Source organism: Vipera berus (genome assembly GCF_964194415.1).
Source record: "Vipera berus genome assembly, chromosome: W".
NCBI lineage: Eukaryota > Metazoa > Chordata > Lepidosauria > Squamata > Viperidae > Vipera > Vipera berus.
The window spans coordinates 56,560,464-56,632,552 of NC_138210.1; the positions used below are offsets into that span (position 1 = coordinate 56,560,464).

At 41.6% G+C, this 72,089-nt stretch overlaps 2 protein-coding genes across 3 annotated transcripts; one reads left to right on the forward strand and one right to left on the reverse strand.

Annotated features, from left to right (window-relative positions):
* The first annotated feature begins 13,433 nt into the window (after window positions 1-13,433).
* On the forward strand, window positions 13,434-38,691 carry LOC308676100 (transcriptional enhancer factor TEF-4-like). 2 transcript variants are annotated; one of them, XM_081341825.1, is made up of 13 exons: window positions 13,990-14,121; window positions 16,978-17,092; window positions 22,676-22,885; window positions 24,031-24,095; window positions 24,212-24,274; window positions 25,900-26,028; window positions 27,262-27,323; window positions 27,435-27,499; window positions 28,012-28,148; window positions 29,740-29,910; window positions 32,664-32,726; window positions 35,002-35,157; window positions 38,040-38,691. In XM_081341825.1, exons 3-13 carry the CDS (start codon window positions 22,738-22,740, stop codon window positions 38,151-38,153), a joined length of 1,173 nt encoding a protein of 390 aa, XP_081197951.1. In that variant the 5' UTR covers window positions 13,990-14,121; window positions 16,978-17,092; window positions 22,676-22,737; the 3' UTR covers window positions 38,154-38,691. The 2 variants fall into 2 exon arrangements, with proteins under 2 accessions (XP_081197952.1, XP_081197951.1); XM_081341826.1 differs by lacking the exons at window positions 13,990-14,121; window positions 16,978-17,092 and adding an exon at window positions 13,434-13,659.
* A 10,889-nt stretch (window positions 38,692-49,580) lies between these two features.
* LOC308676109 (CD82 antigen-like) lies at window positions 49,581-65,512 on the reverse strand. The gene is made up of 9 exons (XM_081341837.1): window positions 65,448-65,512; window positions 61,940-62,015; window positions 61,697-61,769; window positions 58,967-59,091; window positions 57,045-57,119; window positions 54,976-55,080; window positions 53,370-53,555; window positions 50,670-50,753; window positions 49,581-50,176 (listed from the first exon to the last, which is right to left on the reverse strand). Exons 2-9 carry the CDS (start codon window positions 62,003-62,005, stop codon window positions 49,745-49,747), a joined length of 1,146 nt encoding a protein of 381 aa, XP_081197963.1. The 5' UTR covers window positions 62,006-62,015; window positions 65,448-65,512; the 3' UTR covers window positions 49,581-49,744.
* Between the last annotated feature and the right edge of the window lie 6,577 nt (window positions 65,513-72,089).

Here is a 72,089-nt window from a genome sequence, read left to right on the forward strand (position 1 = left end):
AGAATTGACATTGGCCACATCGCGTCTGTCAACAGCGTTGTGGTCACCCCAAAATCCTTCTCTGACATCCAGGAGCTGCCCATCGAGGAGCAGGAGAGATGGCAGCTCGCGATGGAGAAGGAAATGCAGAGCTTAAAACAACTTAAGGTCTTCACCCCCCAGCAACCACCAAAGGAAAGGAAAGTCATTGGCACAAGGTGGGTTTACAAGGCCAAACCACTTGCCAATGGTCTCTACCTGTATAAGGCCCGTTTGGTAGCCCAGGGCTTCGCTCAGCATTATATGGAAGACTACTCGGAGACTTACTCTCCTACCGTCCGGGCAGAGAGCGTCAAGGCCGCCCTCATGACTGCAGCCGCTCTGGGAGAAGAAGTCTTCCAATTCGACATCCAGACGGCTTACCTCCACGCCAACTTGGACCGGCAGATCTACGTGAGAGCTCCTCCTGGCTACCAGCAAGAAGGGGGAAATACATGGTTGCTTCACAAAGGGTTATATGGTCTTAAACAGTCAGGGAAATTATGGTATGACTGTCTTAGAAAGAGTTTAGAACGAGTTGGTTTCTCAGAATCTCATGCAGATCAATGTGTTTTCACACGCAATTCCAAGGGAACCACAGAACGGGTGTTAGTTTATGTGGACGACCTATTATATGTAGGGCCTAACAAGGAAAGGTGTGATGAATTTGCCAAGGCCCTGGAAGAAAAGTTTACTCTGAAGTCTTTGGGGCGGGTTGACAAGTACTTGGGTGTGCATATTTTGGCCACTAAGGGGGGGTTCGCTCTATCTCAAAAAGAAAAGATAGAGGAATTACTGGCCAAATGCAAAATGACAGAATCTAATCCTACGCATAGCCCAATGCAAAGCGACTTTTACAACCACACCCATAAGGACGGTCCTGAGTTCACAGATAACACGCTTTACAGATCTGTGATTGGCTCCTTGCTATACATCAGCAATTGGAGCAGACCTGACATAGCTTTAGCTGTGAATCTATTGTCCAGGCACGTGGAACACCCAAAGGAATTCCACTGGACTGCTGTCAAAAGGGTGCTTAGATACCTAAAGGGCACAGCTGATGCTCTTCTTATGCTAGAACCAGAGAAGGGGAAGACGGCCCAGCTCTCCGCTTACTCAGACGCAGACTGGGCTGGAGACACCAAAACTAGACGGAGCACTTCTGGTTTCCTCATATTGTTAAATGGCTGCCCAATACATTGGCATGTTAGGCAGCAAAAATTTATTTCTTGCTCCACGGCCGAGGCTGAATATGCCAGCCTGTCAGACACGGCCAATGATTTGACTTGGTTCAATGAACTGATAACAAGCATCTGGGCATCTCCCCCTCTGCCCATCCAAATTCTAGAGGACAACACTGCCGCAATTGCAATCTCGGAGGCTTATGCAGTAGGCTCCAGATCTTGCCATATAGACATACGATATAAAAATGTCAGGCAGCTTACCAAAAGGGGTTTTATACATGTTGAGCACTGTGATACAGCTGACCAGATAGCTGATCTGTTTACCAAGCCTGTTCCCATTGACCGGCACAACCTTCTGTGTAAGCGTTTGTGTTTGGCCTTCTGAATGTTTTTCATGCATGTCTATGACACCTGCTCACCCCTTACATACATTCACTGGTCCCTGTCATTGGCTGGCAAGAAGGGGAATTGTTAGATGATTAGTGCCAGCCATTGGCAGTTCCCCAAAAGGATCATCAGATGGAGGCAAAGAGGCTTCTTTGCTTCCACTGATGAGCCAAGGGTCTCGGACCCACAGCCCCATTGGCGAGAGAGTTTTATGGTCAAGGAGGGGCCAAGACCCCCCATAAATACCTCTGCACGAGGGGCTGCTCTTTGTTCTCTTTTTCCAGCTTCTAGTTCTATTCTCCAGTTCTTAGCTCTTAGTCCTTCTCTTGTATTAGTCATGTAATGCTAGCTTGTTTTGTTTTATTTTATTTCTCTCTCACATGCAGGCATGAATGCTTTCATGCCAAGTATTTCTTTCTTTTTGATCTATCATGAATAAAGCTAATATGATTGCATCTCTGCGTGATGCCTTTGCTTGGAAGCTCCTTTAACGATTCATTGTGAGAACACCTCACAGTGCTTTCAAACTGCTAGGTTGGCAGAAGCTGGGATGAGTAACAGGTGCTTACTCTGTTACGCGGCACTCGGGATTCGACCCGCCAAACTGCCGACCTTCTGATCGACAAGCTCAGCATCCTAACCCACTGAGCCTAACCCTAATCCTAACCCCCTTTGCTTGTTTATACATCCCCCCCAAATATTCCTCCATCATCTTTTCCCCCATAATAATTCATGTATCCGATTGGCGAAACTGGGCTTAAATAGAAGTCTCTGTTTCCTCCCAAAATCCTACTTACAAACTGTTCTGCCATCCACGGTCGCTTCTCAATAACTTGAGTTATTCTCGCATCTGACCAGCCTGCTAGCTCTCCAGCTTCTCTACCAAATTCTAATCAGTTCCTTTCAGCCAACAGTTGATTTAACAAAAATTCTAGAACTTGCCGACATCACTGAACATTGGCCAGGTTATTGTTTCTCTATCGAACAGGCGTGGGCAACTATGATACCTTTATGACCTGTGGACTTCAAGTTCTTAGCCAGTATGGCTGGCTGAAGAATTCTGAAAGTTGAAGGGCATAGGTCACAAAGGGGCCATAGTTGCCCAACCCTGCTGTAGACCTGTATTGTTGGTCTGGATTAGAAGGAGACTGTTATTTTTAAACTCACCCTTCCCTAGAATAGGTCCATTCCAGATGTATCTGATAAAATTCCCATAATTACTGAGCAGCTTGTATAGTTGGGAGATAAAAGGAGTCATAATCTGATACAGTGTTTCTCAACCTCAGTAACTTTTAAGATTTGTAGATTTCAATTCCCAGCTGGCTGGGAATTCTGGTGCTTGAAGTCCACACATTGTAAAGTTGTTGAGCTTGAGAAACATTGAAGACTAAGTACGGTATTTCAGGCCTATTGCCCTAACAAGTTGCGATTTCTAGTATGCACAGATAAAACAAGAAAATGAGATGCAGGATAAAAGAACTCTCAGTTTAAATGTTCTGATTTTTCCTGTTAGGAGGGTACAGTATCGGATGACTCCTTCAAGCCCTTGATTCAACACCAAACAATATACAAAAACAACACCTTGCTTGAGAGAAATATAGTTTATTTGGTTGACCCAATTTTCTCTGATCACATAATATACTGTATCATACACCAACCATTAAGTAAACTGGCATGTCAAAGGTAGTTGGACTCCTTGTGCTTTGGTCTGTTGCGCAAAGATCATCAATGAAAGAGATATTTTCAGGATTTATTTTAAAAAAGAAACAGTAAGAAAGCTACCTCGTAGACAAAAATTTTGAAATCCGAGACTTCCGGCAGCACTGCCGCTTCGAATGGCGGCGTTCTGAAGCCGCCCGATCCTGGGAAGCGTCAAAACGCCCGGAGGCAGCAAAACCAGCTGTTCCGCGGCACTGGAGCTTCTTCTTCGGGAGAAGAGGGAGAGGCGAGCCTGCCTGGATAGAGGTAGAGCCCCCGTACGATCCTCCCAAGTAGCTTGGGGGATAAAAGGGTGAGCTCCCTCGGAGCCCAGGCTTTCTCCGCTCCCAGGACGTCTTTGCTCCAAAAGGAGTGGAACAAGACGCGACAACTGCAACTGCTGCTTAGAGGGGACTGTGAGTATCTTGAAAAGCAGGCAGAGCAAAGCAGGAAGATCTGGATTTTTAAACTGGATCTTAACTTTAACTCAGTTTCATTATCTTCTTCAAGCTTCAAGTGTGAAATGGAGTGAAAATGGCGCTGGAGTGTTTCTCTCCTGTGTGAAGTGACTGTGTTTGAAAAGTGTTATATTTTGCTACTGTTGTGATTCAGGGTCAGCCTGTGGGTCCGGCAGCCGGGTCGGATGACTCGGATGACTCAGACGAGGGGGAGGAGGAGGGTGTTGAAGACGAACTTGCTGATGATGGCTTGGAGGCTTCGCAGAGCCCCCAGCCAGGCCCCTCTTCTCAGCTGCGCGAGCCCGACAGTGCGGATGATGATGACCCACAGCTGGCCCTGTTCAAGGACGCCCGACGCAGGAGGCAGTCAAGCAGGAGCAAGCAGAGAAAGGCTGTGGGACTCCTCGGAAGGAGGCACAGGGAGGCCACGCCCTGAACTCTAATAAAGGGAGTGTTTGGGGAAGGGCTGGTTGCTGAAAGCAACCGCTCCGTTTGAGGTTCAAAGTTCCGATATCTTGTTTCATGTTCTGTTGTTTGTTTGTGAATTAAACTTGGCAGACGTTTTCCAGCCTCAGACGTTTTCCAGCCTCTGCCGTTTGTACAGGGGTTGCCTTTCTGCAAGGCCGGTAGCAGGCTGGTACAGAACAGCTACAAAGCAAGAGACACAACTCGCAATTGACTCTATTCAGTATTGGATTTTGTGTATTTGATTTTGTGTATTTGAAAGCCTGTTCCCTATTCTTCTTATTGAAAGTTAAAAACTCTGGGAGAATTGTTACTTTTTTTTTCCCTTTTCTTCCTGAACTTTGATTCTGCTGGGTGACAGAGGAAATTGAAACTTAAGAGATGGCTGCGAAACGTGGGGGAGGGCCCCCGCTTTCTAAGAACGCTATCTCCTCACCTATGCCACAAACTGCAGGGCAGACTTCGATGAAACCTACAGTACAACCACCCTCTCCCCCACCCCCTGCATTTACACTGACAGACATCCAGCAAGTTGTGATGCAGTCAACGCAAGTTCTGCAACAAGAAATAAAGAATCAAAACAACCAGATGAGGGAAGATATAGTGCTTGCACTCCAGGGCTTAGCAGCACATATAGAACGCCTGGATGCTCGTGTGGATTCAGTTATGGAGTATGTGGAGAACTTGGAAAATAAAATTACTGATGCTGAGCAGAAGGTTGATAGAGCAGAGGCCAAGATTGACAGAACAGGGGATGAGGTCATTATATTAGAGTATAAGAGCATGGAGTTTGCTTTGCGTATTAGAGGCCTCAAAGAGAATCCTAAAGAAAATCTGGAATGGGAAATAGCACAAGCAGTGGCTCCTGTTTTGAAATGGGAACCTGAAGAATTACTTAAGGAAATGGATAAGATATTTAGAGTTAACTCCTGGATTGCTAGGCAAAAAAGTCTACCTAGAGATGTAGTGATCTATTTTTCCAGGAGATCAACTAGAAATTCTATTATCCAGGCCTTTTATCGGGAAAAATTCCAGATTGCAGGCCAAGATATTATGATCTTAAAGGAGATACCTTCAAAAATTCTTGGAAAGAGGAAAGACTTTGCCTTTTTGTCTGATGAGCTTAAGAAGCGACAAGTCCAGTTCAGATGGGAAATTCCTATTGGGATTGTGGTAAATTATGCAGGGACCAGATACAGACTGGATACAATCTTAAAAGCAAAAGATTTCTACACTAAGGTCCTGAAAGCAGGTTTACCACCATCTCCCCGAATTAAGAGAACAGAAGCTAGACAAGATGATAAACAATTGAGTGAAGAGGCAATGTTATTGCCCCCTGAGGAGATCCAGAAACCGGAGGCCATAGAGCAGAATTTGATATTAAAGGAAGACCCAAAAAAACAGAGGATGACAAGAGCTGCACATAAGCGTATGGAAAAGGAACAAAAACAGAAGTCTGCAACTGGTTCAGCTACGCAAGATGCGACTGTTTTAGAGCCTGTGGGAGGAGCACGTCCTAAGAGAGCAACAGCTGATCTTCAGGCCATGTTCCAAAGGCTTATGGTCACCAGAGATGGTGAAGTTCCTGACATGGAATGTTAACGGGCTAAATTCACCACAGAAAAGAAAGAAAGTATTTGTTTATTTGAAACAACATAAAAATGACGTTGTTTGTTTACAAGAGACACATATTGCATTAAGAGATCAAAAATATTTGACTAATTCCCGATTGGGAACATATTTTGCATCTTCTGCTCCGGACAAGAAGGCTGGAGTGGTTATTTACTTAAGAAAAGACTTTTCGGCAAGGTTGATTGAATCAGATAAGCAAGGGAGATATGTTAGTATTGAATTAATATTACAAGGAAAGAAAGTTCTTCTTATTGGATTATATGCTCCAAATCAACAACAGCAAAAAAATTTTAAATTCTTACACCAAAGGCTAATTGAACTGGATTATAAATCTGTTATTATGATGGGGGATTGGAATGGGGTCTTGGTGCCATCTGAAGACAAGAAGGGGTCTTCTAAAACCCTTTGTAACTCAAAATTGCCTAAAGCCTTTTTTGATCTGAAGGAAGATCTGGAATTAAGAGATGTATGGCGGGAAAGGAATATGAGAGACAGGGATTTTACTTTTTTTTCGGATAGACACAAATCTTTTTCCAGGATTGACTTCATTTTGATTACTACTGACCTTTCCTCCTCGGTTAAGAATGTTAAGATTTTCCCTAGGACAATGTCTGACCATAGTCCTGTTTGGCTGGAGCTCTTTACTGAAGACACTAGTAGGAGATCCTGGAGGCTGAATGAGAACTTATTTACAAATGACTTGTTCTTGCAGAAATGTAGAGAACATATGAAAGAATTTTTTGTCACGAATATGCATAAAAGTACTTCGATGGAAATGGTTTGGGATGCTAGTAAGGCCTATATGAGAGGGGTTTTGATTTATATGAATAATGCTTATAGGCGTAAGCAAGTGCAAAAACGTTTAGATATTGAGGAAGAGATTAAAATTAAAGAGAAAAAGTTTATTTTGAATCCATTGGATAATAATTTAAAGATCTCAATACATTTATTGAAAGAACAATTTAATATGCTATTGGCTGATCAAGTAGCAACTAATTTGCGTTATGCCAAACACAATACTTTCTGTAACGCCAACAAGCCTGGTAGATGGCTGGCTTATCAATTAAGGAAGAAACAGAAATTACGTACTATAGACAAAATAGAATATAAAGGAAAAGAAGTCTACCAACAAAATTTGATTAAGAGGAGTTTCCTAGATTTTTACTCGAAATTATATTCTAAAGAGAATATACAAGCTCTAGATATAGATAAGTATCTACAGGGAGCTCATTTCCCAAGACTTTCACAAGAACAACAACTTGAGATGAATTGCCCAATTACACCAGAAGAAATTTCTTTAGCTATTAAACAGTTGAAATTGGGCAAAACCCCAGGAACAGATGGATTAACAGCAATTTATTATAAAAAGTTGCTGCCTGAAATGATTGAACCCTTAAAGATTTTGTTTAATGAAATTCAGACTGGAGGCGCAGTTCCTCCATCATGGAGGACAGCTTTTGTATCATTGATCCCAAAGGAGGATCAAGATCTTACCCAACCTAAAAATTATAGACCTATATCGCTCTTAAATACAGATTATAAGATCTTTGCGAAAGTATTGGCTAATAGATTAATGCAAGTTTTGAAACAAATGATTCATAGTGACCAATCGGGATTTATATCTGGGAGGTATATGAAAAATAATGTAAGACAAATTATTAACTTGCTTGAATATTTGGTTAAGAACAACCAAGTCTCCGCAGCACTGATATTTTTGGATGCAGAGAAAGCCTTTGACCAATTGAACTGGCAGTTTTTATTAAGAGTTGTTGAGGAGATGAATTTTGGAGAAGGTTTTCTACATGCTATTAAAGCTATATATCAACAACAAACTGCACAAATTATAGTTAATGGGGGACTAACAGAGACTTTTAGAATTGAAAAAGGTACAAGGCAGGGCTGCCCCCTATCACCATTATTGTTTGTTTTAACATTAGAGATTTTACTAATTAAAATTCGAGAGTCCTCTTTGATAAAGGGAATTAAAATAAAACAGAATGATTATAGACTGAGAGCTTTTGCTGATGACTTGGTTGTGACAGTATCCCAACCGCTACAGTCGGTTGTAGACTTGATGGAAATTATAACTCAGTATGGTAAGGTTTCTGGGTTTAAGGTGAACAGTAATAAAACTAAGATATTATCCAAGAATTTATCTACGAGTGAAAGGGATATGTTATCTAACTTAACAGGTTTTGAAATAGTGAAGAAGGTTAAATATCTAGGAGTGCATATTGCAGCCTCAAATGTAAAATTGTATAAGAATAATTATGAAACACTATGGTTGAAGGTACAAAGGGACTTAAATAATTGGAAAAAATTACAATTATCACTACTGGGAAGAATTGCAGTTGTTAAAATGAATGTTCTACCAAAGTTCCTCTTTCTGTTTCAGATGATACCTATACTGAAAAAGGATGCCAACCTTGATCAATGGCAGAAGGGTATTAACAAATTTATCTGGGCGGGGAAAAAACCAAGAGTTAAATTCAAGATTTTACAGGATGCCAGGGAAAGAGGGGGACTCAAGGCGCCGAATTTGAAATTGTACTATGATGCGGCTGCTTTGACCTGGGTTAGTGATTGGCTTAATTTAACTAACAAGAGAATACTTCATCTTGAGGGATGGGATTTGGTATATGGATGGCATGCATACTTGCTTTATGATAAGAAGGTAGACAGGGCTTTTAAATCCCATATTCTTAGAAGTGCTTTACTGCGTGTCTGGAAAAAGTACTATAATAAGTTAAATTATAAAATACCGATTTGGGGAATTCCTGGACACGCGATAGAGGGTGTATCTATGGGAGTGAGTATGGATATGGTTTCTTATAAGGAACTACTCAAATTGCAAGGGAATGATTGGCAACTTAAATCAGCAGAGGAGTTAAGACAAGAAAACATAAATTACTCTTGGTTTCAATATACCCAATTGAAAGCTAGGTGGAAGTCAGATCAAAAGGTTGGTATCACAATTACAGATCAAAATTTAATAAAGCAAATTAGAGATTCAAAATGTGCACATATAAAGAGGATATATAATGCTTTAATTGAATTGGATTCGGAAACGGAATTGGTTAAAGATTGCATGGTAAAATGGGCACAAAATATTCAGGAACCAATCTCGTTGGACACCTGGGAGATAATTTGGGTTAGAAATGTTAAATTTACCCAGGCTCAAAATTTAAGAGAAAATTTTTACAAAATGTTTTATAGATGGCATCTGGATCCCAAGAAGTTGTCCAACATGTATCCTAATCTGCAGTCTAAGTGTTGGAGGTGTGGTAGCTTAGAAGCTACCTATTTCCACATGTGGTGGACTTGTAGAAACATAAAAGCCTTCTGGATTAAAATTTGGTGGAACATTCAAAAGATTTTTAAGAGGAAGATAAAGTTTTCCCCGCAATTGTTCTTACTGGGTATCGTTGTAAATTGTGATGTCAAAGAGACTAATCTGATGTTGAATATGATAACGGCAGCACGGTTACTGGTGGGACAATATTGGAAGAAGGACAATCTGCCCACGGTAGAAGAATGGGTGTTTAAAGTTTCTAATCTTGCAGAAATGTCCAAGATTTCTGCTTATTTAAAGGATCACTCACAGGAGAGATATATTTCAGTTTGGAGGAGATGGATAAATTATATTGAAAACAAATATGGGACCAAAAAGTTCCATTTAGCTTATGAGTAGAATTTAGTGGGATAATGTTATTGTTAGTAGTTATGCTAAGAGAGAGTTAAAGCGCAGTACGAATTTGGTTGATTGTATATTGTGTAAATTTTTATTTAGAATATGATTGTTGTAACTATAATCCTGTATTTAGCTCTGGGAAGTGGGGGGGGAAGTGGGGGGGTTGGGGTGGGAGGGATTTGGGGATACATTGTAAAATATTGTAAAACTCTTTAATAAAAAAAAAATTTTGAAATCCAAGAATTAAATCAGTCATTTCATATAACAATAAATTCGTAGCCAGAATGATATTTCCACATCTGGGGCGAGAGACGTTCGCTGAGGATGGGCTCCAGCACGAGTTTGAAAGTTTAGGAGACTAAATCTCTAGTCCCGGTGACCAAACCCAGATTGGATCCTGCAACATTATCCTGGGACACGTATATTTACTTTCATTCATGATAGTTCCACAGTACAAAGAACTTTGATAAAACTCTATGGAGAGTCTCAATCATCCAGGTCATGGTTGTGTTGGAAAAGGATTTTCTTGGGTTTTTTTTTTCTTTTAAAAACATTTCATTTCTCATCCAAAAAGCTTCTTCAGTTCTGATAAAATTCCAGGTTTTTTGGGCTACCTTTAGATGGCAGCCTGGAGTTTCGATGAAACTGGTAGGGCTCTGCTGGAATCTTTCACTCCTGAATGTTCGAAATGTCAGGAAATGTGTTTCCCTCCCCAGCCCACCAGGGAAAAATTGAGTGAGTGGGGGGGCGTATTCATGACTGGGAAAAAGAAATTACATCATTCTAAACTTCCTTCCTGAGTTCATACACAGTAAGTCACAAACCTGAGAGTGGAAATGCTTACGCTGTTCTGGAACAGAATATTCTAATCTCCTTATTGGGGCAGTTATTTAATATGTGTCCAACTTTCTACAACTTTTGAGTTTAGTGCCACTGAACTAAAGCAGAATTTCCTTTCCTTTACTACTGGCCAAACAATATTGAATATTCACTTGCAATATGTATATTGCAACACATTCTATTGTGTTTGTTTATTTATGGGATTTATAGTCCACCTTTTTGCCAACAGAAGGCCCTCAACAAGAATTATAAACAACAATGTAATCAAAACATAATTTTAAAAGCATACCAATATACAGCCATAAAAGGTCTGCATAAATATATGCAATTTTTGTTGGCATCTATTAAGTACACCTTAAAATTGTGAATAAGCATCAAAACTCATTATTTTTCCTATACTTTTACATCCCTCTGTTCTATGGGATAAAATTCTAAAATAAGTCTTGTTGCAGAACTGCTGTGATTTCACGTCCTTTTTTTCACATCACAGCAACTCTCACAGACTGTGCAGCTAACAAATAGGAGGTTTAAATCTATTTCTCCACTCCATAGTTTGATTTTTACATTGTGCATCATAAAAATTTAATTCATCTATTTCCTTAAAAGAAAATAGATTTAAAGCAGCACATTTTGAAACTGACATCAAAAGACTAGGACAGCAATTTATGTTTTAAAAATGACGTACAATTTCTATGTGTTGTATGCATGGATATACATTTTCTGTTTCGTTTAATCCGCTATGTCACGTGACATTGCGAGTTTGACATGTCTGTGCTAGACAGATTGTGTTTGTGAACAATATCAAACTTTTCTACAGTTCGGTAGACCTTTTCCTTTCAATCCAACTTGGACAACCATATTATGAAATAACCTCAAGCCTTTCAATTAGGGAACTATGGTCTGTGAAGAGTGGGATCCTGGATCATACTCAACCATGATTTGCTTAAACATGGTTATATAGTAGCTTAAGTTCGGAGAACAAAGAAAGCCTGAAGTTTATTACTCGCTTGCTGACTTGTTTTGTTTTGTTGATTTTGTCATTCATTGGATTATTTTAATCTGGGCTTTTTGATTTAACATTTTAGTGGTTTTTATGTTTTTTCCACTTTTGTACAGTGCCACTGGAATTGTGCAGCCAATAAATTTAAAGAAATAGAATAGAATAGCATAGAAAAGAATAGAACAGAACAGAATAGAATAGAATACAGAGTACAGAGCCATAACCCACTGTACAAACCACAATAGCTGGTTTCACACTGGGATGGAAGCTAAATGATCCTACATATGAAAAAAACAACACATTACAATGGTTGATATGGTCCTTTCTTTCTATTTGTACTTTTAATTTGAGGGTAACTGAACAACTACCTCTAAGAAAATCCTAAAAAACATTCATAACATGAAAGGCATCCCTCCAACCCTGTATTCTGAACTTTGGCCCCAAGACCCAATGGGCAGACTAGCCTAAAGCGCTAATCCAACACTCATATGTGAATACATGTGTCTGAATTCGAATGCTTTATTTGAATGAACAGATTGTACTCTGTCCCCCCAGGTCTTATCACTCATCCTCCATTTTAAAGTGTTTTTATCCTTTTCCCCTTATCTTTTTCTTGTTTTACGCACATCCTAAAGAATCCTGGGAACAGTAAAGCATAAGTCTTGTTTGATTAGATCATGTTGTCTGTGAGTGGGGGATTAAAATGCTATAGCTATGGGCAGCATACTTTAGAATTGAAAGATCCAAAGTCACTTGTATCTGAAACTTTAGATAAGTCTTTCTCAGCCTTATCTAAAACTTCGGAAAGCAGCTGCCAGACAGAGTCTGAATTCACGCACCAAGCGACAACAATAAAGAGATTTGTTTGGTTTTGGCTTAGATGTGTAAACCCAGCCCTTGTGGTCAAGCAAGCTATGTTTATGGCCCTAGTCCAATGTATGAACTGTGATATTTTTTAAAAAAATCAATATTAAAACAAAACCGTGGCTTAAAGCATGTGTGAACATAGACAGTTTTCACCAATTGTCTTGATTCTGTGTCCTGATTTGCATGGCACGTTTTACTGAATAAATGAACGGCTTGGCACATTTTTACTGAATAAACGAACGGCTTGATTTATACAAACCTTGCTTAGCAACCATTCATTCAGCAAGTGTTTGAAGTTACAATGGCATTGAATGAGGAGACTCATTGCTGGTCCTCTAAGCTGTGTTTTATAATTCGTGTTTACAACCCACAATGGCTGCGGTGATCAATTTGGTTTAGTAGTTAAAGCACCAGGCTAGAAAGCAGAAGACTGGGAGTTAAAAGTCCTGCCTTAGCCATGAAAGCCAGCTGGGTGACTTCAGTCAGTCACTTTCTCTCAGCCCAATCCACCTTACAAGGTTGTTGTGCAGAAAATATGAAGAGGAAGAAATATGAGGTACGTTCATTCCCTTGTGTTATTTATAAAGCAAAGGCAGGAAATCAATCAATCAAATCAGATCAAATCTAGGCCAATAAGAGACTTTTATTTCAATACCTGGTTCATTCCATCGCCAACTAGATGCCTCAGGAAAAATCTGTAGACAACAGTCCATTCTAGTTTTCAGCTATTGGCATTCAGCAAGGATTATTAGCCACACCAAGATAGTATTTATCTGTAACACTGCTTGAATTTTAGCTGGTACTCATCCATGAATATTAGCTTGTGAGATTTCTTTCAAAGTGTCTAAATGTTCTAGAAATTATCAGTGCAGGATCCGATTATACACATGTTACCTGGTCCCAGCACTTTCAAGACGTATATAATAACAAAGCTACCACACATTATTCCTCCTCCCAATTCGTTCCCCGACCAGCATTTTCCTGCCGTTGTGGCTGTGTGATTTCAGTCTTCTAGGTCCCGCCCCTTCTGCCTCCAACCCCGCCCCTTCCTCCTCCCCCCCCTGTGAAACTGAGTCACTGCTGCTAATTTAATTCCTCTGCTTCATTCCAAGGATTCCAGAGGAAAACTGTCACCTTTCCAAAATACCACGAAGGCCTGTTGCTTCTTTGCGTACACTACCACATCTTAGATCTTTTTTTTTCCCCAATCCTAATGAGTGGGCAGGAACTTCTTGGAGGAGCCGAAATTAACCCTGTTAGTGGAACGCTTCATTATTCTCTCTCACTCTTTTTTTTTCCTCCCTTGCCCTCCACAACTTTTTTTTTAAAATAAAGCAAAGTTCAGAGAAAGTTTTTCCTTCCCCCCCTTTTCTCCTCCACTAGCGCACACAAAACCAAGCTCTTGAGTGTCTTCTGAAAGTAAGTAAAGACTCTTTTTCCCTTCCAATTCATCCTTCTTTTTTTTTAATCAGTGATTAATCAGATTCTTGCTGGGAACGAGCCCTGTTAGAAACGACACTGATGGAAAAAAAATATATGGATTCTGCTGCGGAGCGGGAAGATAATACTGCCATTAACTTTTTGTCTTTACGGGGTGGGTGGGTTAATGCACCCTGAGTTGATATGGAGTTAATTTGAATTTAAATGCCAGGGGATATGGTGGGCTGGGTTTTTAAGGACGTGTATCTGTAAGAACTGCTGTTTTTATTAAATTTATTGGATGTTTCTAAAAACCAGCTTTTGTCGCCTAATTACGAGTGCGGGTTTCCAAGAGCTTGTTCGCGTGCGCTCTGTATTACTTTCGTTCTGCGTTCTGTTTACGTGGGAAAAAAACGTATTTAAGACAGTATGAGAAAGCTTGGAAGTAAAGTTGGAGAAAAGGTTCAGTCATTTGTATGCACGGATTGTGTACCTGGGAGTTTTTCTTTGTCTGGAGAAAGGGGAGGGAACTGATAATGTTTTGTCTTTAAGCCAAGAGTTCATTAGTCTGAGTGTGCAACAGTGGCGGCGGGTGTGTGTGTGTGGTTGTGGGAGGTTGGTTCGGCAAACGGGAGCTGCTTTGATAGTTTCAATGGAGGGTGTATTAAGTTCCACTGCTGATTACATTTGATCGAGTCTTGGAAAGTTGGGTGGTAATTCAGGAAGCCCCCCCCCCCCGCTTTACAATCCTAGCTGGCACCCAATAAAAATAATCAGAGCAGCAAGAATAATATTTATTATTTGTGAGTTCACATAATGATAAACTTGAGGGGGGTGAGGGAGGACAGCTAAAACAGTGGGCGTCTCAGAATTCAGAACCATATTAACAAGTTGAAAACTTTTCCAATGGAAGGTGTATTAAGTTCCACTGCTGATTACATTTTATTGAGTCTTGGAAAGTTGGGTGGTAATTCAGGAAGCCCCCCCCCTTACAATCCTAGCTGGCACCCAATAAAAATAATCAGAGCAGCAAGAATAATATTTATTATTTGTCAGTACACAAATAATAAAATATTAAGGGGGGTGAGGGAGGACAGCTAAAACAGTGGGCGTCTCAGAATTCAGAACCATGTTAACAAGTTGAAAACTTTTCCAATTGTAAATCATAAAGACGAAGCGTTTAAAAAAAACAATTCAGTGAACCACAAAGAACCCGTAATCTGGATCCATACAGGCTATAAAGCAAATGTAATTTCTTGCATTTGGGGGGGGGGGAGAAGGAAGTCCAAGTTCTGTTGAAGACATTCTGTTGGGTGTAATTTCCAGGGATTGTATTCTATGCCAGAAGAAAACAATCGGGGAAAGTTGGGGGGGGGAAAGGGATCAGCGTTGCTTTTTAATAGAATTCAGGGATTTATCAATAAGTAAACGTTAAGTTCCATTCCTAGTGATTTTTGTGCATGATTCAGGAGATCTAGTCATGTGCCTATTTTCTGCCTACTCATTTCTACTTGTAGTTCTGAGTAAACAGAATTGCCAGCCACCATAGACAAAACCCCATTTTATAGCCAGGAATACTGAGGCTCCAGTAAATGTGCAGATATAGGTCAATAGCCTCTGTATTGCTGTCTGGTTAAACCTCAGGGCTTGGAAAACATTGACAATATACAATAGTCATCTTGGAGGTCTACTAGTTGATCCTGATCTTCCAGTTTGGTATCTTTGTCGGTTCAATTTCCCCCATGATGTTCTGACAGATGCTTTCATCAAAGTTAGGAAAAGATTTTAGAACGGTCTAGAATAGAAAGACTGTTGTTGTTTTTTTATGATGCACCCTGAGTTGATAGCAGGGATTTTTAAAAAGAGGGGAAAGGTTTTCCAACATTGGTTTATTTTGGAATATGGGTAGCATCCGCAACATTTCTATGATACTCTCCAAAGTTTACTCTCATTTTGCAGAAATTAACATAGAATTATGTTTAGGTTGTCATGTTTCATATGTTAGGTTTCATGTGAAGATTGCTAATGTGAGTGTGTGGTGCTCTCTTCATTTGTAATGGTTGCTTTTAAAGGAGAGAAGGCGTAATTAACTCTGTGTGTGTGTTAACTCTGTGTGTGTGTGTGTGTGTGTGAAAGAGAGAGAGGGAGGGAGATTTGGCTACAGCAGTTTCCATTTGCACAAGACCTTGATGTGACTTGTTCCAAAAACAAACATGACCTTTCACATGGGTGCTTATGTTACTCAAATTACAGGATAAGGCTGGGGCCCATTACTGCTCTGTGGAGGGCACAAGCAGCCTGCTTTTCTTAACTTCCCATTTCTTAATCTATTAAAAAAAAGAAACCCTCCATAAAGTAAATCAAAATACTGCCAGTGTCACAATTCTGCATTACGAGTACCTGGAGTGATCTCACCTCTATGTTTTCCTGTTCTTTGTTTTATCTTTGTTTGCAGACTTGCTGTAGCAAGAATATAGAATTAGGGTGGCAATTGGTGTCATCTCAGAATAATTGACTCATTTGTGTAGTAAAACCCTTCAGCTTTGTGCTGTTGCAGCTGTCGTGTACACTCATCTTCTTTGGCAATTACTAGTTTAGGTGTATATTATGATGGCACTTACGGAGCCCAATTTGGCATTGATTTTCTTCCCGTTTGTTTTGATATTGTTGCTTTGAAAATATTTATCCATAAAGAAGCAAATCCTTGCGCCTTTCAGGGTTCCCCCCCCCTTTTTTTTCTTTGATAAGCTAAGTGTTTGCCGGGCATCCTCTTTTTGAACTCACTTTTTTTTCTGTGAGGGACACACAATTACCTTTGTTCTCTTTCTATGGGTCACTGCTTCAGAACTAGGCCTCTTTCTGAACATCACTTATGTATTAGTGGTTTTGAGATTGCAAGGATAGAAACAGGAAATCCAGCTGAGTGGGAAACACTCCCTGGAAGTGTGAAGTGGAGTTGTGTTGGAAGGGGATGTTCGTCAAAATAACAGCTTTCCTCCCTAACCGTACTTGGAAATTTGATTCTCAAAAGCAGGGGGGAAAATCCAAACAAATCAGTTGTTTTATTTTCCACAAACCTATGTCCTTGGCTGGGCTCTGAGGAAGCTGGGGGCTGTTGATTAATCTTACACCAGGGAAGTAATTTAGTATTTTGTAAAGTAATCATAATAAGGTAAAAAAAAGGTATTTGTCTGTTGCTGTTGGAGCCTTGCGGCTGATGAAGCAAAGGAAACAAGAGGCCCGAATGCTGTGTGTAAAAAGAAAGGAAAATCCGATCAGAGATGAAAGAACTAACCCCCTTCCTGTCTTTAATGAAAGATGTAATCCAGGCTGGAGAGCTTCTTTGTCTTGTGATGAACTGTGTTCCAGAGGTCATCTGAACTGGAGTAACCAAGCAGAGAACTGGGTTTCAACTTGACAAGAAACAGCAAAGGTTGGGAGTGGGGGACAAAGCGAAAGTGGGTGGCCCTTTTGTTTCTTTTTTTTGAGGGATCTAGTTTCTCTGGAGGAAGCTTAATTAGTACATGTTGGACTTCCACATGGAAAAGGGAGTGGGGGGGAATTGATCTGCCCTTTAGAAAATTGCTTTTCAGATCTGTTTCATTTCCCAACATGATACTTTCTGAGTGCCAGCCTCAGGGATTATCAAAGAGCCACTGAAGGCTCGTTCCCTTTTTTCTAGTAATCTTGAGTTAGCTTTGATAATTGTTTATTGATAAACCACAGTCGATTGGTTTTATATTATGCTAAGCCATCAGCTGTGGTTCACAAACACAAACCAATGCTTCAATTCATGTCTATGCAAAATTCTTGGCACTCATGGATCACCCCAAGAGGTATCGGTAAATTGGAGGTCTTTATGTGGGTGCTCCATTATTGGAGGTTTTTAAGAAGAAATTGGACAACTATTTGTCTGAAATGGTATAGAGTTTCCTGCTTCAGCAGGGGTTTGGACTAGAAGACCTCTAAGGTCCCTTCCAACTCTGTTATTCTGTCCTATTCTTTTGTTCTAATCCACTTTTTTTTTAAAGAAAAAATCTTTTTGGAAGCTTGTCTCTTTAGCACTTGTTTGTTTAACTGGTAAGCAGAATTTTTCCTGCTTCCTTCCGGCACCCCATATAGAATTGTTATTGTTACACTCCTCAGCACTTTCTGCAGTATAATTTATAGTTTTGGCTGCCGGCTCAGTGTGTGTAAGGAATGCTTTTCCCCAGGGGTATTTACAGATCCACAGAGTGAGGTAAAAAAAATAAAAATCAAGATGGCAGCCATAGCAGTGTAATAAGATTTCCGCCTGTTTTATGTTCAATGATGCATGTAAAGAACGGGTGTGCTGTGGTGGCTGCTATCCTGACTTTGCTGACTATATGCCCCCTCCCTTAAGGATGTAGGAGAAGTGAAGGAGAAGGTCACCCATGCCTTGGTTACCTCCCGCTTGAATTACAGGTCGTTCTCGTCTTACAACTGTAATGGAGCTTGCCCAATAAAGTCGTAAGCCATGACAGTCATAAAGCGGGGTCACCCACGTGACTGACCCAATTGTAGAACATTTTTGTGGTAGTCATGCTACGGTTGTTAAGCAAACCAGTTGTTTGTTATGGGCCTGTTTTGCCTAAACCCAGAAGTAAATGCCAGGCTTGGGCAAAAACGTCATTACATGTGGTCATATGACCAGAGGACACTCCAAACAACCGTAAATGCGGGCCAGTTGTCAGGCTCCTGAAATGTCAGTTGACCTCAAGGGGGTGGAAGGGCAGCTGTTGGACTTCAGAACTGAGTCATAAGTCTGTCATAACTTCAAATGGTCATTAAGCGAACAGTCGTAACTCGAGGATTACCTGTAGTGCAATGTGCTCTATATGGAGCTACTTTTGAAGACCACTCAGAAGTTACAACTAGACCAGAATGCGGAGGTGCACACAGAGCTGGATGCCCCTGGATTTGTCCATATAACAGCGGTCCCCAATCTTTCTGGCTCCATAGTCTAGTGGGGGGGGCGGGGGGGAGGACAGTTTCTCACATGCAACCTAGATCCTGTGTATGCACAAATGAAACTTTGCCACCAGTCCATGGACTGGAAGTTGGGGATCCCTGCCATATAATATTTCTGTTGCATGAACTGTACTTGCTCCCAAGTTTCTTCCAGGTGCAATTCAAGGTGATGGTTATTACCTTTAACGCCCTATACAGGTAATCCTCGACTTACAACTTCAATTGAACCCCAAAATTTTCTTGCTAAGCGAAACAGTTGCTAGGTGAGTTTTAACCCATTTTGCAACCTTTCTTGCTGGAGTTACTAAGTGAATAGCTGCAGTTGTTAAGTTAGTAACACAGTTGCTAAGTCAATCTGGCTTCTCCACTGACTTGCTTGTCAGAAGGTTTCCAAAGGCAGGCAGTCATATGATCCCAGGACATTGCAACTTGCCATAGATGTTAGTCAGTTTCTAAGCATCTGAATTTTGATCACATATCCGTGGGGATGCTGCAACAGTCGTAAGTGTGAAAAATGGTTACAAGTCACTTTTTTCAGAGCCTAGGTCAAACTTAATTTGAAGTTTAGTAACGGATCATTAAATGAAGAGTTGTAAGTCGAGGATGACACAAGGCCTGGTTATCTACAGACCACCTCTCCTTAAGGATATCTACTCTTCCTACCAGATCAGATAGATGGGAACACTCCTAGTTTAACCACCCCCAACCTTCTGAATAGCATTTAAAACTTGGCTTTCCCCCCCCCCCAAATGCTGGCATAGGGTGAGGCAGGTGAGAGGATTTAATGAGGATGTTGGAAGACTTACTTTGGTGCCAGGTTTTTAATGTTTTTGTTTGTAAAAGATTTGTGTATGATGCTCTTTTTATTGATGTTGTTTTAATTGTTTGAGATTGGGAGCCACCTAGAATTTGACATAAGATGGGTGGCTATATAATTTTTTTAAAGTAAATAAAGTATATTTTTTTAGTCTGCATTTGAAGGTGCCTCTGTCTGATTTGTGATCCAAAGTTCAGTTGCAGCTTGATTTTACTTTTATTTCCAATCACGTATGCCAGTAAAAAAGGTGTATATAATGGAATATATACCACCCCAATATTTGCCAACCCTGCTTATATTAGACAAAGTTAAAGGAAAATGGGAAATTGACAGAGAAACCAAATGGACAAATTTATTTGGCTTTCCAATCCAATTAGATTTCCCTGATCACCCATTAGAGCAGTATTTCTCAATCTAGGCCCCTTGAAGATGTGCGGGCTACCTACCACCAATTCTGGTTAAGGAATTCTGGGAGTTGAAGTCCACACATCTTCAAGTGGCCAAAGTTGAGAAACAGAGCATTAGAGGCCTTTTTTCCTACAAAACATATCTTTGTGCTAAGTGTAATTCCAGACTACCCTGGTGTAAAACGTGGGTAGGCTTCAGGCTTGTAAAATGGCCTTTGTTGTCTGTTTATACGTTTCTTTGCTCTCCTGAGGTCAAGAATCTACCAACTTCAGCTAATGGTTTGAGTAATACACGCTTGGAATAATGTTGATCTCCAAGCCTATGTTTGGCATAAGAATCAGAACCAGCACTGAATTGTGTTCCATCATTGACACTGAAGTCCACTTCTGGTTTTCCAACAAACATTATTAATTGAAGAGCCTAGAGTACAGATATCAGCAGTAACTTCTCTCTGTTAAAATAACTAGATGTCAGAAGCTATTATAATCTGAGAACTATACAAATATCTAATAATAAAGGTCACTGTAGTTATGGGCTTCTTCTGAGCTAGACTGAAAAAGGCTAGCCTTGCAAGCCAACCTATCTTACCCGGTTGTTATGAAATTATTCAGTTTGTTTTTTTGCAATTTGACTGTCTAAGAAACACAGCAGGACACAATATGTAGGGCAGAATCTAAATATTTATATTGGATTACACATGAGAATTTAAATTTGCCTGATTAAAAAAAAACTTTGCCTCTGAATTTATAGTTACCTCCAGTTTCAACTCTATGGATGTAAAGATATGTCTGAAGATCCTTTTTTGTTGATGACTTTAGAACTGGTTATTTAGTTATTTCAATATCTGTCATTATTGCTCATTCATACATTGATTAGGTGGTTTTCACAATGGGCTCAACCTGCAGCTGACTTTGGAGATAATCTAAAATTGCATCTAGTATTAAACATGGCACTAAGATTAGTGGCAGTATGATATGTAAATTAAAGTCACTGCATCACTTGTTGTTAGGCTTCCATGCTGAATTCAAAGAGTTGGACATTCTTTAAAGCAATTCCACAGCATCAGGATATATCAGCCAACACCTGCTTTGCCACAAAGAAGAGGGAGTCAAGCTATTCTCCCAAGCACCTGAAAGCAGGACAAGAAGCAACGGATGGAAACTAGTCAAGGAGAGAAGCAACCTAGAACTAAGGAGAAACTTCCTGACAGTTAGAACAATTAACCAGTGGAACAACCTGCCTCCAGAAGTGGTGAATGCTCCAACACTGGAAGTTTTTAAGAAGAGACTGGACAGCCATTTGCCTGAAATGGTATAGGGTTTCCTGCCTGAGCAGGGGGTTGGACTATATGACCTCCAAGGTCCCTTCCAACTACTTCTTCTTCTTCTTCTTCTTCTTCTTCTTCTTCTTCTTCTTCTTCTTCTTCTTCTTCTTCTTATTATTATTATTATTATTATTATTATTATAAATGCAACCCCCCACCTTGTCACAATTCCCCCCCAAAAAAGGTTAAAATGCTTTAGTTTTAATACATCTTCAGTCCCGGCTGAGTGTAGGTCAAAGTTAATTTTTATTTGGAGATTAAACTTTGCTTTACTTTTTGTGATTGCTTTGCTTTTTGTGGTTATTTTTGCTGTTGTTCCAAGTTTACTTAGGATGCTTTTGGTTTTCTCTTGGGTGATTTTTGTGGGCTGCCCTGAGTCCTTTGTAATTAGGGTGGATTGTAAATAGGAAGGAAGGAAGGAAGGAAGGAAGGAAGGAAGGAAGGAAGGAAGGAAGGAAGGAAGGAAGGAAGGAATTTTTTTATACCATCAGACACCATCTTCCTATTTAAACAAAAATGGTGAAAAAACAAGGTTGTCACTCAGCATCTAAATTCCTTGTTGTCTTCCTAAAACAGGAAAACAGGCCTGTTTTTTAAGCCTGGCTGGGCTAGTATAAATGATGCCAACTCTTATGAAGGTCCGGCTCTTAGCCTATCTGTAACCCAGTGCTCTCTCTTTCTCTCTGTCTCTCTTCACTTATATCAGCTTTGCAAATGTTATGTCTTTTCAGAGCCGCCGCACAAAATCATTTATCTCTGATGTTCTTGGCTTTGGACTCTCAAATGATGGTGGAGTGCAGTTCCATCCTCCCCAACCAGCTCCAAATGTGTGATCAAAGCAATAGTCTAATAAAACTTGGAGACCCAAACTGAGGATGCATGGAGAGCTGGTTTTCCGTTTTTTTTTCTACATTCAGTGCCTCTTTTTTGACTATGCTGGCTGAGAGTGATAGGATCTGTAATCCAATGGTAATCCATTGGAATCCTCGGCCTACCACAACTGAGTCCAAAATTTCTGTTGCTAAGCAAGACAGTTATTAAGTGAATTTTACCCCATTTTACAACCTTTCTTGCCTCGGTTATTAAGTGAATCCCTGCTGTTGTTAAGTTAGTAACACGGTTGTTAAGTGAATCTCATTTCCTCATTGACTTTCTTGTCAGAAGTTAGAAAAAGTGATCAGGTGACCCTGGGACCCTGCAATTGCCATACCTCCAAATTTTGATCACATGAGCTTGGGGATGCTGCAACGGTCGTTAAGTGTAAAAAATGATCCTAAGTCACTTTTTTCAGTGCGGTTGTAATTTTGAATGATCACCTAACGAACGGTTGTAAGTCGAGGACTATCCTCTGTAGCTAGAAAAAGATTAGATTGGAAACGTTTCCTTAAATGGACCGCTTTCCTTTTTGCTGGTGTTGAATTGGTTTGCGAAGCCTTAACTCAGATTCAACATTTCTTCTGCTTCTTTGCTCCTAGGTATCTCTCCTGGCATTGTAGAGCTTGGCAGCTGGGCAAAGGAGGCCAGCCCCTCCAGAGAGATGGGGGATGCTGGGGAAAAGGGTCTGGATAATGATGCCGAAGGAGTATGGAGCCCGGACATCGAGCAGAGTTTCCAGGAGGCCCTGGCAATCTACCCACCCTGTGGGAGGCGCAAAATTATTCTTTCAGATGAGGGAAAGATGTATGGTAGGTAGACATGTGAGCCTCTCCTTCCTTATCCCTGCATTGAGTAGGGGCGGACTAGATAGAAGTTCCCTTCCAACCCAATGATTCCCTGTGGAAATGATTTAAAACAATTAAAAAAAACATGTAAGATTGGGTTTATTTTGAAAAACAAGGAAAATGGTTCTAATCTCTCCAAAAAGATAAAGATAAATGCAAAGTCGGATGCAGATCATATTTGGATGGCATAGTCCTGAATGCAGTGAAACTGTATACAGTGAATCTTCTAATCTTGAGGCTCTGCTAAAGACAAAACAGAGGGAATCAGCGGCATTTTAGGATTAGAAAGTTGTTTCTCAACCTTGGCAACCTTAAGACATGTGGACTTTAACTCCCAGAATTCTCCAGCCGGAAGCGTGAGTGAAGTTAGAGCCCAGTACATTTGAATGTGGGTGTGTAGAAATGTGTTGCCTTGGGTGCTGGGAGTGTTTGTTGTGTTTTTCATGATTTTATTGTTATGTGTGCCACTCAGAATTATGGTACATGACATGTGCAGATCTATCTATCCATCCATTCACCCCTCATCTATCTATCTATCTATCTATCTATCTATCTATCTATCTATCTATCTATCTATCTATCTATCCATCCGCCCCTTGTCTGTCTATCTATCTATCTGTCTATATCTATCCATCCACCCGTCTGTCTGTCTGTCTGTCTGTCTGTCTATCTATCTATCTATCTATCTATCTATCTATCTATCCATCCATCCATCCATCCATCCATCCACCCCCTTGTCTGTCTGTCTGTCTATCTATCTGTCTATATCTATCCATCCATCCATCCATCCACCCATCTGTCTGTCTGTCTGTCTGTCTGTCTGTCTATCTATCTATCTATCTATCTATCTATCTATCTATCTATCCATCCATCCATCCCTAACCCTAAAATCTGGGAACCTAATTATCCAAAAGATCCAAAATTTGGGACACCTGACATCCCTCTGGTAATGTAGCCATTTGGTTTACCAACAATGGCATGGCCAGACCGAATGACCTGCAAAAGTGTCCCTGTCCCACACGGAGCTCAGAATGGCAGATAATATTCTTGATTTCCCAATTGTTTTTCTTATTTTCTCTTTTCCCATTTTTTTTTCTCTTGTCTTGTAGGTCGTAATGAGCTCATTGCCCGTTACATTAAGTTGAGGACTGGGAAAACACGGACAAGGAAACAGGTAAACTAGAAGGGTTTGGCAGGGAGTTATAAGCCACAAGAAAAAAAAACCTTGAGAGAGTTGGAATGAAATCTGCCGCCATTTCATGTTTTGTCTCTCTTTGAATCCTTTCTCAGGTCTCCAGTCATATCCAGGTGTTGGCCCGGCGAAAAACACGAGAGATTCAAGCCAAGCTCAAAGTGAGAGATTTCCCTACCACTTTTGACTAATTCTTGCTAAGCTTATACATCCATCCTTCTGAAAGAATGACTCATAATGATTTGGGTGCATGGCTCTGTATCTGATAAAAGTATCTACACTCAGTATGCAAGCAAAATGTCACCTTTTTTCCTAATCTTCTGTACCCACCCATCCCAAGGCAGGTTGAAAGGGTCACAGCAGATAAGGAAAGAGATGGTTTCGGGTGTATGGGTTGGACTGCATTCCAGTAAATTATTATTATTATTATTATTATTATTATTATTATTATTATTATTAATATTAATATTAATATTAATTTTATTTGTATACCGCCCTTCTCCCGAAGGACTCAGGGCGGTGAACAGGGCAATACATGTTAAAAAGACAGAATACAAAAATTAAAAAAGATTAAACAAGTGCCCAGAACTCTTAAATAGGTTAAAACACATTTAAAAGTAATAAAAACCAACCCCATCCCATCAGGCCAGGCCAGCTTGTTCAAATGGAATATGTAACCTGACAAGGATAGGATGAAGTGTTAGAAATTTGAATTACAATTCTCAGGTAGCAAGGAATGGAATTTAGTGGAAGGCATAATAATTGGGAGAAAAAGTTAATTGCAAATCTGGAGTCCTAGTTTTCTTGAGATGATGGGATCTCTTTTGATTTTGTTTAAATTTTTCTGAGGTGATGTAGACTTTTTTTTTAAGTGTCTAGGCTGGAAAGATTCTAGATACAATTCTTGACTGTTTGCTTTAATGAAGGGGTTGAGGCTAGTGATATCAAACCCACCCAACATGACATGATCTGAGAATACCTGAAGCTAAGCGGGTCTCGGTTTGGTCAGCACATAGATGGGGATCCAATTGTGAACCCAATGTGCAGCACCCTGAATTCCATCATGGAAGAGCTGTCAGATAACTGTTAGCACAACACAGTGAAAAAGAAAGCTTGGAGAAAGAGAGTACATGAGTGGAGCCAATTTTTATAACAGAATAAGCGAGGGACCTTGGAGGTCTTCTAGTCCAACCCCCTAATCAGGCAGGAAACCCTATACCAGTTCAGACAGATGGTTGTCCCAATCTCTTCTTTTAATCCTTCAGGCTCCACATTTTACACAAAGTTGCAGACCAGCAGATGTGAATTCAAAATGGCTGTCATTTTGAATGCCTTTAAGCCTGTAATCAACCGGGCACTGTAACCCACAACAAATTCAAAATACAGTGCCAGGTTTCAAGCACCACATGGTAGTCTTCTAGGTCTGATCAGAGACAAGCATGTATTTAGCTTTTACTCAGTCAAATATAAGAGATGGCTGAGGCTGGTAATGAATAGAGGAGTGCTAGGAACAAGGAAGGAAGGAAGGAAGGAAGGAAGGAAGGAAGGAAGGAAGGAAGGAAGGAAGGAAGGAAGGAAGGAAGGAAGGAAGGAAGGAAGGAAGGAAGACTTCTGGATATCCCAGAATGACACTTGTCATAGGAAGCCCACTGCAATTTCAATGCACGCAAGGTTTCCTTGGTAGAGTAATCCATGCAGAAAGGGCAACCTGAGTTCCTAAAGCAAAAGAAATGAACTCCTAAAATACAGAACCTGTCTTTCTTTCCTGCCTCACTCTGCCGCCCAGGATCAAGTGGCAAAGGACAAAGCACTTCAGAGCATGGCAGCCATGTCTTCTGCTCAGCTTGTTTCGGCCACTGTCCTCCAGGAGAAACTAGGCCTGTCGGAAGCCCACTATCCACCCAGCAACACCACCGTAAGCATATGTGTGTGTGTGTGGGGGAAGGCTGTGAGCTGGGATTTCTCTGAAGCTCTTTTCAGGGGAACTCTCATGCTGCAGATTTCAGATTGGAGTTTGTGGCAGTTTAACCCTTGGTTTCCCCTGAAGAATCTGGGAAATTGTGGTTTGGGGAGCTTCCAGGAATGTTCTTCCTGAAAAGCATTGTCTGAGGAAAGACCAGGTTGTCAACTGATCTGCTTAAGTAGGACATTTGTCTGGTGAAAGAACTCTCTTTATTTAGTTATCTGACTCTCTATAGTCCTTGATTTTCGTTATATGCCTCTACTTGTAGTCCTCGACTTACAACAGACCCCAAAATAGACACTTCTGACCTAGATTCGAAGTTCTGATGCCTAGTCCCCCACTGCAGTCACATGATCCTATTTTGGGCGCATGGCAACCAGCCCATATTTACAGCTGTTTGCAGCATCCCATGGTCACATGACCACGATTTATGACACTTTTTCCCCCCGGAATCTGGCATTTACTTCCAGTTTCCAGCACAAAATGCCCAGTGAAGACAATGGATTTGTTTAAAAACCATGGCTTTAATGATCACCAGAAAAAATGTTGTTAAATTGGATTGGTCATATGATGACCCACTTAATGGCTGGCATAACTTATGACTGTAATTCCAGGCTTAATTACAATCATGAATTGAGGACTACCTGTAGCTGATAAATTGGCATCAAGTTTATCAGAATATTTTTAAGCAAATAGCACAGATTTTCTGATATGCCTGTATCATAGTAGGTGTTCTCTTTTATTTATGTAAGAGAATGCTTTTTCTAACAGTGTTTGCAATCTATAAAACTTACATGCGTTCCCTTTAAAAACAAATCATCATTACATTGAATCACGGACACTGTTTTGGTCAATTAAAAATATTTCCATATTTGCAAAAGAGGTTTGGTTTGTATTATATAGTATAGGAATGGTATGAATATTTTAAATAGCAATAGACTTATTTAGACTTACATACCGCTTCACAGTGCTTTACAGCCCTCTCTAAGCGGTTTACAGAGTCAGCATATTACCCCAACAATCTGGGTCCTCATTGTAACAACCTTAGAAGGAATGGAAGGCTGAGTCAACCTTGAGCCAGTGAGAATCAAACTGCTGACAGTCGGCAGGATTAGCCTGCAATACTGCATTCTAACCACTGCGCCACCAGGGCTCTCTCTTTCTAAATGTTTTTTCTGGTTTCAGCAATCCACCGACTTTTTCCATTTCTGGGCAGGGGATGTAAACCAAGGCCAATCTACTCCAGAGTAAGTTTTGGATTAATCTTTTTGCAACTAGCATGTTCATCTCTATCTTTGGCGCATTTTCTATGGAAGTGCTAGATTTCAATTCTTTCAATGTGTCCTCCCTTTCTTCAGTATCAAGCCCATCCTCCAGCCGCCATATCCCATCACACCAATTGCGGCATCACCTGCTGCTCCAGGTAAGCATCATTACTATTTCCATCGCCCATTTGTTACTTTACAGGTAGTCCTCATAGAATGACTATCTGTTCAGTGAGTGCGTTCAGTGTTACGATGGCACTGAACAAGGGGGAACTTGCGACAGGCCCTTGTCGTTGTGATCATTGCAACATCCACCCAGTCACACGATTGTGATCTGGATGCTTGGCAACCAACTTACAGTTACGATGTGGCAGTTTCCCGTGACCACCGTTTGCAACCTTCTCTGCTATCTTCCAACAAGCAAAGTCAATGGGGAAGCCAGCAGGAGGTCACAAATAGCAATTCCATGAATACGGGATGCTGTGACCATGTTGGGATTCACCTAACAACAGCAACTGGGATTGCCACAAGTCAATCCGGTCATGTAATGTCACTCTCTGTAACTGTATTGTTGCTGGTCCCAATTACCATCATTAAGAAAGGGCTATCTGTACTACTAAAATGGAGATACGTTCCATTAGCCACAGGTCTTTTTCTCTTGGCTTGTCAGGTTATCCCACCACTCCAGGGAGGGGCTCTTGTCTCCCCACCACGACTACCTCTTGGCCGGGAAGTCATATTGGTACAGAAACACTGCGACTGGTGGAGTTCACTGCTTTTGTGGAGCGGCAGAGTGAACGAGATACGGTAAAAACGGTGCACGTGTGTTGCCCTTCAGTGCTCCCTTGCTGTTCCTATCTGTTGGAATAAACCTGCCTTAAAAAGTTTGAGGAATGGTAAAAACTGACTATAATAAGATCGAAGCTAGAGAAACAATGCTAGGTCCTGCTTGGTGGTGAAACTCGGTAACCGATTTGGGATAGTAACAAGTCTTTCTACCAAATGCTCCAGAGTTATTAAGAGAATAATAAGAACAAAAAATTAATCTTTGCTTCATCCAGAAAAGACCGGATAAACAGGATAGACTTTATGGAGGAAAGATAGGTTATCACGATCAGTTGGAATGGATTGGGAATAAAGGTAAAATAACCAGATGAAGTAAAGATCGAGTTTTATCTTTAAGATGCTAGCAGGTCCATTACCATCTGGAGGTCAAACCTGAAAAATTGTACGGGGTAAAACCTAACTCTCTTAAATTTGGCAGGAAGTTTGGAAGGAAAAATGTTAGCTTAGCTCTAGGTAATAGGTAAATGTATTTATATGTTATGCATCATTTGCTTAACCATGATTTATCGAATGCATCATAAATAGTTGGTCTCACCCAACATATTAAGGCAATGTTTCTCTATCTTGGCAACTTGGAGACATGTGGACTTCAACTCCTAGAATTCCACATTGGCTAGGGAATTCTGGGAGTTGAAGTCCACATATCTTCAAGTTGCTGAGGTTGAGAAACTCTGCACTAAGGTCTGAAAACATGGATTTCAAACAAAAACGGCTGGATTCATACAGATACAAATCCAAGGTGCAGACTTCTGACTCTCAGCCTCTATCTATCTATCTATCTATCTATCTATCTATCTATCTATCTATCTATCTATCTATCTATCTATCTATCTATCATCTGCTGATTCAGCAAATTTATCTGGGGGAAAAAAACCTTTCATCTATCTCATGCCCACTTGGTGGAGCAGTGGGCTAATGCCTCCTTAAGTAACACCAGCTGCCTGCCATTAGTGCAGGTTCGAGTCCCACCAGGCTCAAGGTTGACTCAGCCTTCCATCCTTCCGAGGTAGGTAAAATGAGGACCCAGATTGTTGGGGGCAATAAGCTGACTTTGTAATAATACCGCTTGGGGGCCCCCGAAAGCCCTAATAAGCAGACATATAGATAGAATGAAGGCTATTGCTAAGCACATTGATTTGTGCTTCTTAGATTGTAAGCCGCCCTGAGTCTTCGGAGAAGGGCGGGATATAAATGGGATTTTAAAAAAAACCAACTTAATTACACTGGAAGTTCAATCCAGGATGTCTGAGGAGTTCCAAGTTGGAAAGGCTATGCCTATTAATGACAGTCTATCAGGGAGATGCCATTGTATGCAGATCTTGAAATTGCTGAGTGACTGTGTATAAGGTCTGCCATACATCAGGATAGTCCCAATCTTGCACTAGCCTAATGCTCTACCAGTAAACAATATCCTTGTTCTCCGTTGCATCTTTGTATACAGAGGGGACACACTTTCTGGTACGGTTTGCCTGCCTCTCAACAAGTTCCCAAGAGCTTCCGAAAATGGTTTGTGAGATGATGCAGCCCTGACTTGGCTTTCTCTTCTCCATAGTGTAAGCAGCAGCATCGTTTCGTTCACATTGACCCAACACCCACCTCTGAGCCACCGCTGGAGATGGTGGACGTACGCCAGATCTATGACAAATTTCCAGAGAAGGGAGGTGGACTGCGAGATCTGTATGATCAAGGGCCTCCTCATGCTTTCTTCCTGGTTAAATTCTGGGTAAGAACTCTTCTACTCATTGAATCCCCAAATCAGGGGTCTTCAAACTTGGCCCTTTTATGACTCGTGGACTTTAGTGCCTGGCTGAGCAATTCTGGGAACTGAAGTCCACGAGTCATAAAAGGGCCAAGTTTGAAGACCCCTGCCCCAAATCATCAGGAATGCAAGCAGGCTGTGCTGGGAAACACTTATGATCAGTGCTCAAACCGTGTGTTTGGTTGGTATCAGGAACCAGGTTGCAGGGGTCAGTGGATAAGATTTGGAGCGGAGTCCGCAATTAACCTGATGTATTTCAGATGCTTAGCAGTCTAAATCCCATCTGCTCTGATTAGTATGGCTAGTGGCAAGGACTTGTAGGAGTTGTAGTTCAAACCTTTGCAAGTTGCTTATCCATGTTTCAGACGTTCAGAGCGGGTAGTTGGGTCATATGCGGTAGGTAGACCACATTTGAGCCCAAATTTCTGTTGCTAAGCGTGACAGCAGTTCAGTGAGCCTTGCCCCATTTTACGACCTTTCTTGGCACAATTGTTAAGTGAATCACCGCAGTTGTTAAATTAGTAACACAGTTGTAAAGTGAATCCGGCTTCCCCACTGACTTTGCTTGTCAGAAGGTCACCCAAGGGGATTGCATGACCTCAGGACATTCCAACTGTCATAAATATGAGTCAGTTGCCAAGCATCTGAATCTTGGATCACATGACGATGGGGATGGTTGTAGGTATGAAGGAACAGTCCTAAGTCACTTTTTTTCAGTGCCGTAGTAACTTTCAGTGGTCACTTAGTGAACTGTAGTAAGTCAAGGACCACCTACATCTGAAAAGAGTCACCCCACATCTCTCAGAATGGCTTGCTGCAATACACACACACACACACACACACACAGACATACGTTGGTTAGCAGTAGCAGTCAAAAACTAAGCTAATGAATTAAAGAGCTCCTTGTTGGTTGGTGTTTGACCTCAGTACAAATCCCTTTTCAATTACAGAGAGTGGCAATCCTCAAGTCTTACTCTCTCACAGCTAGTAAATTAGAAACAGGGAGGCTTTATCAATATAGCTGTTGCGATTTGGATTCTGACCCTGTGTAATTATAAGTCACTTTAGACAGCTTTAAATCAAGAGCAAATATTAGAACTGTTGGATGCATTAAAACTTTATATTGCCTGCCCAGCCACATACTTCCGCTTGCAGTATAAAGTGCTCCAGGTCACGTCTTCATGTTCAAAACAACATCATTATTTTTAAAATCAACAACAGCTGAATGTAGTATTGTTAGATATTTATCATTTGTGCTCAATACAAATCAAAAATAATTCTTATTTATTCTTTTATTTACACTTTATTTGGATTCTGGGGTGTACGCTGTCCTTCCATATAGCTAGTCTTCAACTTACAACCATGTGTTTATGGATAGATGACAGATAGATAGATAGATAGATAGATAGATAGATAGATAGATAGATAGATAGATAGATAGATAGGATAGATTAGATAGATGATAGATAGATAGATAGATAGATAGATAGATAGATAGATAGATAGATAGATAGATAGATAGATAGATAGATAGACAGATAACCTTTATTGTCATTTTTTTACTGTGGGCACAATAAAAATGAAATTTAGTTGCTTGCTCTAAAGTGTACACATACATAACACACATTTAAGCATACTATAAACAACATACGTATAGACCTACACCGTTACATATAAGTAACATATAAGTATTAATCACTGTCCATCTTGAATACATAACGGAAGGAGGAAGCTTTAGAGTTCACAAGGTTAACACTGTATGGAACGAAACTGTGACCGAATCTAGATGTTCTGCTGCGGATACCACGAAGCCTCCTCCCAGAAGGTAACAAGGAAAACAGGTTGTGAAGAGGATGTGTAGTGTCCCAGACAATATTGACTGTTCATAGTTAAAACAGCACTGGAAAAAGTGATTTATGACCCATTTTCAACTGACCCTTACGACAGTTGCAGCAGCTCTGTGGTCATGTGATCAAAATTCAGATGGTTGGTAACTGGCATTTATGACTGTTACAGTATCCCGGGATCATGTGATTGCCATTTGCAACCTTCCTAGCCAGCTTTCGACAAGCAAAATCAATGGAGGAAGCTGGATTGTGAGTTAGTAACTGCAATGATTCGCTTAACAAAACTTGCAAAAATGGTTGTAAAATTGGCCACGACTCACTGAACAACCTCTTTGCTTAACAATAGAAATTCTGGTCCCAATTGTGGTTGTAAATTGAGGATTACCTGTATATTCTAGGAAAATTATAAGTAAGGCCATTAAGATGAGCAATTTCTTTTTCTCTGCTGTTTGCTCCCAGCTTCAGAAATAAATAGATGCGTTGCTTAAATAACTGGGGATGTCATTTCACTACTCTAGAGCAGGGGTCCCCAACCTCTAGGCTGCGGCCCATTCCTGGGCCGTGACCTATTCGGAATGGGGTCGCACGAGTGGCTGGCTGGAGTACGTACGCATGTAGCTCAAGTTCTGCAAGTAGCGGGCTTGCCACTTGCTCAAGTTCGATCTGCGTGCGTACATGCCACCACTCGTGCAAGTCAAGCTGTACGCACGTGCATGGCCCAATTCCCCTCTCCCCCCCACCCAGCCAGGCCGCCAAGCTGCAAAGGTTGGGGACTGCTGCTCTAGAGAATAACACTCACTGATCTTTTCCCACCCTTGCATCAGTCGTTAAAAACAGTTCTGATTCTCTTTTTCCAATCTCTTGCTCTAGGCTGACCTAAGCTTTTCCCTCCTTGAAGAAGAACCTGGAGGCACAGGAGGGGCCTTCTATGGGGTGAGCAGCCGATACGAGGGCCCACGGGCTCTGACTCTCAGTTGCACCTCCAAAGTCTGCTCGTTTGGCAAACAGGTGGTGGAAAAACTGGAGGTGGGTGTGGTGAGGGAGGAGCTGTGAGACTGAGGGCAGAGATGAGGGTGGCCATGCTGGGTCAAGCCATGGTGGGATGCGGGGAGCAGAGTGTTGTAAATTTATGGCTAAGAAACCCAGCCATAGAATTTAAAGGTTGTTGCATGCAACCATGCTAAAAAAACTGCCTTGTTCCAAATCTGACTACTGTATTTGGCCTGTTAGCACAACAGCATTATCCAGCCTTGGCAACACTGACATTCTCCAGCAGAAAAATTGAAGGAGATAGGCAGTATTGTCAAAGTCTGGAATATCTTACCCGATTCAGTTGTTTCAGCTACTAACTTTCACAGTTTTAATTCTAATCAACTTCTGTGGACCTCACCCCATATTTAAGAGTTTCCTAAGGGGGCGTGCGTACATGCACTAGCATGCCTATCATCCCTGTCACTAATTTCATTTTATTTTAATTTTTTCATTTTGCTCGTTCGAATTTGTAATTTTTGTTTGACAAATAAATAAAATAAAATTAAAATAAATAGAGATGGAGATCAGGGATTTTCTCTCTGTGTTCATTGGCTAGAGGCAGAATCCAAAGTAGCACTTTACAGGTTTTTGGAATCTGACTTCCAGTGTTGGCAAAATGAATTGTGGTCTGGAGGGACCACACAAAGTTCCATCTTGCCTGATCTTAGAAGATAAAGGGAAGAGTGAGGGAAATAATCAACAGGAGAAAAATCACTAGGAAATCCTCTGAGGATCTCCTTGTAATTCCTTTTGGCTTCCTCGATCCTTCTCGAGACAAGGGTAACTTTCAGGATCTGCAGGAGAGAGACCAAAACTACGGCTACTTTTCACACTGCGAATGTCTTGGTCTAGGCCGGTCTTTCTAACTCGTGTGTTCTTTACTTGTACTGGAGTTGAATTCCCATAATCCCCCAGCCAGCAAGACTATAATCCATAGTGGTTGCTAGCTTTAGGGTGTCATACTTAAACCAGCCCTGGTATTGAATATGACTTCTACATAATAATCTCTTTTTGCATCGTAAGCAAGCAAAACCCCAGGAACAGATTCATTTGGGGTTTGCGCAGGAAAGGCTTTCAGAGCAAAGGCATTGCTTTAAAAAAACTAAGCTCAAAACCCACTAACTAGTAAGAGTTTTAGGCCCTATATGTATGCAGGTATATTGAACTCCAGGGGTATAATGCAGAACAAGTTTGCGATTGGCCTTATGTTACAGATTATTTTTTGGCAGAAAACTTACCACAGCAAGAACTGGATGGGCCAAAATCTTTCCCCTTGGTGTGCTAGATTTTTTTTTTAATCTACAGATATTAGTGCAGTGTTTCTCAAAATGGGCAACATTCAGATGTGTGGACTTCAACTCCCGAAATGCTCTAGTCAGCCTTGCCAATTCCGGGTGTTGAAGTCCACACATCTTGCCGAGTAACACGAAATCAGATGTTTTAGTGTCGTTTGCCTGTAGAAGCAAAAGATTTGGGCTTCATAAAATTAGGCTTGGGGAAGTAAAGCTGAAGTGATTTAAGACAGTGATGGAAAAATCTGGATGAGAGATAGGCAAAAGAACTGGGGGGGTGGGGGTGTTATTGGATTTTTTTTTCAAAAAAAAGTGTCCCTGTTGTCAATGAAATTTGCCTGTATTTGTTTTTCGTTTAGAATAATAAATCTCATGTTACTTTCGTAAAATATACCAGTTTTGGAAGTAGTGATTAAGATGTTGGCCTGGAAACCAGGAGATTGAGAGTTCTTGTCTGACATTAGGCATAAAAGCCAGCTGGATAATTTTTGGGCCGATCAACAGGAGACTATGAGTTCTAATCCCACTTTAGGCACAAAAGCCATCTGGGTAATATGGGGCCAATCTCCAGGAGACTGGGAGTTCTAGTCCCAGCTTAGACATGAAAACCGGCTGGGTGACTTTGCAACAGTCACTCTCTCTCAGCCCAACCCGCTTCACAGGGTTGTTTTTGTGGAGAAAATAGGAGGAGGAAAGTTTTATATATGTTCGCTGGCTTGAATTGCTTATACCTAAAAGTAATAATGATGGGATAACAAAAAAATCTTTTTTAAAAAATAAATAGATTGCTGAAAGCATGCACATATGGTTGTAAGTTTGGGGCTTGTCTCTGATCTGTCTTACTTTCCGATTACCTGTTCCATTTCATCCACTTGATTCCCCAGACAGCCGAGCCCCCCCACTGGGCAGATGGCCGCTTTGTTTTCCGTATGCAACGTTCGCCACTCTGCGAGTACCTCATTAATTTTATTCGCAAACTACGAACATTGCCAGAAAAACCAATGATGGATAGCGTGCTTGAAAATTTCACTATCCTGCAGGTATTTCATAGGGAAAGAAATTACGGGGAGGGTAAGAAAAGAATTTTAAAGTCAAAACTATACTTCCATAGGGAAGCAATGTGGAGACAGAAATTTTTTTTTGCCCATACCTCAGTTTTACTTCAGTTTCTAGTTCTCGATGGACTTAGTTCAATGTTTCTCTACCTTGCTAACTTTATGACATACGATGGCTGGGGAATTCTGAGTCCACATCTTAAAGTTGCTATGGTTGAGAAGCACCAACTTAGTGTAAACAATTTTACAAAATTGCTACGGCTTCTTTGGGAGACTGTTTAAGCGTGAAACAAAAGTTAGTTATGCCAGTTCCTTCTCTGGGAGCGCCAGGCAAGTTAAACCGGTTCCTGAACCTCTTCTTCCTGTTGGTTTTTATGGAGTACTTACTATCTGATTATCTGATCCCCTCTTTCCCAAGCATCTCAAAATGAGTAAGGTGCAATTAAGGCTACGTCAGGGACGTTTCATCAATTAAATAGGGAGAATAGTCATTAAATGTTTTGTTGTTTTAAATATGTCCCTGACTTAATTGAGCAGATAGAAAGATATTTTATATGCTTATATAAAAACCTCAAATTATCAGTTTCATTTACTGCCCGAGAGGCATCCTGGGTTGAACAACCCCAAAGGTGCTTTCACACGAGGCGACTGGACTCTCTTGTTTTGTAAAGCAGCTCTCACGAGAGATGGATGGGCCGTTAAGGTGCTTCCAAGTAAAAGAGGCAGGATGCAGAGATGCAATCATTATGAAGCTTTATTCATCGATAGATTATATAGAAAGAGCTATATGGCATGGAAGCATCCATGCTTGTATGATAGAGAGAGAATGCATGCAAGAGAGAAAGCAAAGACGAGAAAACAAAGAGCAGCCCCTGAGCAGAGGTATTTATGGGGGGTCTCGGCCCCTCCCTAACCATAAAACACTCTCTCCAATGGGGCTGCAGGGGTCTGAGACCCCTGACTCATCAGTGGAAGCAAAGAAGCCTCTTTGCTTCCATCTGATGACCTTTTGGGGTAACTGCCAATGGCTGGCACAAAACATCTAACATGTTTTTCTTTGAAGACGTTTCGCTTCTCACCCAAGAAGCTTCTTCAGCTCTGACTGGATGGTCTTCAAAAAGAAAAAAGAAAAACAATGAAGAAGCTCCTTGAATGAGAAGCGAAACGTCTTCAAAGAAAAACAAGGAAGTCCAGTTGCCTTGTGAAAAAGCACCGTTGGGATAACTACCGGTATGACCTGGATAACTGAGAATCCCCATGGACACCTGGGTTGAGAAGGTTGTGCCTTTTTTAAGGTGGTGCTGCCTGTTGTGATTCACACATGCGCCATTGAAAATATCAAGTTTCCAGCCTTTTTTAATATGACTTTCTCCATCATCATTGAAAGTGTTTGTGAGGATGGTCACATAAAGCAGAGCTTTTCAACCTTTTCACCCATTGTACCACTTTTAGGATATGGCAACATCTGATTACCACCAGTCACCTAGCAATGTGTCAAAAACTTGATGACAAAAAAAAGGAAAAAAGTGATGAAGTACAGGTAGTCCTCAACTTACAACAGTTCACTTAGTGACTGTTCGAAGTTACAATGGCACTGAAAAAAGTGCCCCCCAAGCCACAGCTGGCGGCGCTCTTCCTCCTGTCCGAGGTTTTCATTGTTGTGAGCATTTCTGTTGAGGACTGGCAGCGGGGTGAGGTGGGGGGTGTTTGGTTTTTATTCCCCCCCCCAGCTGCTGGGTGTTTGCAGCAGGTTTGGTCACTTCACATGACCCTGGGGCACTGTGACCGTCATAAATATGAATCAGTTGCCAAGCATCTCAATGTAAATCACAAGACCCTGGAGATGCTGCAACATTCCAGCTGATCGGCGCTTCTTCTGGGCTCAGAAGCGCCAGGATCAGCACTGAGCTCCAGCTGGACCCTGGCGCTGATCCTGGCGCTTCCGCTGAGCCCTGACAGCCCTGCAGCTCCAGCCGTCTCTTGCTCAGGCTTGTGCGGTATCGGAACATTGCTATCATGTCCCCCCTCGTCCTTCTCTGCATTAAACTAGACTTACCCAATCCCAGCAGCCTAACTTAAACAACTGCAGTGATTCACTTTCTATTGCTAGAAACATATTAAAATGGGGCAAAGCTCACTTAAACAATGTCTCAACATAAATTTTGGGCTCAGTGGTGGTCGTAAGTTGAGGACTATCTGTAGTGGAATGCTACAATGCATCAGCTAATTAGGAAACACATGTTACAGAAGGGGAAGGAAATGCCAAGAGTAGCCCCCACAATTAAGTTGGGTTTCAGCGGCTACTCCCTACCATAAAAGAGACACCAGAGGCCTTGACATTACAAGTAGTCCTTCTTTTACAACCACCACTAAGCCTAACATTTTAGGCTTAGCAAAGCAGCTGTTAAGTGAGTTTTGCTTTGTTTTACAACTTTTTTTAACAGGGTTAAGGGAATTATGCAGTCATTAAGCGAATCTGGTTTCCCCCCATAGGCTTTGCTTGTCGGAAGCCATCTCGGAAGGTTACAGACAGTGGCCACATGACCATAGAACAGTTCAACTGTCATAAGTACATGCCAGCTGCCAAGCGCCCAAATTTTGATCACATGACCATGGGGATGGTACAATGGGCGTTGAGTGTGAAAACGGATTAAGTTACTTTTTTTCGGTGCCATTGTAACTTCGAACGGTCACTAAACAAACGGTTGTAAGTCGAGGACTTACCTGTACTACTTCTGTTGTGTTAATTTCCCTGGAAAGTGGGGTTAGGAGGTTAGATGCATCTGCTCAGTGTTATGGGTTGATTTGTTTCATGAGCCAACTAGGGATCTCTGCCAATAAAAACTGTTGTTCTCATTTCCAAACAGGTTTTGCGGGATCAAGAAACTCAGGAATTGCTACTGTGTGTGGCCTTCGTGTTTGAAGTGTCTGCAAGTGAACGGGGAGCACAGCATCACATCTATAGGCTAGGCCGGGACTGAGAAATAGTTTTTCACCACGCTCAACAAATAAACCCAACCAGACCAGCCATCTTCCTCTTATCTCATCACATCCTACCTAGTGGCAGGCAGAACTGATGGCTGAATTGCCAGGAAAACTGCTGACCTCATTCATACCAACTTTTGAGTGTACCGACAACCACAAAATCCAAGTGTTAGACCTAAATCCTTAAAAGGCATGTGAACCCATTGCTCACTAGACCATCTTGCAGCTGGCATGGCATGATAGCAACCATGGTCCTTTGAACAGGTGTACTTCTGGAAGAATACTCTCTGGGTCAGGTCATCTTCAGCCTGTTGAGGACAATAGTCAACCTCAACTCCATTTGTATCCTTCCAGTTCTCCTCTGACAATGTCCCATGTGAATGCTTCTCTGGGCTCTAACACTCCGTGTTACAAGAAGAAATGGCATTTCTTCGCACTCCTGTTTTGAAAGACGGTCAGGCTTCGATGTGCGTTATAACTTAATTCTCACAAACTGCTGAAGAGTAAAACCACTCCTACACTCTTACGTCAGGCTCTAGGGAAAGGTTTGTGCCAGGAGAGCATAACCTGATGCTCCCAATTCACGTCACTCCCCACATCCCTTTAAGAGTCCACCAAACTGAAGGGTTTAATGTGATCAAGTTGAAGACTGTTATTTACATTGGCAGTAATGATATTAAGGTTTAATACAACTTTTAAGTCAAATTTGAATTCTCGTCCGGTGTTGGATTGATCTCCTTTGTGGAGTACAGGTAATCTTTGACCTTAAAACTACTCGCTTAGGGACCGTTGAAGTTACAGTAGCACTCGGACCAGTGACTAAACAACCAACCATTCCTTGCACTTACGACATCACAGCACCCGCATGATCAAAATTTGGGTGCTTGGCAACCGGCATATATTTATGACGGTTTTAGCATTCAGGAGTCGTGATTGCTTTGTTCACATGATTCCCAAATGCTAAAACCATCATAAATATATGCCGGTTGCCAAGCACCCAAATTTTGATCACATGATCGCGTGGGTGCTGTATTTTTGTATTACACATTATCAGCTGATAAAATAGTAATAGCAAGGGAGCCATGTGATTGTCATGTGTGACCTTCCCAGCTGGTTTCTGACAAACCCAAGTCAATGGGGGCAAGCCAGAGTCACTTAAAAACCACAATTTGCTTAACAGCCATGGCAAAAAAAAAGGTGGCAAAATTGGATGTTGCTCCCCCTTGCTCGGCCAAATTCTTGTCTCAGTTGTCTAAATTTCTCCTTTGCGGCTGAGGAGTTTGAGGCTGACGGTGTCATTTCAAAAGCAGAGAACAATTCACATGGTAGGAAGGTATTGCCTTGCAAAACTCAGGCTTCATCTACACAGTGAGCATGAGGTTTATTTATTTATTTATTTATTTTTAATTGAATTTCTATACCGCCCTTCTCCCGAAGGACTCAGCGCAGTGTACAGGGCAATAAAAGCATTACATACAAAAGTTAAAAGTAAGATTAAATTAATTAAGCCCTAACAAATAATTAAAAATACCCCAAACCCTTAAATCAGGCCGGCCTGTTCAAATAAATAGGTTTTCAGATCACGGCGGAAAGAGCGAAGGTCGGGAGCCATCCGGAGCTAAACCGGTAATTGATTCCAAAGGTCTGGCACGCCCACAGAGAACGCCCTCCCCCTGGGGGCTGCAAGCCGACACTCTCTGACCGACGGCACCCTGAGGAGGCCCTCTCTGTGGGAGCACACAGGACGAAGGGAAGATGACGCCGGCAGCAGGTGCTCCCGTAAGTAATCCGGACCCATGCCATTTAGGGCTTTATAGGTAATCACCAGCACCTTGAATCTCACCCGGAGGGCAACTGGAAGCCAATGCAGCTCGCGGAGAAGAGGTGTTACATGGGAGTATCGGGAGACCCCCATCACAACTCGCGCGGCCGCATTCTGCACCAGCTGAAGCCTCCAAGTGGTCCTCAAGGGCAGACCCATGTACAGAGCATTGCAGTAGTCTATACGAGAAGTCACGAGCGCATGAGTGACTGTAAGCAGGTGTTGTGATTCAGGGTCAGCCTGTGGGTTCGGCAGCTGGGTCGGATGACTCGGATGACTCAGACGAGGGGGAGGAGGGGGGTGTTGAAGACGAACTTGCTGATGATGGCTTGGAGGCTTCGCAGAGCCCCCAGCCAGGCCCCTCTTACTTGGTGGAGACTCAGCTGCGCGAGACCGACAGTGCGGATGAAGATGACCCACAGCTGGCCCTGTTCAAGGACGCCCGACGCAGGAGGCAGTCAAGTAGGAGCAAGCAGAGAAAGGCTGTGGGACTTCTCGGAAGGAGGCAAAGAGACGCCACGCCCTGAACTCTTATAAAGGGAGTGTTTGGGGGAGGACTGGTTTGCTGAAAGCAACCGCTCCGATAGAGGATCAAGTTCCGGTATCTTGTTTCATGTTTTGTTTGTTTGTTTAATAAATTTGGCAGTCGTTTTCCAGCCTCTGCCGTTTGTACAGGGGTTGCCTTTCTGCAAGGCCGGTAGCAGGCTGGTACAGAACAGCAGGGCATCCCGGTCCAGATAGGGTCGCAACTGGCGCACCAGGCAAACCTGGGCAAAAGCTCCCCTGATCACAGCTCCTACATGGTCTTCCAAACTGAGCTGTGAGTCCAGGAGGACACCCAAGTTGCGAGCCCTATCGACAGGGGGGTAACACCTCACCCCCCATGGTTAAAGATGGAATGGACTGAATTTCCCGAGATGCCGGAACGTACAACCACTCGGTCTTGTCGGGATTGAGCCGAAGCCTGTTCCTCTCCATCCAGACCCGAGATCATGGAGTAAGCCACGTATCTTTGAAGTGCAGCTGGGAGGCATTTTAATATTACTCATACGAGTAATTAAAGATTGGCAAGAACATTAATAGCAGGAAACAGAAACGTGGTCTTCTAAGCCGCCTTTCTCTCGCTTTCTGCTGCCAAGGACTTTTATAGCTAAAGAAGCATGTTTTTAAAAAAATAGCTGTCCAAATTTTGGAGAATGAATGGCATTATGTTTTCAGCTCTGGAATTAAAATTACCACCTTCTTCCATTCCGCACATAATCCCAATCTTAAATGTAACAAAAATATAAAAGGAAACCAAGCTTTGTTACATTGTTTGATCTGAAGAAGCTTTATCTGGCTAAACGTGTGTTCTTGATTATCATCTTTTTGGCACTTGCAGTTGCTTCTGTGTCTCCCTCTTTGGTAGGAAAGGGGGACGATATACAGGTAGTTTTCAACTTACAATTCATTTAATGACCATTTGAAGTTACAGCAGCACTGGGGGAAAAAGTGAATTAGGACCATTTTTCACACAACCGTTGTAGCAGGACCACGGACGTGAGATCAAAATTTGGGTGCTTGGCAATTGGCTCCTATCTCCGACAGCTGCAGCGTCCCAGGTTCATGTAATCACCTTTTGCAACCTTCTGACAAGCAAAGTCAATGGGGAAGCTAGATTCACTTAACCATCATGTTACTAACTTCACAGCTGCAATGATTCACTTCACAACTGGCAAGAAAGGTTGTAAAATGGGGCAAAACTAACAACTGTCTCACTCAGCGACAGAAATGTTGGGCTCCACTGAGGTCATAGGTAGAGGGAGGGGCTTCTCAATCAAACAAAACACTAATATTATTCTGCCTTGCAACTTGTTTTACCAAGAGTAGTGGAGTCTCCAGAATTTGGATGAAAATCAGCACACTTTTGAAAAAAGTGGAGCATGGATATACTTCAACCAGTAGTGGGCAGCCTTTTGGCTATCTGGGACCGCTAGGTCTTGTAGTTTGTGTGAGAGAGATATTTGTGTGTGTGTGTTTGTGTTGCAATTACTCTAGATATTTGCACAGGACTGCTATGCTTTCCTCCAAGAAATCACATTTCAAAAATTCAAACATGCATTTAAAATGAGCTCATGGGCTGCAAACAGGAGCTTCACATAGTCTAAGTATCATGTTGCCCACTCCAGCTATAGACTGACTTTGATCTTTTTTTTTTTGCAAAGAAAAGATGGTACCAGAGCTAAGACAATACATATTATGGGCATTTAGCTGGGCCCTAAATCGAGGCAGCTTGCAACCATCTGGAATCAACTCCGCATCAGATTTATTGCCAGCTACAATGAAGCATTTATTCCTTGTTTGATCTCAAATTCAGAAAAGGTCCAGCTAAATAGGAGTAATCAGATGTATCAAAGAGTTAGTTAGAAGAAGCTCCATCACTTACCCCTTGTGAAAGAAGTCCAGCCCAGCAAAACAAGGAATCCTTGTAAAAACAAGACTATCGCTCCTTAGCTAAAGCTACTGTTCTAGAACAAATCCTAAATTCCAGTTTCTAGCAATCTGCTGCATGCAACTCATCAGAAGTCTGTTATGTCTCAGGAGGCACCTTTATGATTCAAAACCAGCCGATTAGCATCGACTGGTCAGCCAGAGTTACAGGTAAAACTCGAAAAATTAGAATATCGTGCAAAAGTTCATTTATTTCAGTAATGCAACTTAAAAGGGGAAACTAATATATGAGATAGACTCATTACGTGCAAAGCAAGATAGTTCAAGCTGTGATTTGTCATAATTGTGATGATTATGGTGTACAGCTCATGAAAACCCCAAATCCACAATCTCAGAAAATTAGAATATTGTGAAAAGGTGCAATATTCTAGGCTGAAAGTGTCCCACTCTAATCAGCTAATTAAGCCATAACACCTGCAAAGGGTTCCTGAGCCTTTAAATGGTCTCTCAGTCTGGTTCAGTAGGAATCACAATCATGGGGAAGACTGCTGACCTGACAGTTGTACAGAAAATCATCATTGACACCCTCCATAAGGAGGGAAAGCCTCAAAAGGTAATTGCAAAAGAAGTTGGATGTTCCCCAAGTGCTGTATCAAAGCACATTAATAGAAAGTTATGTGGAAGAAAAAGGTGCACAAGCAGCAGGGATGACCGCAGCCTGGAGAGGATTGTCAGGAAAAGGCCATTCAAAAGTGTTGGGGACTTTCACAAAGAGTGGACTGAGGCTGGAGTAAGTGCATCAAGAGCCACCATACACAGACTGATCCTGGACATGGGCTTCAAATGTCATATTCCTTTTGTCAAGCCGCTCATGAACAACAAACAAGGTCGGAAGCGTCTTACCTGGGCTAAAGAAAAACAGACCTGGTCTGTTGCTCAGTGGTCCAAAGTCCTCTTTTCTGATGAGAGCAATTTTTGCATCTCATTTGGAAACCAAGGACCCAGAGTCTGGAGGAAGAATGGAGAGGCACACACTGCAAGATGCTTGAAGTCCAGTGTGAAGTTTCCACAGTCTGTGTTGATTTGGGGAGCCATGTCATCTGCTGGTGTTGGTCCACTGTGCTTCATTAAGTCCAGGGTCAACGCAGCCGTCTACCAGGAGATTTTGGAGCACTTCATGCTTCCTTCTGCAGACGAGCTTTATGAGGATGCTGACTTCATTTTCCAGCAGGACTTGGCACCTGCCCACACTGCCAAAAGCACCAAAACCTAGTTCAATGACTGTGGGATTACTGTGCTTGACTGGCCAGCAAACTCACCTGACCTGAACCCCATAGAGAATCTATGGGGCATTGCCAAGAGAAAGATGAGAGACATGAGACCAAACAATGGAGAAGAGCTGAAGGCCGCTATTGAAGCATCCTGGTCTTCCATAACACCTCAGCAGTGCCACAGGCTGATAGCTTCCATGCCATGCCGCATTGAGGCAATAATTGCTGCAAAAGGGGCCCAAACCAAGTACTGAGTACATATGCATGCTTATACTTTTTCAGAGGTCCGATATTGTTCTATCTACACTCCTTGTTTTATTGATTGCATGTAATATTCTAATTTTCTGAGATTGTGGATTTGGGGTTTTCATGAGCTGTACGCCACAATCATCACAATTATGACAAATCACAGCTTGAACTATCTTGCTTTGCATGTAATGAGTCTATCTCATACATTAGTTTCCCCTTTTAAGTTGCATTACTGAAATAAATGAACTTTTGCACGATATTCTAATTTTTCGAGTTTCACCTGTAGTTAAGGGGCATGGCTAAGAATTCACCAGGAGCCATGACTTTTATTTTGCTTGCTTGCTCTTGGCTATTGGACCAGGGATCCTATCGGCAGGACTTTTCAATCTTTTCACCCATTGTACCACTTTTAGGATATGGCAACATCCGAGTAACACCAGTTGCCTAGCAAGGTGTCAAAAACTTGATGACCAAAAAAAGAAAAAAAAGGGAAAAAAGTGATGAAGTACAGGTAGTCCTCGACTTACAACAGTTCGTTTAGTGACTGTCCGAAGTTACAATGGCACTGGAAAAAGTGCCCCCCAAGCCACAGCCGAGCAAGACAACTGCCTGCCCGGCCGGCCGCGCTCTTCCTCTTGTCCGAGGTTTTCATTGTTGTATTTCTGTTGAGGATTGGCAGCGGGGGTGGGATGGGGGGGTGTTTGGTTTTTATTTTTTCCCCCCTCTGCTGGGTGGTTGCAGCAGGTTTTGGTCACTTCACATGACCCTGGGACAGTGACCGCCATAAATATGAATCAGTTGCCAAGCATCTGAATGTAAATCACAAGACCCTGGAGATGCTGCAACATTCCAGCTGATCAGTGCTTCTTCTGGGCTCAGCAGAAGTGCCAGGATCAGTGCTGAGTTCCTGCTGGAGCCTGGTGCTGATCCTGGCACTTCCACTGAGCCCTGACAGCCCTGAGGAAGTGTTGATCCTGGCGCTTCCGCTGAGCCCTCACAGCCCTGCAGCTCCAGCCATCTCTTCCTCAGGCTTGTGCGGTTGCTGCCACCGGTTCAGCTCATTCCCCTCCCCTGCTACCACTTTTCTAGGATGGTCACGTACCACCTGCCAGGTGCCAATGTACCACAGGTGGTACCCGTACCAATGGCTGAAAAGCCCTGCTATTGGTATCGGTACATCCATTCTTTTGGAGAAGTAGCTAAGTAGCTTCCCTAAACTCCGTTGAAGATGTTACCTAGTCTGGCAACGAAACATTCGGAAACCAACCCACAAAGCTGGGAGAACGAACTTCCACCCTCGCCTTACACGAGCTATGGATATTCACCCGTCGCAAATAGCTAAACGCTTTTTTACATCCAAGTTCAAAGAACCAAACACAATTGTTGATGGATCCATTTTTATTTACAAAATAGAATTTTTTTTAAAAAAAACCAGTTCTGTGAAGCACAAACCACAGTAAGTTGAGAAAGGAGGTGAAATTATATAGTTACCTCATTCCACCTGCATCCTCTTGCTCAAACTATTTCCCCCTTTGTACTTCTGTTTTAAAACATCCAGGCTGAATATATAAATACCACAAAAAAAAGCGAAAAGCAAAAAAAAAAGGTTCTCTCATCTGCCCCTGTACAGGCTTGTAAATGTGCAAGGCGCAACACAAAACCATGTCCAATTTTGGGGGCTCAATAAAGCCTTCATTTGCACCTGCTGGGGAAATGGGGGCAGTAAAGAGGCACCATTCAAAAATCCACAGAAGTGTCAATGGCCATATCAACACATTCCCAGTGCAAACAGACCTCTTGCTTCATTCCAGACCAGGTATATCCTGCCTCTGAACTAGCTAGCGGTCATGAGCTCCACCAAAGGTTTGCAGATTCAGTGCTGTGGAACTTGTCACTCAACATTCCTTACCACTGTCTATAAAGGCTGGGACACTTAGGAGCCACCAACGAACACTATCAGATGGACTTCGGGTTCCTTGTGCCTTTTCTCCAACAAGAGGAAAAGACTTGTGACGGAACAGTTTAGTCCAAACATAAGCGAGAAATGCAGCCCTCTTAACTGAGCTGCTTTCAACATGGATTAATTCAACCAAATCAAGACAAGATTGCGGTACAAAAGGCTAAATACTAAAGTACACGTCAAGGGTAGCGTAGAACACAGAACGTTCAAGTTTGGTTATATCCTACGTAGGGTTGAGAATGTTTGAAATCTGGCTGAATAGATCACACCCCAATGGTTGCAGGAAGGATACAAAAATTCTTGGTCCAATCAGGTGGGTCAACCCCGCCCTTAATTCACAGCCCGAACTGTTAACTAAATAACAGTGCGAGTTTCATTTTTTTAAAAAAGTAATTTTTTTAGCTTTACCTCTAAAACAGCCATATTAAAGGATTTGGGGGCAGTGTTGAATGCATAATATGAATATGCTCTTAACAAATAATTTTTCCCAGGTTGTATTTGACAGATCCTAGCAATAAGTAATTTACGGTTAAATAGTTCTCATGCAAAAGTAGACCAGAACATGGCTGTTAAAATCTGTGCATTCCAGGGCAATGCAATATAAAAACATAGAACTCTTACCTTATTTTAGGGATTTATGTGAAGCCAAAAGCCGATACGGCTATAATTTTTAGAGAGCTAAATTATCTTTAACTAACTGAAGGTAAAAACCTGTTTCATATTACTCTGTTTTCTTATTTGTTGCTCTGATTCTTGAAAGTTTCATCTCAGTTTCCAAGACTGGATCAATTAGGACAAGAAAGTGAGATAGTAAACTTGCTGAACATAACTGCAGCTCTACAATGTACGGTTTTAAAACCCTGGTGGAATGTCTAAATAAGACGGAATGTTCTTCAATGCCATTTCCCCCAAAAGTTTGTTTGCCTAGGAATAACGAGCAAGCTTGTCGTAGTTGGGACCAGTGGTTTTACACAGAAACATCGATACCATCATGAGGAAGAGCTGTGGGGAAAAAAGAGAGATTTTAATAAAAGAAACAGCAACCACACTTCTATCATAAGAAAAGGTAAACTCCGCGTTTGGGATAGTTTGCAAAGCAACTTAAAAATAAGATTATATAAGATTCTCAATTTGATCCCATAACCTTCAGATTGGTTAGACTTTAATCTCCAGTATTTCTGTTTGTGATTTCTGGAAGTTGGGAATCCATTGCACTGGGAAGGTTGGATGCGTGCCACCTGTGGCCCCTTCATGACATGTGAACTTCAACTCCCAGAATTCCTCAGCCAGCCAGCAGTTGAAGTCCATAGGTTGTAAAGAAGCCATAGTGTCTAGACCTAGGCCCTGAAATTAAAACTCATGAGTACATTACCTATCTCTGAATCCTTATTGAACCCAACCAGGTGCCTTTCATGTCTGCTGAACTACAGTCCCCATTATCCTTGAAGTGCTTTCCCTTATCTGGGTGCTCTCCAGACACATGGATCAGCAATGCTAAGGTTGGCTGCGGGATTCTTGAAATATAATCCACCACAGGGAAAGTAAATACGATGGAAAGAAGCTACGGAAACCAGAATGACCTATAGCAGGGGTAGGCCACCTCGGCTCTTTTATGACTTGTGGACTTCAACTCCCAGAATTCCTGAGTCAGCATGGCTCAGCTTGGAAACCTCTCCCTTTCCCCTCAGCATAGCTGTCTCAGGAATTCTGGGAGTTGAAGTCCACGAGTCATAAAAGAGCCGAGGTGGCCTAACCGACCTATAGAATACATCTTGCTGGAAGGAAGGAAGATGACTATCAATGCTTAAAAAGGGGTGAGTCTTTGCCCTGTAGCATTTGAGTCTCTCTTAAACTGCTTTTTGTTGTTGTTGTTGTTGTTCTCTGCTGCATTTGCCCTCTCCAGTTCTCCTTACTGGTGCTCAAGTAACTGTAACACCTGTAGTTCTTGCCCCCCCCATACCATGACATGTTTCATTTTGGCCCTGGGGGGGCAGCAAAGCTCTTTTTGCAACAGCAGAAGGTGCAGGCAAGACATTAAACCTGCAAAGGTGGGATAGGGTGGGGAAAACAAAGCATGGTGGACACTGACACATTTGTACTAAAGGAACATTCAGGCCTGACAATGCTTTGGAATGAATTACCTTGCCAGAACTCCAGGTAGATGTCCCTGTGCAGCAGGTATGTGAAATAATTTAAAAGATTATAAAAATGGGAAGAGGTTTCAGAAACAAGGGAGAATTAAGGAGTAGCACCAACGTATCCCAGGGGCTCAAGCATCACTTTGGGAAGCAAATCAACATGTCGCCTTTTCAGACATGCCTAGACCTGTGCCAAGGGTAGGGTGCGTAGGTGTTGAGAAACACAGCGGGCATATGCGTATACCCAGCAGTCAGCATATCAAAAGCACACTGGAAGAAGCTAAAGGTTTGGGCTGCAACCACAGGCATGGCTTACCCATAAAAAGGCCCAAAGGTTAAAAAGCAATTCTTGGATGGCCTTAGAAGTACAGACAGGAGGGATAGTGAAAGAAGCAGAATTCATTACGGGGCCTTTGGAAAAGAACTGCAGGCATCTCTCATTTTTAAATTTAGATCCGTATCAGAAATTAGATTAATTTCATGGGTTTTCCAAATCTATCTGATTCTCATTGGGAAATATCAGAAAAACACTATGTTCCTCTAGGCTCAGCTAATCTCAATGTATACATAGTTGTACTTTGACAATAAAGATTCATTCATTCAACTACTTCTTTCTTTAAAATCCAGGCCCTTAGGATATAAGCCAGTTCATTTAAAAAAAATAATAAATCTTACAAAACAGCACAAACAGCTGTTTGCTTTTCTTTAAAAAAAATGGAAGTAACACAATCGATTGCAATTTTCTAAAACAAACTACTTTTAACCTACACACACACACACACACGACTGTCTTCCAGCCAATTCAGAGAGTCAGTAAGGAGAACAACCGATTCCCAGAAAGGTAATCTCCACACATGCTCATAGAGAAGGCTATTTGATGTCTCCTCCAGTTGTGTTGGACTACATTGGCCATCATCCCTAGGAACCATTGGCTGTGCTGGTTTGGAGTGATGAGAATTGTTATTTCTTGCATTGTTTTGTGCGAAAGCTCACAGGAGCTCCACAGAGGATCTCCTTTTATGTTAACAAGTAACCGCTGTCCAAGTTTGGCCTGAAAGAGTGAATGGCCGAACAGCCTTGGTGGAGCAGTGGGCTAATGCCTCCTTAAGTAAAACCAGCTGCCTGCAATTAGTGCAGGTTCGCGTCCCACCAGGCTCAAGGTTGACTTAGCCTTCCATCCTTCCGAGGTAGGTAAAATGAGGACCCAGGTTGTTGGGGGCAATAAGCTGACTTTGTAATAATGCCGCTTGGGGGGGGGGCAAAAGTCCTAAAAAGCAGGCATATACATAGAATGAAGGCTATTGCTAAGCACATTGATTTGTGCTTTAGATTGTAAGCCGCCCTGAGTCTTCGGAGAAGGGTGGGATATAAATGGGATTAAAATAAATAAATAAATAAAATTAGCCAATAAACTACAGTTAGAGTAAACGTGATAGCAATAGCAATAGCACTTAGACTTATATACTGCTTCACAGTGCTTTACAGCCTCTCTCAGAGGTTTATGGAGTCAGCATATTGCCCCCAACAATCTGGGTCCTCTTTTTACTGACCTTGGAAGGATGGAAGGCTGACTTAACCTTGAGCCGGTGAGGATCGAACCCCTGACAGTCAGCAGAATTAGCCTGCAATACCGCATTCTAGCCACTGCACCACTATGGCTCCTAAAGACTTGATCCCAAGTCTTTCTGGCCTAAATCACATTTCTAAAATTGCTACTCTACATTATAATCCAGCAGATGTGTCGAGTGCCAGACAGAGGAAATGGACTAGGTGAATTCACAAGGATTGGTATGGGATCTCTCAGAAGCACAACTTTTGCTGAGCACCTTCCCTGCAAATACACAAGCATGACACTAGGATGTTTGGGGATGACAGCAGCTTTCCTGGCCAACACTTGCACCCAAGAAAAATCAGTAGTCCCTGCACTGCACTCATGAGCCACACAGGTCACACAGAAAAGGACATGCACAGAGAAGAAGTAACACATCCTTCCCAACGTAGGAAGACACAAATAACGAGGCACGGCAGAAAGGTGGAAGCATCTATGCACTCCCTTTAGCCACCTGTTAGGGATCTCCTGGGTGTCACCTCTATGCAGGTCCTTGTGTTCTAATGCAGTGACCAGCAACATGCACAGCAGCTGCAGGAACTACAAGAAAGATCCAGGATGAGGAGATAAAGACCTCAATTCTTGATCACGTAATGCACTCACAACCAAGCACATATAAACATTTCAGCTGTCCACCAGCAATGCCTCCTGCTCGGAATGAGTAGATTGGTAGGGAGACTTGATGGCAGAAATATAATGGCACCTTAGCCAGGCAGGAAAAACAAACAAACCCACGTTTGGATCATTCCATCATCAAACAGCAAAGTACTCAGGGAGCTATAGGACTATTGGATGCTTTAAAAAAAATTAGATCTCAAAACAACGCAAATCTGAATTCCATGAAAACAGCATCAAAGAATAAATATTTAGCTTAATATTCCGGAGGATGAAAGGGTGGCCTTTATGGGATTTTATATTGTAATGATTTGGGGAAGTCTCCAAACCTATCAATATTTGCACATCCCTGTTGTTATTTCCACATTTCTATTGGTAGAAAAATAGCTGTACCCAGTCGTCACTGAGGAGTGCTTACCTCTAGGAGAGCAATCCCAAGGCAGATCCCTACAATGCTGATGAGGTTATTGTTCAGCCAGGTTTGGACACTCTCCCTGCAGCCCTGCAAATGGACAAAAATACATTAAAAAGGAAGGAGCATCAGATGGACTTCCAAGGACAACCCTTGTCAGATCACTTATAAGGCACATCTCGCTCACTCCCACATTGCAGCTCAGCAGATATAGCCAAAAAACTCTCTCTCACACACACACAGACACACACACTCAAATCAGGAAAGAACACCTCACCTTTGTTTTCTGTGTTCTGACCCTAGCCTTGCCTTTGCTAGTCCTTTCCTTTACGAATCTCGCTTACTAATGTTCAGAAACACCCATGGCACTCTCCTTCTCCATATCAGGAAGCGTCGAGTCCCACAAATTACTTTTGCAATGTATGAATACCTATTTCCTTTCATCACTCCCGCACCAACTGGCTGCTCGTTTTAAGGACTCAGCAGAAAGAGGCTGAAATCGATACCTCTTATGGCTAAGGGCCTACATGTTTACAAGAGCAACGGTAGCTTGTGTCCATCCAAAGAGATTCACTCCAAGCCCTTTTCCTTAAGGAGGCTGCTTACAAGGCCCGAGATGCAGAGTCTTCTCCGTTGCTTGTTTGGAATAACGTAATCCCGAGATCTGATTAGCCCTACCCTGTTGCGGGCTAGGAGAGGTATAAGACTTGGCTTTCATTATAAGCTAGAACCCCCATTCTGGGCTGTGGCTAGAGGCTTTGTTCTCAGTACTCTTCGTTTCTTTTTAAATAGTATTATTATAATCATGCACAATGGCTTCTCATTTTATCATACCATTTTTGTAGGCAGAAATACATGCTACTCAGAAATAAACACTTACAGTATATCAAATGGATACCCTGCCAACAAAAGTGCATATAGTCAAGGCCATGCATGGTCTTCCCAGTTGCAATGTATGGCTGTGAAAGTTGGACCGTAAGAAAGGCTGAGCGCCAAAGAATGGAGGCCTTTGAACTATGGTGCTGGAGAAGACTCCTGCGAGTCCCTTGGACTGCGAGGCGATCAAACTGGTCAGTCCGAGAGGAGATCAACCCTGACTGCTCTTTAGAAGTCCAGATCCTGAAGTTGAAACTCAAATACTTTGGCCACCTAATGAGAAGGAAGGACTCACTGGAGAAGAGCCTAATGCTGGGAAAGGTTGAGGGCAAGAGAAGAAGGGGATGACAGAGAATGAGGTGGCTGGATGGAGTCACTGAAGCAGTAGGCGTGAGCTTAAATGGACTCCAGAAGATGGTAGAGGACAGGAAGGCCTGGAGGAACGTTGTCCATGGGGTCGCAATGGGTCGGACATGACTTCATAACTAACAACAACAACAACAACAATCAAATGGATATATCAACTATGGTCCCAAAATAGTGTGTAATTCTCTTCTGTACAAATGCTTTTTGCAAGTAGGTTAATTCTATTCTTTCATGGTGGGAAAAAAATAAGAACGAGGTGCAATGGCATGGTGACATGGAAATCAATACATGAAAATAAGTGGATAGGATAGGGGAAAAAATATTTTTTTCATTCTGAACGGTCCTATTTCTGGCTACCATCAAATCAACCACCCGCCTAGAGACTGCCAAACTGGACAAAAGCTGTTATGATGTTCCAGAAATCACTAAAAAACCCCTGGATATTCACCCAGGCCTCGGGACAGGATGGTTGGGGCGGTGGGGTGGGGGTGGGTGTTCCCTTTTAATTTAGCTTAGTTTTGCTGTTCTCGTTTGCCACGTTATCTATGTTTTGTTTATTTGTAAGCCAATCAGTTGACAAGGAGTTGGACAGTCTCAAAATTGGAATCAATCAATCAATATACGGCACCCTGTTTTGGAAGATCTTTTACCGGAAGATCTATTACAGTTCCCCTCAATTTGGCATCTCCCAAATGCATTGGAATAAGCCGTTCCATCTATGCTCTCCTTCCTATGTATTTTTTATTTTTTATTTTACAACCATCTGCCGTACCCAATTGCCTCTTAAGCCATCTCTTTTCAGAAACTAAACAGGAGAACGAACGTGGCAAGCTTAATATTTTGTGCACAAATTCTCCCTCTCTCCCCTATGAGCAAGAACTGGCATCCTTTTCAGACACTGTCTTACGATCACTTCCCTGCCCCCTTTTGAACAACTTTTTTTTTTAATCCCATTTATATCCTGCCCTTCTCCGAAGACTCAGGGCGGCTTACAGTCTAAGAAGCACAAATCAATGTGCTTAACAATAGCCTTCATTCTATGTATATGCCTGCTTATTAGGGCTTTCGGGGGGCCCCAAGCGGCATTATTACAAAGTCAGCTTATTGCCCCCAACAATCTGGGTCCTCATTTTACCTACCTTGGAAGGATGGAAAGCTGAGTCAACCTTGAGCCTGGTGGGACTCGAACCTGCACTAATTGCAGGCAGCTGGTGTTACTTAAGGAGGCATTAGCCCACTGCTCCACCAAGGCTCTGCCTCAACATTCTGGATACAAATACTGGTGGGCACAGAGAATGCTGGCATTCCATGATTTTTTCCCCTAGAGGATCTGGGTCAAGTTTTTTAAAAACTGTTTTATGTCAACAGAGGAATGCAGCCGTGGTCACCACAAGTATCCAAAGGGGCTAGACTGCATTGTGCACCCCCCCCCCCAACCCGAGGAACAATGTGTGGGCTACTCACTCTATTGTTGATTGGCAACTGTCCCTCTGCTTGGCAAAAGAGGGGCGGCTTGGCAGTTGTTCTGTTGTTGGCTGAATGTAGAACAGAGGTGTTACGACAGGAGCATGGAAACTGTTTGTTGGAGGCATTTCTGACTCTGCTATTTTCCATCCAGTCTGTCCAGCCTGTCCAGCCACAGCATTGGAACTAAGACAAAGAGATGGGATTGAAGACAGTGAGAAAGAGAAGATGGTTGGAGAGACAAAAACTTTCCTGTCTGTGTACTGGAATCATCCATTTTAAGAAAATCACTGCTTTTTATCCTGCAACAGAAAAAAAAACTACTAGAGGAAGAGAGTTCCCCAGCACAGGGTTGGCACAACTTTGCTGAAATTAAGCAGATATGAGCTTGGTCCATGCCTAAATGGGAGACTCCATAAAATCTCTTATGCTATGTTTCTCAACCTTGACAACTTGAAGATGTATGGACTTCAACTCCTGGAACTCTTAAAATGAACATGCTGGCTGGGGCATTCTGGGAGTTGAAGTCCACTGATCTTCAAGTCGCCAAGGTTGAGAGCAACTGCTCTTATTTATGCCAACTTGAGCTCCAATACGGAGAAAAGCAGGCTGTATAGCAATAGCACTTAGACTTAGAGCAACAAGGATGATTAGAGTTCTGGAGGCTGAAACATATAAGGAATGGCTGCTGGAATTGGGTATGTCTAGTTAATGAAGAGAAGGACTAGGGGTGACATGATAGCAGTGTCCCAATATCTCAGGGGCTGCCACAAAGAAGAGGGAGTCAAGCTATTCTCCAAAGCGCCCGAAGGCAGGAGAAGAAGCAACGGGTGGAAACTAATCAAGGAGAGAAGCAACCTAGAATTAAGGAGAAACTTCCTGACAGTTAGAACAATTAACCAGTGGAACAACCTGCCTCTAGAAGCGGTGAATGCTCCAACACTGGAAGTTTTTAAGAAGAGACTGGACAGCCATTTGTCGGAGATGGTATAGGGTTTCCTGCCTGAGCAGGGGGTTGGACTAGATGACCTCCAAGGTCCCTTCCAACTTTATGATTATGATTATATATTGCTTTACGGTGCTTTATAGCCCTCTCTAAGCGGTTTACACAGTCACCATATTGCCCCCAACAACCTGAGTCCTCGGAAGGATGGAAGGCTGAGTCAACCTTGAACCGGTGAGGACTGAACTCCTGGCAGGGAGCTGAATTAGCCTGTAATGCTGCATTTTAACCATTGTACCACCACAGCATTACTTATATATGCAATCAATATTAGTAAATATGGCATCATAGCCATACCTGATGAACGAACTAAGTTCAGTTGTAGGTTGACTGTATTATGGCTGTACTCATCCAACATGGCTTTCACCCTGTCAATCAACCAGAATTTTTTAAAATTCACATATCGTGACTTTCAAGCCGTATGGCTACCTCCACCCAGCACACCAGGCACACCAAATCTAAACAAACCACCTTATGGCTTAGCATGTTATGTGAGTCACCCTACATACAGCCAAGTATGTCCCCAAAGAATCACATCAATGGAGGTAAAGGATGGAAAAACTAACATTACTGTTACAGTGACATGACAGGAAGCCAGCTGACCTGCTCTTGCACAAAATCCCAGCTGTCACCATGATCTGAAAGGGATGCGTTTGTTCCATAACCTGTAATGATGGTTTTGACGTGCCCAGCCACTGTCGAACTGATCTGCATGTGGGAGGAATAGCAAACCTGGTTAGGCTCTTTATATCATATGTAAAAACAAAGGTGCATCTAGCAGTGACAGATCAACATCCTGTTTTCTCTGGAGTCCTCCCAGGGTGGAGAAAAAGAGACAAGTCTTCCTTGACAGATGAGGCTTGGTTCAAAGCCAGAAAAGCAGGTGCCCATTTCTTTCAAAAAACAAACAAACCAGGAATAAAATCTGGATTACATTTACAGGCAGTCCTCGACTTACGAACACAATTGAGCCCAAATGGTCTGTTGCTAAGCGAGAGATTTGTTCAGTGGGTTTTGCTCCATTTTGCGACCTTTCTTACCCCAGTGGCTAAGCAAATCGCTGCAGGGGTTGAATTAGTAACATTGTTGCTAAGGGAATCCAGCTTCCCCATTGACCTTGCTTGTCAGAAGGTCGCAAAAGGGGACCGACCACCTGTCCCTGGGACACTGCAACCGTCATAAATATGAGTCAATTGCAAAGTGCCTGAATTTTGATCATGTGACCCTGGGGATGCTGCAACGGTTGTTATAGTTGTATGGAAAATGGTCATGAGTCATTTTTTCCGTGCCGTTGTAACTTTGAACAGTCACTAAATGAACTGTTGTAAGTCAAGGACTACCTTTATTTGGAGTAGAATGGGAGGTTCTGCCCAAACTCTACTCTCAGTGGACAAAAGTTCAAACCAAAGAGGATGCGAAGTTTATTTACGGCTAACTTTGGCTGTACATCACATTTACTCCTGGAGAGAATATATATATTCTCTGTGGCAGGGTATATAAAAGAGTGAGAGAAAAGATATATCTATCTATATCTATATCTATATCTATATCTATATCTATATCTATATCTATATCTATATCTATATCTATCTATATCTATATCTATATCTATATCTATATCTATATCTATATCTATATCTATATCTATATCTATCTATCTATCTATCTATCTATCTATCTATCTATCTATCTATCTATCTATCTATCTATCTATCTATCTAATCTCTTTTCTCTCACTCTTTTATATACCCTGCCACACATCTTCTCTTATGCCACCCCACATCTGTGAGTCACTAAGAGAAAGACACAGAAATATCGAGTCTAAATTGATTCTTCTCTTTCACAGGCCCTAGTCATCCCTCCCCCACCCATTTTTTTTGGTTCTGGGCAGAGAAAGAGAGAAAGGGAAAGGGAAAAAGAAAAAAAGAGAAAGGATTTAGTCTAGCTCCGTGGTGGCGAACCTATGGCACGTGTGCCATGTGTGGCATGCAGAGCCCTCTCTGTGGGCACACACGCCATCGCCCCAGTCCAAGGCCTTCAGCTGGGTTTTATAAAACCTTTTCGCTTTAGGCCTCCGCTGCCGTGTGCAAAAAAAAAAAGGTTCAATCAATCAGTTTCAACTTCTCATGGGAAAAAAAGATCTTGCAAAGTTGGAATTGATTGATTGAACTTTTTAGTCCCACCCAGTCTGCCGTTACCACCACAACCACACCCACCCAATTGGCCACACCCACCCAATAGACCACGCCCACCCAGCACCCGACAAAACGTAAGTGGGTTTTGGGTTGCATTTTGGGCGCTCGATCTCTAAAAGGTTCGCCATCACTGGTCTAGCTAGTAAAGTTGCAAAATGGTGGAACACAGTATTATATTTCAGATCACATTACAGGATCACACTGTTTTCTCCCCAGGAATTCTTGTAAATGGAAAACCAGGATATGCAAGTAGTGAGCTAGTTTAGAAATACCTTTCTCTCCAGATGCTTTATTACAAATCTCTTTTGGTCCAGCAAATCTTTTATTTATTTTGGTGGGTTTTAACATCTAGATTTAACCATTCTGGGTTTGCGGACCAGTTTTGGCGGTGGTGGAGAGGGAAAGGTTCTGCACGCTCGCCCGCCACTTGCACGGCCCAGTTTTGAATCAGCCCTTCTGATTTACAACACTGCTTACCGTGTTGCTGTGTGTCTGTATCAAGATTGCAATGGTGACTTGACCCACAAACAGGAGCAACAGGAAGGCAAAGTACTATTGATGGAGAGAGGAAAGGCCAACAAAATCACTCAATGTCACCATGGTATCAATTATTCATTCATTCATTCATTCATTCATTCATTCATTCATTCATTCATTCACATGAACGTTTCTTCAGGTTTCTTACAAACAAGCACGCTAAATTTATTTTTAATCTGCATTTCTGCCTATATCTGATAAGCATTATTAAAATTCAGACACATGCTATACCCGACCTCCAAGTAATCGCCATTAAAAAAAAATCTAGCAGCTGTCATTAAAAACTGAAAACCACTGCTGTAAACATTGAAACCTCATCTGCAGCTAAATCACAAGGTACTGAATATATCACGGCAAAGGGAAAATACCACACAGCCTAATTACCTTTCTGCATTTCCCACTACAAAAGCCTCTTGGGAAATTACCACATCATGAAGTATACAGGTTCTCCTGCCTTTATTCTGCTGTGTTATTAAAAGGTACCCAACCGGATTTCTACCCGTGTGTAGAGGGATCCCCTGAGCCACTCATTAACTAGAATGCTGTGCCATCGTTTTATCAATATATCAGTCTTATATTAAAGATGAAATGTCCACATACAGTATTCATGAATTCTTGTAATTCAGGGGTGTCAAACTCAATTTCATTGAGGGCCACATCAGCATTGCGGTTGCCCTCAAGGGGCCGGGTGGGTATGGCCAGGGTGGGCGTGGCCTACTGGGTGGGCGTGGCTAGAGTGCGTATGGCCTACTGGGTGGGCATGGCCAGCTCTACATCGTTTGCATCAAGGGTGCCTATGGGGGCCTGGGCAGGAGCGGGACAGATCTGAGGGTCTCTGGCAGAAGGAGGGTCTCTGGGCCAGGGCCAAGGTAGTGGGGGCCATTCCCTCACTGTTTCCAGGATGGGTTCGCGAGCCACATAAAACCACTTCGCGGGCCGGATCCGGGCCCCGGGCCTTGTGTTTGACATGTCTGTTGTAATTGAAGTGTCAGCACAGTTACACCTATCCTCCAAATAAAGTACATCAGCTTTTTCTGTTGTTTTATAGAGTGATGATTCCAACAGAATAGATTTTTTTTGTAGTTCGGCGTTGAACGTGGGGTCCTTGTTACTGTCTGATTTTGGTAGTTTTCTTGGAGACGTTTCATTACCAAATTAGGTAACATCATCAGTATTAGTCATGGATGAAGTTACTTAGTTTGGCAATGAAACATTTGCAAGAAAACGACCATGCTCAGAGAGCACCAAGTGACCCCACAGTAAAGATTATTCACAGTCTTTCAAGTGCAGGAATTCCTCGCTTTCATGTTACTTCACTGTCTTAGCCTGAAGATCCAGTTTCCAGAAAAAATCTTAGTTTCCAGAATTTGTTGCTTTAATCCAGGAATTGGCAACTTTTTCTCACCCTAAACTCTATCCCACACGTCTGCATCACATGGTTAAAATATTCTTCTCAAATTGCCCACCAAATTTCTTAGAACTTAAATGTTTCATCTCAAAACTTCAGAAGGTTTTTGTCTTCCTGAAAAGATCACCAAAATCTTTCAAAACTTGTTCCATTTGGTGAAGTATTTATAGTGCTTTTTTAATAATAATAATAATAATAATAATAATAAAATAATAATAAAATAATAATAAAATAATAATAATAATAATAATAATAATAATAATAATAATAATAATAATAATAATAATAATAATAATAATAATAATAATAATAATAATAATAATAATTTAAGAGGAGCATCATTTTGCATACAGGAGCAACATGATGTTCCTACCTGACTGAACCCAATAAATGTTATTTCCCAATCTTAGACAACACCAGAACAGAGGCCCACAGCTTCTACCCAGCTACTTACAAATCCTAGCATACACTTGATTTCCTTGAGAGAGCCCAAGCATCCAAGAAATCCCAATAACATTGTTAGGATGCCCACACCCGAGAAAATGTAGGACCATATTTTGAGAGCATAATATGAGGATCCTGTGAAGGAAGGAAGGAAGAGATCAGAACAATCAAGAACTGAAAAGGTACAAATGAGAGAAAAGAAGTCAATAATAATAAGCAGTCTCTAATCTTTCCTTGTTCCTCAGCTGACATAAATGTTTGGAAGAACCAAGCCTGGTTTACTGGGCCTACGTCCAAAGAAGCATAAGGCTTTTGAAAAAGAGCTACATCGTCCTTGACTTACAACCATTCGCTTAGAGACTATTCTTTGCACTTACAACTGCTGCAGCATTGTGACAGTCATGTGATTGTGATTCAGATGCTTGGCAACTGACATGTACAGGTGAAACGCGAAAAATTAGAATATCGTGCAAAAGTTCATTTATTTCAGTAATGCAACTTAAAAGGGGAAACTAATATATGAGATAGACTCATTACATGCAAAGCAAGATAGTTCAAGCCGTGATTTGTCATAATTGTGATGATTATGGCGTACAGCTCATGAAAACCCCAAATCCACAATCTCAGAAAATTAGAATATTACATGCAATCAATAAAACAAGGAGTGTACATAGAACTATATCGGACCTCTGAAAAGTATAAGCATGCATATGTACTCAGTACTTGGTTTGGGCCCCTTTTGCAGCAATTAGTGCCTCAATGCGGCGTGGCATGGAAGCTATCAGCCTATGGCACTGATGCTTCAATAGCAGCCTTCAGCTCTTCTGCATTGTTCGGTCTCATGTCTCTCATCTTTCTCTTGGCAATGCCCCATAGATTCTCTATGGGGTTCAGGTCAGGTGAATTTGCTGGCCAATCAAGCACAGTAATCTCACGGTCACCAAAACCAGGTTTTGGTGCTTTTGGCAGTGTGGGCAGGTGCCAAGTCCCGCTGGAAAATGAAGGAAGCATGAAGTGCTCCAAAATCTCCTGGTAGACGGCTGCGTTGACCCTGGACTTAATGAAGCACAATGGACCAACTCCAGCAGATGACATGGCTCCCCAAATCAACACAGACTGCAGAAACTTCACACTGGACTTCAAGCATCTTGCAGTGTGTGCCTCTCCATTCTTCCTCCAGACTCTGGGTCCTTGGTTTCCAAATGAGATGCAAAAGTTGCTCTCATCAGAAAAGAGGACTTTGGACCACTGAGCAACAGACCAGGTCTGTTTTTCTTTAGCCCAGGTAAGACGCTTCTGACGTTGTTTGTTGTTCATGAGCGGCTTGACAAAAGGAATACAACATTTGAAGCCCATGTCCAGGATCCGTCTGTGTGTGGTGCCTCTTGATGCACTGACTCCAGCCTCAGTCCACTCCTTGTGAAAGTCCCCAACACTGTTGAATGGCCTTTTCCTGACAATCCTCTCCAGGCTGCGGTCATCCCTGCTGCTTGTGCACCTTTTTCTTCCACACTTTTCCCTTCCACATAACTTTCTATTAATGTGCTTTGATACAGCACTTGGGGAACATCCAACTTCTTTTGCAATTACCTTTTGAGGCTTTCCCTCCTTATGGAGGGTGTCAGTGATGGTTTTCTGCACAACTGCTAGGTCAGCAGTCTTCCCCATGATTGTGATTCCTACTGAACCAGACTGAGAGACCATTTAAAGGCTCAGGAACCCTTTGCAGGTGTTATGGCTTAATTAGCTGATTAGAGTGGGACACTTTTTGAGCCTAGAATATTGCACCTTTTCACAATATTCTAATTTTCTGAGATTGTGGATTTGGGGTTTTCATGAGCTGTACGCCATAATCATCACAATTATGACAAATCACGGCTTGAACTATCGTGCTTTGCATGTAATGAGTCTATCTCATATATTAGTTTCCCCTTTTAAGTTGCATTACTGAAATAAATGAACTTTTGCACGATATTCTAATTTTTCGAGTTTCACCTGTATTTACAACAGTTGCACCATCCTGCCAGCTTATGACAAGCAAAGTCAATGGGGAAGCTGGCAAGGAAGGCTGGAAAATGGAGATCACACATCTCACTTAACAAGCAAGATAGTGTGTGTGTGCAGGTGGAATGGAAATTCTTTTAGAAACTTTGATGTTATATATGTCGATGGCAGCAAGAATACGTTATGCACAAAAATGGAAGGACACTTTGATTCTCACAATGGATGAATGGCTGCAAAAACTGATGCAGTAAACAGAGATGGCTAAATTGACTGCCTTCATTAAAGAAAAAAACACACGATTACTTTTGTTTCTACTTGGAAACCACTTCTGCTTGAGGTGGAAAAAAAATGAAAATTTGATTTTGGGTTTTACCGTTTAGATTTGTTGTTACAGAAGTGGCTAGTTTATACTATTATGTAAAAGTAAAAAGCTGAGGTTTGATGCTATTATCTTATTTTACTGTACCAAAGGGAGTTGGAACACCTTTCCCTTTCCTTCTCCCTCCCCTATTTTCCTAACATTTTCCTTTGTATTTTTGTATTTTATATTATAAACTAATAAAAACCCCCGAGGACGATAGTTCATTTAATGACGATGGCAAAAAAGGTCATAAAATCAGGTGTGGTCCCATGACTGCACCACTTGACAATGAATTTTTCCAGTCCCAATTATAATCATAAGTTCTCTACGCTATTTAGAGAAGGAGGCCCGTCTCTGAGAGAGATGGAAACTTACCAAGTGTGGAAGCAAAATTATTTTGATCAAAAAGTATCCATAAGCCAAAGCCGAAGACCAGACTTCCAAGGATCTGAAGAAGGGGGAAGAGATTTTTGGTTTGATTGTTTTAAAAAGTATACATCTACATATAGTAGCCGTTCTTTCCTCTTTTCCCACCCTGCATAAACACAGCTTCATGAACTAGCTGGAAATCATAATTCTCTAGCTGGCTATCCAACTGGCCCCCAGCCATGTACTCACAAAAAAGAAAAGGTTGAAGAGAAAGAGGAAGTATTTTGTAACACTGAGACATCCTTTGTGAGACATTATCTTCTTCCTGTTGGAGGGAGAAAAAAAACCATTGAGTTTTATTCTGTGTTAGCTGAGACCCATTCCCCTTCCAAGCTCCATCTACATCAGTATAGGCCAGGGGTAGGCAACCTGGGCTCTTTTATGACTTGTGGACTTCAACTCCCAGAATTCCTGAGCCAGCATGGCTCAGGAATTCTGGGAGTTGAAGTCCACGAGTCATAAAAGAGCCAAGGTTGTCTACCCCTGGTATAGGCAATATCCAGAACATCTCCTGAGGGACTTTATTAAAAAAAGAGGAAGGATTCTAAAAATTGGAGTCTAGGCTTTTACAGGTAGTCCTTGACTTATGATCACAATTGAGCCTGAAATTTATGTTGCTAAGTGAAAGAGTTGTTAAATGAATTTTGGCTTATTTTATGACCTTTTTGTCACAATTGTTAAGTGAATCATTGCCATTTGTTAAGTTAGTAACATGGTTGTTAAGTGAATCTGGCTTTCCCATTGACTTTGCTTGTCAGAAGGTCGCAAAAGGTGATCGCTGCAACTGTCATAAATATGAGTCAGTTGCCAAGCATCTGAATTTTGATCATGTGACCATGGGGATACTGCAAGAGTCATAACTGTGGAAAACAGTCAGTCACTTTTTTTCAGCGCCGTTGTAAGTTTGAACGGTCACTAAAGCAACCGTTGTAAGTTGAGAACTACCTGTATTGTAACCTCGTAATCTGCAGGGTGAGAGCACAGCAATGGCCCACTTGGTTCCAGAGAACTAGAAGCTAGCTCCAAGATTCCAGAAATTATTTGAAAAAGGTAAGAAAATATTATTCACTGACAAGGAAGACACAGTTTGTTGGTAATAACAATGACAGTTGCCAGCTGTTTCCAAATGATTAACAGGTCCCACCCTTAAGTTGAATCTTGAAGGGTTTTTTCAACTAGACATTGTGGCTGTATCTTTGAAAACAGCTCAAGGTGCAGCAATGACAGAACATGGCTGTACACGAATGTTTCTCAAACTTGGCAATTTTAAACTCTCTGGACTTTAACTCCCAGAATTCCCCAACCAGGCAACATCTTAAAATTGCCAGGTTCAAGAAATCTGAGGTATATCAAGTTGCTCCTGAAGAATACATGTTGTTCTTCCTTCTGCCGATGGGTCAGGAGTTTCCACAGAATTGGTCAATACAAGCCAAAGGGTAACAGAAACTGATCAAAACCTTTTTTTATATATATTGTGCACATGATATAAAAAAGAGGAAGGGCTCTTATTTTGACTTTCTCTCTCTCTCTCTCTCTCACACACACACACACCCATATCCTTAGGATGCCCCTGAAAATTCATGACAACTGAAACATGGGCATTGCCCAACCTCTGAAATAAGTCATTTCACAGACATTAAATTATATTTAGAGACATATCACAGCATTCCTCAACCTGACATCTTCCAGGCCTGTTAGACTTCAACTCTCATAATTTTCCATTTTATTAATTTATTAATAAAAGTTAATCCATTTTTTTCTTCAAGGCTGAAGATTTCTTTTCTTCTCCAGTTCTTCTCTTCCAACACATTAGCCGGGTATCCGAGTGATGAAAGCTGCCCTAGAAATGTAACTATACTGTACAGACCTTCCCGTGTTCATCAACAGGGTTCTATATACTAAGAGCAAAATCAAACTCTGATTTTGCACATGGATGTGTGTAAGCATAAGGAGAGGAAAATACTAGAAGCTTGTAGAACCCCAAGGTCTATTGAAATACCAAACCAAAACAGTATGAAAACAAGATTTTATTTTTTTAAAAGAGTGGGAGAAATAAATACAAACCAAACCAATGAGATCTGAGCACATTGAGAGTCCATAATAGGAGGGAAGTTGGGGTGATTGGGAAAAACTGGATGGGAATTGCCGGAGTAACATCAGGAGAATGCTATTACTTTCATACCCAGAATTTAAGTTTTAGAAAACAGGTGCATAAAAACCACAGGCAGTCAAGATATGGTACTTCAGAAAACTAGGGGAACTTTCATCATAACTTCTGCCTAGAATTTCCCTACCACTGAAAAAGTTTTGTAAGACATCTCAGAGCGAAGCAGAAGAGGAAGCGCTGTGTTTTCAGAGTTAGTGTGTCACTGATTCTCCGAAAGATAGTCACTTCCTAGGGTACTGATGTAAGTGATTCTATCCACCCACCCCCACATTCACAGAAACTCATGAGGTGCCATTTTAGCTTCCTTGCTGATACACATCTAACTTTCCCTCAGAAGAGCTAACAGACTTCATACATTTATTCTCATGCAAGTTGCGCATTTCGCAGAGTATCCCCATTTTAAAAAAGCTAACTACACTATTAAATTGTTATTTCCCTTTCTTCCCCACATTTCTCCCAAAAGATATGGAATAGATATATAGTATTCAGTTCTGTTGCAGATCCCTGCTTGTTACTTTGCATGTGTTCACCACAATTATTTCTGTACTTATACCCTTCAATTTCTAATATAAAACTGAAGACAACCCATATTTAGATTCATAGACATGTCTCTCTGAAAAGATGAGGTGTCTTTTGCCCCACTTTTTCACACCCCAATTCATAAAACATTTCAGACAGTGCTATATTCATTATGCACATGGTGTCTCTGCAGTCTGTGCCACTTATATAACTCCACATAATTATATTAAGTAGCACCAGAAATTGTGTGCGCAATCGTGCTCTCCTACATGCATGTTTAGAAAAAGCATTTGGACTTTCACAAACTAGTTTTCAGTTTCTTGAAAGCCACCTTATTCGGCAATATTCAAGGACACTTATCTCTGGGCTGTCCAAATGCACAAATACACTAACACAACTAAGATGCCTTTTTACAATTTTGTGTGGTTCCATATTCTCAGTCGGCGGAGCATTTTCCTTCCTGTTCCCATCTCTCTCACTCAAAAAACAATTCTCACAACCACCTTTAAAGCACTCAACAACGGCATTCACCTGCCCACCACTCACCTCCTGCTTCACACAACCCTCTACATACAAAAACTTCCCCTCCATGATGCGCAAACATAATGGACTGTAGTCCAAGCAAACGAAAGGTCTCAGGCTGGGAAAGGCAGATTTATTTGACTTAGCTAGCATTAAACCACCATGAATTTATAGCCTGGTCTCAAGAACCTCACTGCGGTCGCTTAAGCTCAACACCCCAAGGTCCCTCTTTTAGCCCTGGCCTACTAAACTCCTCAAACACACACAGACATTACATATCCATCCAAATTCAGACTATGGTTGTGCACTCCTCACAACATGATTCACTCCTTTGTAATCAATGTGTCATTTGAAGGGGGGGAAGGAATCAGCCCTTCCTGCATCAGATCTCCAACAACCCCCTCCCCCCCCGTGCCTTCCTCACCTAAGCTAGAGTTGATCACAACAGCTTTCTCCTTCCCTACAACCCTCTCGCCCATTTGAACTTGCCTTATCAGCCAAACAGCCTTCGCCTCTCTCTCTCTTCTGCTACTATCACAGCGCAAATCGCCTTTTTCTTTTCTTTTTGTCTTCTGATGAGCCAGTTCCAAACTTCATCCATCCCTCCCTCCCTCCCCCAAGGGCGCCTCCGCCTTCCTTTGCCTCTCTCGTTTCTCATTGGTTGCGAGTAATAGCTGGGAGGCGCGGCTCAGTCATGAATAAGTAATAGACTTCAAAGTTCCATCCGCAGGTTTTTTTTCCCGCCCCCGGATTTTTTCTTCTTCTTCTTCTTTTCTGTGTAATTGTTAAGGGTTTTCCATTCATTAGGAAAGCAAAAGTTGTTGTTGTTGGGGGGGCGGGGCGGCAGGGAGTCTGGGATGGTTTCATGACGTTGATTTCCTGCGCCTTCCACACCTGGGTTTAAAAAAAAAACAAAACCCTCCCCAAAGTGGACTTGTAAAAAAAGTTAAAGCTTTTTTGGATTAAAATTTGGTGGAATATGCAGAAGATATTTAAGAAAACGATAAAAAGTTTTCTCCACAATTATTTTTGCTGGGTATTACTATAGGCTGCACTGCTATAGAAACTAAATTGATGTTGTAATAATTTAATAACGGCAGCAAGACTTTTGGTAGCGCAATTTTGGAAGCAGGAGGATTTGCCTGCTGTAGAAGAGTGGACTTTAAAAGTTTCGAACCCTGGCAGAAATGGCAAAAATTTCAGCTTAAGCAGGCATGTACATAGAATGAAGGGTATTGCTAAGCACATTTGATTTGTGCTTAGATTGTAAGCCACCCTGAGTCTTCGGAGAAGGGCGGGATATAAATGGGATTTAAAAAATATTTGAAAGACCATTCGCAACAAAGATATATCTTGGAATGGAGAAGATGGATTGATTTCATTCAGAATAAATATGGGATCAAAAAGTTTCATTTAGCATTTGAATAAGTAGTAGATTTATAAGAGTTATTATTATTTAGTTATTTTTAAGGAGAGTTAAAGTTCGATAGGTTTTAAAGTGTTATTATAGTTAGCATATTATAGTTTAAGATTGTTAGGGTTAATACCCTGTATTACGCTCTGGAAAGTCGGGGGACGGAGGGAGGGGAAATTGGGTGGGGGTGGGGGAGGGGGTGTGTCTTATATTTATTTATTTTTATTTATTTATTTTAATTGCATTTATATCCCGCCCTTCTCCGAAGACTCAGGGCGGCTTACAAGCTTAGCAGTAGCCTTCATTCTATGTATATGCCTGCTTATTAGGGCTTTCACACACACACCCCCAAGCGGCATTATTACAAAGTCAGCTTAATTGCCCCCAACAATCTGGGTCCTCATTTTACCTACCTCGGAAGGATGGAAGGCTGAGTCAACCTTGAGCCTGGTGGGATGCGAACCTGCACTAATTGCAGGCAGCTGGTGTTACTTAAGGAGGCATTAGCCCACTGCTCCACCAAGGCTCCAATTTATAATGTATTTGTAAAACTTTTTAATAATAATAAAAAAAACTCCCCAAAGGAGTATAATACTGTATAAGCCGGGCTCCTAACACGTTAGATAGTAAAGCAATAGAAATAAAAGATACTCGGGAGGGAATACCGGTGACTTCTGTGGAATTTTATGTCAAAGCGAGACTTATGTAAATATATGCATCCCCCCCCCCAAGAACATTCGTGTTGACATCACTTCTCCTCCAGGGAAACTGCCAGTCAACTTGTTGGGTTCACCCATTAGATCACAGCAAACTGTGTGTGTTTTCCACAGTAATTAGAGGACCTTAGGCAGTGTAATCTACATTACAATGTGTACTGGAGACAAATAACGCCATCCAAAGGAACTGGTAAGTTTCACACTCTCAGTAAGCTGTGCTAGGTTTTGTTTTAAGCAGGGATCTGAATTTTGCCAGCGGGTTTGATAATACACAGGACAGGTAAGTCCTCGACCTACGACCACAATTGAGCCCAAAATTTATGTTGCTAAGCGAGGCATTTGTTCAGTGAGTTTTAACCCCATTTTACGGTTGTTCAGTGAAACACTGCCATTCAGTGAGTAACACGGTCCTTAAGTGAATCTGGGCTTCCCCGTTGACTTTGCTTGGCAGGTGGTTTCAAAAGCTGATCACATGACTGTGGGACGCTGCAACCTTCATAAATATCAGTTCGTTTCCACCTGTTTTAACTTGATCATGTGACCGTAGGAATGCTGCAATGGTCATAAGTGTGGAAAAGCGGTCATAAAAGACTTTTTTCACTGACATAACTGAATGCAGGCATTATTCCGCCTTCCTGGGACAACTTTCAGATCATAAAAGTTCTTCAGGCAGGAAGCATGATGTTCTGAAAAGAGTAAAACCACATCTCACGTGTGAAGGAAATGGTCTGCAAGACACATAGAGGCAAGAATGCTTACTGTCTGGGTTTGTGCAATGCTGTCTGTTATAATTATAGTTCTGTGCTGTAGAAAAATAAGGAAACTAAATTAATTTAGTAAATATATGTATAGGCTTTTTCATGTTCAATTCCTGGCTAATTTAATGGAATGCTAGGTAGTTCTCTTGGCCAGGCGAAAGGTCATTTGCCATCTTCTTTCAAGTTGATTTTCTGATTTTTCAGCCGAGCCTACAACCCTGGGATTTAATTTTATTTTATTTATTCAGAAACAGAAAATTGAGGGCCAAAAAATAACCAGTAACCCACTGAGTCTGCCCTTTAAGTTTTTCTTTGTTTTTGTTTTCTTTTGAATGAATTTATTTTTAATTATTAAATTTGCATTTTATTGATTGATTTATAGTTTTTATTTATTTATTTCTGTGCTTATTTTTAATTTTTGTCAGATGATAGACATGTGTTTATCCCAAGCAAGTCTAATCCCAAGCACTTTATTTATTTATTTATTTGTATCCCTCTTTTTTTTTTACAAATAACTCAAACTGGCGAACATATCTAACACATCTTCGTCCTATTTCCCCAGAACAACCATTGTTTTTTCTCCTGGTTTTACATGCCAAAACAAATCTGCATCTGATCTTGAGTAGCGTTAGAATAATAAAAAATAATGAGGTACTCGGCTAACTCACAATTATGGTTAAATCATATTTTTTATGTTGTATAGTAAACTATTGCAAACTTCATATTGTTAAGACACAGCCAGTAGTTTATGGCTGTACTAAGCAAGCAACAATCCATTTACTTGTATTCAAACTGATTTAATTTATATCTATAGTATATAATACATACATATATATATATATATATATATATATATATATATACAATATATAATAATTTATAGTATAACTTTGTACCTTCAGAGAAACTGGAGCAGAGGTATAAAAAACTAGATCCTGTTTTTCATCTAATTTCGGACTAAAAGCATGGTGGTTAAAAATGAAAACAAGCATAAGTTTTTTTTTTTAATTGAAAAGTTTTAACATACAATTTTTCCCTTAAAAAATCCCCCCTCCCCCCCCTTCTCCCTCCCCCCCTTCCTCTCCCCCCCTCCCCCCCCCCACTTCCCAGAGCTAAATACAAGGTATATATAAAAAAAAACAATCATAAACAACCATATACTAACAACCATAAACTCTAAAATCTATCACTCTCTAGCTTATATAGGATAAAACAAACCTTAGTAATATCAAATATATATAAATATATATAAAAAAAACTAATATAGAAAAAAACAAAGAAAGAAGACTTATTCAAATATAAAACTTCTTAACCCTATACTTATTCTGAGTAAACTCAAGCCATTTTCTCCCTTCCATAATATAGCGTTCCTGCGAGTAATCTTTCAGATAGGCCGAAATCTTCACCATTTCGACCAGGTCGGAAACCTTTAAAATCCACTCTTCTATGGTCGGCAGTTCCTCTTTCCAGTACTATCCTATCAAAAGTCTTGCTGCCGTAATTAAATTCAACATCAACTTAGTATATTCCATCAGACTTTTATCCAAAAAGCCTTAACCTTTTTACAAGTCTACCATATATGAAAACATGAAAATATATTACGTCTTTATCACCGCACCTCCAACATTTAGGCTAATAATTCAGATACATGCTTAGCTTTTTAAAATCTAAATACCATCTATAAAACATTTTGTAAAAATTCTCTCTTAGATTTCAAACTTATATAAATTTTACATTCCTCACCCAAATCTTTTCCCACCTCCCACTACTTGGCTGTAAGTACGTTGTGAAAGTTCCATAGACTTCTGCTGATCTTGTTCTTTTATCTTTTTTGATCGTTTTAAAGCAGCACGCGTCACCCTCTGTTCTCTGGGATCATCCAAAAGTGTTATAACTTGATCTCCTCCAGCACCATTCTCCTCTGTCTGTCCATCTTCAGCCTCTTGATATTCTCCTTCTCCAGATCCCTTTGCAGCTTCCAGAAGTGTTAATGGGGTTGCTTTTAAAACATTGTTGTAAAAATCACGCGCTTGCATCACAGTAACCAGACGGTACCTTTTACCTTCATGCATCACCATCAACCCAGCTGGAATCTCCCATCTGAACCTTATATCTCGTTGCTTGAGCTCTTGCACAAGAAATGTAAAATCCTTCCTTCTCCTTAAAATCTTTGGAGGAATTTCTTTTAGAACCAAAACTTCTTGATCAGCAATCACAACTTTAGTATCATAGGCAGCTTGTATAACTTCATCTCTAATTTCCCTTTTTGCAAAATAAACCACCACATCTCTAGGCAACTTTCTCTGTCTAGCAATCCATGAGTTCACACGATACACTTTATCCATGCCTCCTTTTATTTCAGATGCTGGCTGATTCAATACCACTTCGAGAGCCTCAGAAACCAGCTGCTTTAGATCTTCCTTAATATTCTCCTTTAAACCTCTGATTCTAATGGCAAACTGCATCTGGAAATATTGAGCAAGACTCAATTCTCTATCCATTTTGTCTCTTAAATCTTCATTCTCCAATACTTTTGCTTCTAATATGGCATTCTTTTGAGTCGAATCTTTGACTTTTTCCTCCAAATCTTCCACACATTCAGCCACTTTATACACTGAAGACAAGATGTCTACCTTCATCACCCTGTACTTCTGTTCCATCCTCTCCTCCATTCTCTCCTCCAACTTCTTCAATTTCTCCTCCATCTGTGCAAATTTATCACCCATTGATTCCAAAATTGATTTCAAGATTACCTGGGTGTTTTTCAAGAGCATCTTGTAAGTCCTTCGATGTCACTACATCAGGAGGATGCAATGCCTGCAATAATGATTGTTGCACCGAGGAAGTTCCAGCACTCCGAAGAGTTTTAGGGGGAGGTTTAGCCGCCATCTTTTACTTTCAATTGTGACGCACTTTCACTTAGAGTTTAAAAAATCCATCAAGCTCGAGAGTAGAATAAAATAATCCTCTTCACCCTTTCCTCTTGTACCGCTCTGCCTGCTCTTTTTATTCCATAGTCCTTCCTTCAGGCAGGGGTGGTCGCAGACGCCTGGCTCTGCTCCATAAAGTCAGGAGCAGAGGCGCTGGCCAGCTGGGAGCGACCCAGGCTACGGGGGAGTTCGATCCTTCGGCCGCCCAAGCTACAAGCTCAGGCGGCCCCGGAGAACTCAACCCCTACCTGGGGCCTCACCCCCTCCTCTTCTCCCGAGGAGGGGGCTTCAAATTCGCCCGAACAGCTGATCGGCGCTGTTTCGGGCGAAAATCACTCAGCTGAGCCGCGGGCAGCCCGGGAAGGCTGTCTCCGTCGCCGCGCAGCCACCGGAAGTCCACAAGCATACGTTTTTAAGATCACAGACATTGATTGTAACTCTAGGAAATTGTTAACTATAGATAGTCCTCGATTTATGACCACAATTTCTTTTGTTAAGTAAGACAGTTATTAACTGAGTCGTGCCCCATTTTATGACCTTTCTTAAGTAAATTAAGTGAATCACTGCAATAGTTAAGTTAGTAACGTGGTTGTTAAGTGAATCTGGCTACCCCATTGACTTTGCTTGTCAGGTCACCAAAGGGATCCCGGGGCTCTGCAACCGTCATAAATACAGGCCAGTTGCCAAGCATCCATACTTTGATCACATGGCCACTGGGATGGTGCAATGGTCGTATAAGTGTGAAAAACAGTTATAGGTCACTTTTTTCAGTGCCATTGTAACTTTGAATGGTCACTAAATGAATGGTTGTAAGTCAAGGACTACCTGTAGCATATTGGATTGATTCTCTCTTGGCTGACAGAAGCACAATCTGCTACATATAGAATAAAGATAACAGGCAAAATGAGTGAGTGAAGTCACTGGATTCAGAGTGGCAAGACCTGCGTTTTCAATCCATCCTCAGTCATTGGGGTGACTTTGGATTCAACATGGCCTACTCATAGGGCTGGTGTACAAAATAGACACCAGATGTTAGCAGAATACATAAAGCTTTCCCCTCAAATTCTTTTCCCATGCTAAAAAGGGATAAAAAGATCTGCACTCTTCCACATTTCCACATTCCAGGTTCACAAATTCATGCCTCATTTAACCTCTTAGCAAGACAGAGAGAGGAATTACAGCTCCCCACCCAGGCAAAAGATTGCATAATCTCTCCTGAATCATAAGGGAATTTACTTGGTTTACAATGCACTGTAACGTTAATCATAAAATGTTTTACTGATTTTATTGTATTTATTGGTGCACTCCCAGCT

Excerpts from the sequence above, each read along its gene's own strand:
- LOC308676100 (XM_081341826.1), top strand. The coding sequence starts at position 22,738 with ATGGGGGATGCTGGGGAAAAGGGTCTGGATAATGATGCCGAAGGAGTA. Across the intron at positions 22,886-24,030 it reads AGATGAGGGAAAGATGTATG|GTCGTAATGAGCTCATTGCC; the intron begins GTAGGTAGACAT and ends CTTGTCTTGTAG. Across the intron at positions 24,275-25,899 it reads AGATTCAAGCCAAGCTCAAA|GATCAAGTGGCAAAGGACAA; the intron begins GTGAGAGATTTC and ends TCTGCCGCCCAG.
- LOC308676109 (XM_081341837.1), bottom strand. The coding sequence starts at position 62,005 with ATGTCTCACAAAGGATGTCTCAGTGTTACAAAATACTTCCTCTTTCTC. Across the intron at positions 59,092-61,696 it reads TAATTTTGCTTCCACACTTG|GATCCTCATATTATGCTCTC; the intron begins GTAAGTTTCCAT and ends CTTCCTTCACAG. Across the intron at positions 50,177-50,669 it reads TTGGGATTGCTCTCCTAGAG|TTCCTGCAGCTGCTGTGCAT; the intron begins GTAAGCACTCCT and ends TCTTTCTTGTAG.